The 72,089-nt window shown below is 38.3% G+C and overlaps 1 protein-coding gene across 1 annotated transcript; it reads right to left on the reverse strand.

Annotated features, from left to right (window-relative positions):
* Positions 1-29,694: 29,694 nt before the first annotated feature.
* CCDC71L (coiled-coil domain containing 71 like) lies at positions 29,695-36,374 on the reverse strand. Its single transcript, XM_053553715.1, has one exon. It carries the CDS (start codon positions 36,110-36,112, stop codon positions 35,387-35,389), a length of 726 nt encoding a protein of 241 aa, XP_053409690.1. The 5' UTR covers positions 36,113-36,374; the 3' UTR covers positions 29,695-35,386.
* Between the last annotated feature and the right edge of the window lie 35,715 nt (positions 36,375-72,089).

Genomic DNA, 72,089 nt, shown 5'->3' on the forward strand with positions numbered 1-72,089 from the left:
TTCCCCAAGCCTAATCATTTCTAACTTCTGATTTAAAATGAGAGATGTGTGACTGTTCCTCTCATTTGAAAACTTAAGAGGCCACCGTATGCTTATTAATTGACCTCATTTTAATATTGCTGTGCCTCAGAGAATAGGGAGGCTGGAGATGAGGGAGAGAGACAGAGACTAATCAGTGGTAGAGCAGTCAGAGTAGGCACAGCACTTGTCAGCTAACTTCTCTGTCTTATATGTGCACAGCTCATGGCACCTCAAAACAATTACAACAGTGCCATCAAAGAACACTGATAACAGGTCTCCATAACAGATGTGATGATAATGAAAACCTTTGAAACTTTGTGAGAATTCCCAAAATGTGACACAGTGAGCATATGCTGTTAGAAAAATGGTACTGATGGACTAAAGCAATGCAGGTTTTTTTATAAACCTTCAATTCGTAAAAAACACAAAATCTGTGAAGGGCAGTAAAGCAAAGTGCAATAAAATGAGATATGCCTGTTAAAACACTAACATGTAGTGTTAATTGAGTGTGATGTGCCAGGCTTTCTGCTATATCTTTTATGGGCATTAATCTGTGATCTTACAACTATGCTGAATGTAGGTATTATTGCCCCCATGTTACAAATGAGAAAAGTGAAGCTCTGAACGAGTGTTTGCATACTGTCACAAATCCAGAAAAAGGCACCAGTAGTCAGCAGGAAGGATTGGTGATGCAAATATTTAAAGAATGTACAATTTGCCCAATATTACCTCTGTAAAATTATCAACGCATCATGGAATTTCCACCTCTATTGATAGTTCCCATCTTTGTTGAAATTTACTGATGTTCTTATGTTTCATTAAGAACCATAAACGCATTTTTAGAAAGATTCTTCAGAATTAAATGTTTCTGATCTCAAAGTTTTGATTGGAGATATTTTAGGATTTAAAAAAAACACTAAAATTAAATTAAGTTTATAAATAGTATGTCTGATCCAAATAATAAATACCAACCTTTGATCCACATACTTTGGATATGCATATGGCTCCCTGGTATGTGTCACTGAGTCTGTAGGCTGGATGAGCAAATAGGTAAGTATGTGTAAGAGCAATGACAGCGCCTTTGGAATCCTAGCATGCACTAAAACCATAAATATTCAAAGAGATCTAGCACTGCTACAAAGAGAAATCCAAGTTGACCTGGCATGAATCAGGAGACAGCTTGAGAGCTTTGAAACCTCTTCAGACTTGGACATTTGAAGACTCCTGGAAGGGAGCTATTCTGGAAAAAACTAAGAGACCAGCCAAATAATCCTGACCTGGGGTATACAATCAAATTCCTTTCTTTATGAACCTTAAACTAAAGTTATAAACACCATAACCTGTGCTAGAGAGGAATGCCACATTCCCATTAGAGGGAAAGATCTTCCTACAAGAACCTAGAAAAAAAGAGAACACTGTATTCAGGAGTTTTATATATTTCATTTATTCCATAAAACTCCCTGAAGTTGGAATATTTCTCACTTGCACGAGAATGACCCAGAAAGTTTAACTAACTTAACCACAATTACATAACATACAATGGGACTGGCATTGCAACCTAAACTTTTTTATTTCAGACACCTTTTTCTTTGGTAGTCAATCATTTAGTATGGCTAAAGGAAGATTAGTAGATTTATCATCTAATGGGGAAAAGTACAGAATCACAGGGACCTTAGGTTGAAAGATGTGATTTCAGCACCGTGTCATACTCATCTTTGTATCCCCTACAGTGCATCATACTCAGTGTGTTGGTAGGATGATGGATGGACAGATGGGAAGACAAATGAATGAGTAGGTGGATGGATAAATTCCCTTATCTCTGTACTATTTAGCTTCACTGTCTTTTCCATATTAAGGGCCTATTTTCCAAAAAACATCAGACAGTAGATAATATTGTTATATTTTACAAACTTTAGGCACACTCAGGCAAGTAAAATGAAAAAAAGTTTTCTCTAACAATTTGTTACCAATTTTTTAAGCCACTTTTGTGGGAAGATAAATACATGTTTAGACAATTATAGCTGTTTCACTCTCATGAAGATAAGCAGTATTTCACCACCCTCATTTAAGGAGGGTGCAATGTGGTTCTTCGCAGTAGCAAAGAGAATGTAGAGACTACCACACTTCTTTATTTTAAATTGTTCCACCTCCTTTTCAAATCTCGATCCTTTCCACAAAGTCCTTCATTTTGCATTAGTGCAGGGAATTTAGTTCCATTTTCTCTTTAATGAGTTAATTCTTGCCAAAGCCAACCCCAAGCTGCCCAACCAATTGTGGAGATATCTAAAATGAACATCTTATAAGTATCACTATGAGGCCAAGTGATCCTTCAGTGGAATTTAGCTAGTATTTTTTCATGGTCATTGGCATTGCCTAACTCAGATCAACTAAAAGTGTTGGAGCAAAGGAACAGGAACTCAGGCTATCATCTTCACACTGGCTTCTGCTCCCTGTGATTAGCAAGACAGGCATTCTTGAGGACCCAACTGGCACTATTGCCAGCTCTCTCTCTAACTTCCACAACTTATTTTGTCACTTCTTTCCCTAGAAGACTTTGTTTCCTCATTGGGTATTTGGTTTTTTGTCTCTGTAGACTAGATTATTCTTACTTGGCCAAGGAGAGACATATTTCATGGTCTTTTCCAGGAGTGAGTATTCAGTTTAGGTTCTGGAAGTGCTTGAGAATGGTAATAAATCTCATCCCTAAGTCTTATTTTCTAAACAGGTTCCAAGTCGTCAGTCCAGGATGATGTGAGTAGTAATCCTTCTTAGACAGTAAATGTAAACTGATATTTGCAAGCAATGTTCTATGTTCATCAAATGGCAAAATCTGTTGGTCAAGTGACATGAGAACTCTCAATAACTTGAACATCCCAGCCAACATTCCTGGCTGGGCTCTGAGCTGGGGTAGCATATGGGCCTGGCCAGAAACTGAAAGAGGGTGGGAATAATCAGAAATCTTTCCAATGTCATTTCCTCGGGAAGGAACTTTCTGAGAAGTGGCATTTCCTATGCCAGAGATCCCTATGCCTTAAGGAATTCAGGTAGGAGACACTATTCAAAAAGGTTAAGTTGTCAAATTCTGGGAGAAGGTATGAAAAGAGAATGACTTGTGGAAAACTGAGAGGGTAATTAGCCTTACAACCTAGGAGATCTATTTAAAATAAAAACTTACAATTCTATTTTTTGGAGGGTGTGTTTGTGTTATGTGTGACTATGTACTCTTATTAATAACAAATACTCTTCAGAACACCAAATACAATCTTCCTAATCTTCCAGGAAGAAGGGAGCCATTGCCTGGGTTATTTCAAAGAGTGAATTGTCAGGTAAATCTGTTTTCTAGGTCACCATCTTGGGTGATAACCAATGCAGAGAGGATGTCAGGCCCTGTAGCAGGTAGAACAGTGGCTCTAAAAAGATAGATCAGGCTGGGCACGGTGGCTCACACCTGTAATCCTAGCACTCTGAGAAGCTGAGACTGGTGGACTGCCTGAACTCAGGAGTTGGAGACTAGCCTGAGCAAGAGTGAGACCCCGTCTCTACTAAAAATAGATAAACTAGCTGGATGTTGTGATAGGTGCCTAGAGTCCCAGCTACTTGGGAGGCTGAGGCAGGAGGACTGCTCAGGACCAAGAGTTTGAGGTTGCTGTGAGCTATGACATCATGGCACTCTATCCAGGGTGACAGAGTGAGATCCTATCTCCAAATAAAGAAATAAATAAATAAAAATTTAAAAGAAAAGGTAGATCAGAGTCATAATCTCTTGTATCTATGAATGTGACCTTATGTGGAAATGGGAACTTGCAGTAATTAAGTTAAGGATTTTAGGATGGGATCATCCTGAATTTAGAGTGGGCCTTAAAGCCAATGGCTATTGTGTTTCTAAGGGAGACTGACAAACACAGAGATGCACAGACACTGGATGAAGACCATGTGAAAGTGGAGGTAGACATTGGCATTATGCTGTCCTGAGCCAAGGAATGACAAGGATTATCCCAGCCTCCAGAACCTAGAAGAGAGACATGGGACAAACTGGTCCTCAGAGACTCCAGAAGGAACTAACCCTGCGACACCTTGATCTCAGACTCTTGGCCCCCAGAACTGGGAAAGAATAAATGTCTGTTGTTTTAAGCCACCCGGGTTACAGCAATTTGTTGCAAAAACAAAAATAAAACTCTCGGCAAACTAGGAGGAGAGGCCAACTTCCTCAACCTGATAAATACCATCTTCAAAACAAAACAAGACAAAGAAATAACCTACAACATCATATCTAATGGTGAAAAACTAACTTATTTCTGAAATCCTATTATAGCCTACTATGAAGAAGCCAGGTAGGTGGAACATCACCTTCCCTCTAAGTGCTTCATGGACTTACAAAATAAAACAAAAAAAAACCTATTGGTTCTCCCCATTTTTAGCATGGAATCATTAACCCCACAAATAAGTGAATCTTTCCTTCACCCCTCAAACCATTTCTTTGGGCCCTGTAAGCAGGGATCTGTCCTTGAACGATCTTTTTACCCACCTGTGATATTACACACCCACTCCTCCCATGCCTTCAGCTTTCAAAATCCACACTTTCCAAAATGCCCTTAACATCTTCCCTGTTTAAGTTATGCTCATTCCTGAGGTACAGATTCTTCCCTACATAAAAACATAATGAGGTTGATTTTGAATAAAAACAACTCACAAGTAGGATGCTTATGTTTTCTTCCCTGTCCCTGCCGCTTAACGCAGGTGTTTTAGAGCCTGTATTACTTGATAAAAATGACAACATGGCAGCACATTGAGAATGAGTCTGCTCTGTTGAGAGGCTTTCTGTTCCGCTCTGACACCAACTATGGCATTTCCATTTCTATATTCTGTTGATCTTTTGTTTCTACAGGGTAAAAATCCAAAGTTGCATAAATGATGGATGAAGACACAGAACGTTACTTTTTAGTCATTTGTTTAGATGTGAATTTCAAAACCATGGCTGTCTAGACAGCTAAAACTGGCTGATGGCAGGGAGTTTCCAATTTCCACAAATGTGAGTTGATGGAAAGGGTCAGCCAGGGAAACCAGCCTGAGAATATGATGACAGACCATTAGCCAGCTACAGAGTCTTTGGGGAATAGGTTAACTTTTTAATTTTTTTTTTGAAGTTAAAATATATATGTGTGTGCGTGTGTGTGTGTGTGTGTGTGTGTGTGTGTGTAATTTACCACCTTTACCATTTGTAAACATACAGATAGTGGTAATAAATAAACTTATATTCTTGTTATCCTCTTCCCCTCCCACACTTCTTACCATCCTCTAGTAGACAAAAATCTACTCTCTACTTTTGTGAGATCCACTTTTGTTTTAGCTCCTGCATATGAGAACATATGGTATTTATCTTTTTGTGCTTGGCTTATTTCACTTATTTCATTTCACTTGGCTTATTTCTTTCTTTCTTTCTTTTTTTTTTTTTGTAGAGACAGAGTCTCACTTTATGGCCCTCGGTAGAGTGCCGTGGCCTCACACAGCTCACAGCAACCTCCAACTCCTGGGCTTAGGCGATTCTCCTGCCTCAGCCTCCCAAGTAGCTGGGACTACAGGCGCCCACCATAATGCCCGGCTATTTTTTGTTGCAGTTTGGCCGGGGCTGGGCTTGAACCCACCACCCTCAGTATATGGGGCCGGCGCCCTACTCACTGAGCCACAGGTGCCGCCTCACTTGGCTTATTTCAACATAATGACCTCCAGTTCTATCTATGTTGCTGCAAATGACAGATATCACTCTTGTTTATAGCTGAATAATATGGAATAGGTTAGCTTTAAATATTCATCTATAGGAGCTTCCACCTAATAACAAACAGATGGCACAGAAGTGAAATAGAACCACAGCAATGACAGCAATCTTTTTGATAAAGAAGACACCAGAGAAATGATGTGTGCTGTGCAAGTTGTACCCTCAACAAACTCTAGAGGTTGTGATTCACATTGTATTCCACAGAAATCATGCCTTCTTGAGGTGTGCAGCACCTGACTAATGCAACTCTAAGCAGAAAACCCAGAGCCCACATTTCATGTGTGAAGCTATAAGCTTTATAAACTGGATGCATTTAAAAGAAAAAAGTGGATAAATTGGACTTTATCAAAATTAAAACTTTTGCTTAGTAAAAGATGCTGAGAACATATTTGCAAATCATCTATTCCCCCAGAAGTCTTGTATCCAGAATATCATATACAAAATTACATGAAAAGGTCAACATTGTTAGCATTTAGGGGAATGAGGTATCCCATACACTGAATAGATTGGCTAAAAAAAATTAAAAAAAAAAAGACACTGCCAGCTACTGGCAAGGATGTGGACCAACTGCAACTCCCACACATAGTTAGTGGGAATGCAAAATGGTATACCATCCTTGGAGAAGTTTTGAAATTTCTTATAAAGCTAAACACACTTATCACATGACCCATTAATCTCACTAAGGGCATTCACTCTAGAGAAGTGAAAACTTACGTTCATACAAACACCTGTATACAAGTGGTTATAGCAGCTCTATTTAAAATCAGCAAAAACTGGAAACAACACAACTGTCCTTTAACAGGTAAGTGGTTAAACAAACTTTGGTACATGCATACAGTGGAATACCACTCAGGGGGAAAAAGGAACAAACTATTGATAAATGAATGTCATGAGTGTATCTCAAAGGCATTATGGTGAATTAAAGAAACCATTCTCAAAAAGTTAAATATTTAATGCAATAAGGTTCTGTAGTTCCTTTGACCTGTTGTGGTATTGTGAAAAAGGCAAAACTATAGAGATGGAGATTAGTTGCTGTCAGGGCCAAGAGTGGAGGAGGGTTTGACCACAAAGGGGCATCCTGAGGGAATTTGGGGAAGAGATGGAACTGTCTTCTATGTGATTGAGATGGTGGTTACATGACTCTATACATGTGTTAAAACTTGTAGCACTAGCCACCAAAGACTTACCTTTACAGTTTATTAATTAAACAAGAAAGTTTTTTATTAGTATTATTTCAAATCTGTCCTCATCTCTCTACTATGCAAGCCCTGCCCCCACTCTCATCCCTGACATGTTCTCCTCTCCTGGACTGTTACAATTGACTCTCAACTACATTTCTCCCCAGCTTACAATCCTCAAATTTGTTTTTTAAATGAATTAATTATGAAATATTTCTACTGTACAAAATGTTATAAAGAAAAACAAAATGAGCTCTAATGAGATTAGCCACTCCCAATGGTATTGCCAGTGCTGAGACCCTATATGAAAATTAAAATAAGATTCCAAAAGAATATATATTTATCTGATGTTATATACTTAAACCAGTTTAACAAAAATAAGGAAAGCTTCATTATAGTGCTAGAAATAGCGTTTATTCTTATATTAATGCCTAACTCATTTTACATACTGCCCTGAACTGCCTGCCTCTGGGAGGTGCTAAGCTAATCCTAGCTGAATTGAATTGTTAGCTGTTTCAACTCAGTAGCCCCTTTGACTTGTTGCCTTTGTCATGTGGACCTGGAAAAAAAATCAGTCAGTGAAACAGTTAACATGCTAAACTTGGCATAGCAATACTGATGCCTGGAAAAGAGCAACAACATCCCAGAGATAGCATCTATTAAACAATTAATTGGCTCTTTAAGAAACATGAGCCAGAAAATGGGGGTGGGGGAGAATTTCCCAAAGGGATGCTAAAAAAAAAAAAATGCACTGGGGTTAAAAATTGAAAGAAAAATAAAACAAAGGAATTTTATCCCAATGTTATTGCAGGTGCTCCTGGATTGACTAGATGACTGTGAGGTGAGTTATTTAAAAAAAAAAAATATTGTAAAACATGTCCTGGTATACTTTAGCAGATAATCAGAGCTGTAGCACAAAACTAGCTTTATTTGGAAATAATTGCTATGCCCTAGCTACTCAGAGGAGCCATGCTTATTGCTAATAGCTTATGCTCAGGTGGTGCTGATCATTTTATCACCAAAACTAATTAAAGGTCTTAAAAAGGAGGAGGGAAACTATACAGGAAGACAGAGATGGTTGAACAGATGGGTTGACTCAGGGGCTCAGTGAAACAGGAAGCCTTTCTCACTGCAAAGTGAACAATTAGCCTGGAAATACAGGCACACATGCTGGGGAATATTAGGGAGCAACAAGAAGAGCTAACAGTGATTGAGCACTTTCTCTGCACCAGGCACATCCCCTGGCAGAAGCCTCACAGGGCGACCCAGCGTGCTGAAGGAGAATTGGAGTTTGAGGAGCAATGTAATCTGCCAAGGTCACACACAGCTCCTGAAGTCATAGAGATGAGCTCTGAATGTAAGCATTCTGACTCCTTGCCTGTGACCTTAACCATTATGTTAAGTTATGTCTCATGTATCAAAAATCAAGCTTCAGTGACAACTATGGTTTGAATGTTTGCTTCAAAGCTCATATTAAAATTTAATGGCCATCTTAATGGTATTAAGAGGTGGGACCTTTAAGAGTTGATTAGGTATGAGGGCTCTGTCATCATAAATGGATTAATGTCATTCTCTTGAGACAGGGTTAGTTATTTCAGAAGGGGGCTCCAGATAAAAGGATGACATTCACCCCTCCCCACTGCCTATCCATCATGTGTGCATATGTGCGTGCCCTCTCACCATGTGATGCCTTTCACATGTTGTGATATAGCAAGAAAACCCTCACCAGATGAGCCTTCTTGATCTTGGACTTCCCAGCCTCCAGAACTGTGAGTCAAATGAATTTTTCTTTATAAGTTACCAAGTCTGTGGTATTCTGTTACAGCAGCAGAAGACAGACTAAGACCTTTGCATATCTCTGATGGTTTTGTAGAAACTGTTCAGAAATTACTTACTTACAGGCCTCTCATCCCAATCCAGAATTTACTTATTTGTCAGAACTCTACTCTGAGCTGAAAAATACTGGGAAAAATTAATGTGAAAAATAAATAATTAGATTAATATTATATCTCAGTGTTATTCCCTGATCTTGGCAATTTATTTACAATAAATAATTTATAATTGAAAAAGTATAATATTATGACAGAAAGCCATATTTTATCTAACTTCACACATGGAGGCCAACCCTGAAAGAGAAACGTGGGGACCGGCACCTGTTCTTCATTCATCTTCACCACATGAAGAGCTGGCTGCTTTTTCTTTGTGTAGCTTTGCTGCTAAGTTTCCTTTATGTTGCAAGATACAGAGACTCGTTCAATCAATCTTAAATAATGAGGGTTTATTTTAAGGGTCGATGTAGAAAAATATAGGATTCACAGCTACTAGACCAGACTACATAGAAAATGAGGAACCACAAGAGCGCCAGGCCTCCCAGGCTCTGTGATTAGTTCAGAAATTAGCAAATGGGTGACTGAGCTATCCATCACCCTCTCAGCAACGTGACCTGCCAATTCCTCTTTCAGAAGCTTATCCCCACCTTTGCTGCTACTGCATTTGTTTTCACTGTCATTCTTCACCATGTTGTGTCTGCTTTTTCAAAAATTCTGTCAATCATGCTTGTTGTAGAGACATATGGAAAATATGGAAGGTTAAAAAGAAAAGTTATAACCACTGTTCATGATCTCTTTCCGTATTTTCTTCTATGTATATACATATATATATTTTTAAATGAAAAGATAAACTCAGCAAATGATGCCAGGACAGCTGATTATCCTCACAGAGAAACAAAAAAATAAATGAACTTCCACATTTCTACAGATCACACACAAAAATTAACTTAAAATGCATCATAAACCCAAACTTAAAAGAAAAACGTATAAAATTTCTATACAAAAACAAAGAAAATTATTGTGACTTTGGGGTAGGCAAAGATTTCTTAAATCCCAAAAAGCATAAGTCGTATTCGTTGATTGTAACAATATATATTACTGATGTTAATAATAGGGAAAGCTGGGTGTGAGATATAAGAGAACTCTCTGTACTATTTTTGCAAGTTTTCTATAATTCTAAAGCAATTTTAAACTAAAAAGTTTATATAAAAAGCATCAATAATTAAATTAAAAATGGATAAATCAACAACATAAACACTTTTGTTCCTTGAAAACACTATTACAAAAATGAAAAGACAAGTTACAACCTGGGGGATAAAATATGTACAGATCACATATTTCACAAAGGGATTGTATATAGCATATATAAAGAACTCTCAAAAATCAGTAATAAGAGGGCAGTGCCTGTGGCTCAAAGGAGTAGGGCACTAGCCCCATATACTAGAGGTGGTGGATTCAAACCCGGCCTCAGCCAAAAACTGCAAAAAAAATCAGTAATAAGATAACAAGCAAAATTGAAAAATACTTAAGTAGACATTTCACTAAAGAAAATGTGCTTGAGATTAGTCATTAGGGAAGTAAGATAGCACTACTCACCTGCTGGTGTGGCTAATTAAAAATAGACAATACCATGAACTGAGAGTATACAAAGTGACTGGACTCTGATATGTTACTTGTAGGAAAGCAAAACGGTGTAGAGCCTTTGACAAAGAGTTTGGCTGTTTCTTAAACATATACTTACCATGCAACCTAATAATTCCTCTCTTAAGGTGTTTAACCAAGAGAAATAAAACATTATGTCTTATACACAAATATTCATGATTATCAGAAATTAAAAACAACCCAAATGTCTATTGACTGATGAATTAACAGATTGTGATACATGTATACAATATAACCCTGTTCCGTAATAAAAAGAATGCGGTACTGATATATACAACATGAATGAGCCTCAAAGGTGAAAAAAGCTATGATTTCATTTATTTTACATTCTGCAAAATGCAAAACTACAGTTTGCCAGAGCTATGGTCTGAATGTTTGCAACTTCCCCAAATTCACATGTCGAAACCTAATCCCACATGAGATATTATTAGAAGGTGGGGCCTTTGGGAGGTAATTAGGAGATGAGACTCCATCTTCATTAATGGAATTTATTGCCTTATAAAAGAGACCCCAAAAAGCTAGCTAGTGCCTTTTATTATGGAGGACACAGAGAGAAGGCACTGAGGAACTGGGCCCTTCCCAGACACCAAATTTTCTAGCACTTTGATTTTGGATTTTCTAGTCTTCAGAACCATGAGTAATAAATTTCTGTTGTTTATAATTTACTCAGTCTAAAGCATTTTGTTATAGCAACCTAGATGGAGGAGGACAGCAAGGGGCATGATGAAACTTTCTAGGGCAGGGGTCCTCAAACTTTTTTAACAGGGGGCCAGTTCACTGTCCCTCAGACTGTTGGAGGGCCGGACTATAGTTTAAAAAAAAAAAAAAAAACTATGAACAAATTCCTATGCACACATCTTATTTTGAAGTAAAAAAACAAAATGGGAATAAATACAATATTAAAAATGAAGAACAAGTAAAGTTAAATCAACAAACTTACCAGTATTTCAATGAAAACTATGGGCCTGCTTTTGGCTAATGAGATGGTCAATGTTCAGTTCCATATTTGTCATTGCTAATCATAACAAGTAATGCAAGTGTGCATCAGTTAGTCTAGATCTGGTTGGAGATTTCAGATGTTTCATTCTGGAAAAAGTCTGTTCATAGACATAAGTTCTACCAAAGATGGTTGCCATTTTGAGTGCATGGTTCCTGAGATTAGAATATGTCTCAGAGGGGAGAGATGCATAGAAATTAAGAAGGCTACTTGACTTGAATGTATATTTTGGAGAGTCACAATTCTGCAATTCAGCCAGTTCCATTTGATAAATCGTATCCACATTTTCAATGTCAATAGAAAATGGGTTACAGAAAAGCTGTATGTCCTGTTCATGGAGACAAAGCTCTTTAAATCTAAATTGGAACTCCTTTTGCAACTTTTCCAGTGAATCTACACATGTTTTATTTGGGAATGCAACCAATGGATTTTCTGCTAACAGATTTTAAGTTGTGGGGAGATGGCAGAAATTTTCCTCTTTCACTTGTTTGATGAGGAGGCCTAATTTTACTTCAAATGCTTTCACATGTGATTGCATATCACAGATGAGCTTCCCCTTTCCTTGAAGTTGCACATTGATATTGTTGAGTAGGACTTCCTGCTCGGGCGTCCGGACGGCGAATGGGGTAGAAATGCGCAGTCCACAGGCATGAGAACTTAAAGAGCAAGAGGAAATGAAAGGAAAATTAGGGCAAGGAAACAGATAAAAGAAATCACCCATGAGGAAGAATCAGCAGAAAACTCCAGGCAACATGAAGAACCAGTCCAGAACAACCCCGCCAAGGGACCATGAGGTAGCTACTGCAGAGGATTCCACCTATACAGAACTGTTAGGAATGACAGAAAGGGAATTTAGAATACACATGTTGAAAACAATGAAAGAAATGATGGAAACAATGAAGGAAACTGCTAATAAAGTGGAAAATAACCAAAAGGAAATTCAAAAACAGAATCAAATCAGAGATGAACGATATGAAGAATATAAAAAGGATATAGCAGGAGCTGAAGGAAATGAAACAGTCAATCAGGGAACTTAAAGATGCAATGGAAAGTATCAGCAACAGGTTAGACCATGCAGAAGAAAGAATTTCAGAGGTAGAAGACAAAGTTCTTGAGATAACTCAGATAGTAAAAGAGGCAGAAAAGAAGAGAGAGAAAGCAGAACGTTCACTGTCAGAATTATGGGACTTTATGAAGCGTTCCAACATACGAGTTATAGGAATTCCAGAAGGGGAAGAAGAATGCCCCAGAGGAATGGAAGCCATACTAGAGAATATTATAAAAGAAAATTTCCCAAACATCACCAAAGATTCTGACACACTGCTTTCAGAGGGCTATCGGACCCCAGGTCGCCTCAACTCCAACCGAGCTTCTCCAAGACACATTGTGATGAACCTGTCCAAAGTCAAGACAAAAGAAAAGATTCTGCAAGCTGCCAGGAGTAAGCGACAGTTGACCTACACAGGCAAATCCATCAGAGTGACCGCAGACTTCTCTAATGAAACTTTCCAAGCAAGAAGACAATGGTCATCTACCTTTAATCTACTTAAACAGAACAATTTTCAGCCCAGAATTCTGTACCCTGCTAAGCTAAGCTTCAAAATTGACGGAGAAATCAAATCATTTACGGATATACAAACATTGAGGAAATTCGCCACAGCAAGACCAGCTCTACAGGAAATACTTCAACCTGTTCTGAACACTGACCACCACAATGGATCAGCAGCAAAGTAAGAACTCAGAAATCAAAGGACAGAATCTAACCTCCACACTGATGCAAAAGATAAAACTAAGCAATGGACTCTCACAAAATAAGACGAATAGAATACTACCACACTTATCAATTATCTCAATAAATGTTAATGGCTTGAATTCTCCACTGAAAAGACATAAATTGGTTGACTGGATTAAAAAACACAAGCCATCCATTTGCTGTCTGCAAGAAACACACCTGGCTTCAAAAGACAAATTAAAGCTCCAAGTCAAGGGTTGGAAAACAATTTTTGAGGCAAATGGAATTCAGAAGAAAAGAGGACTTGCAATCTTATTTTCAGATACATGTGGATTTAAAGCAACTAAAGTCAAAAAAGACAAAGATGGTCACTTTATATTGGTCAAGGGAAAACTACAACAAGAAGACATTTCAATTCTATATATCTATGCACCCAATTTAAATGCTCCCAGATTCTTGAAACAGACCTTACTCAGTCTGAGCAATATGATATCTGATAATACCATAATAACAGGGGACCTTAACACTCCTCTTACAGAGCTGGACAGATCCTCTAAACAGAAATTAAACAAGGATATAAGAGACTTAAATGAGACCTTAGAACAACTGTGCTTGATAGACGCATATAGAACACTCCATCCCAAAGATAAAGAATATACATTCTTCTCATCACCCCATGGAACATTCTCCAAAATTGATCATATCCTGGGACACAAAACAAATATCAACAGAATCAAAAGAATTGAAATTGTACCTTGTATCTTCTCAGACCATAAGGCACTAAAGGTGGAACTCAACTCAAACAAAAATGCTCGACCCCACCCAAAGCCATGGAAACTAAACAATCTTCTGTTGAATAACAGATGGGTGAAGGAAGAAATAAAACAGGAAACCATTAAATTCCTTGAGCATAACAACAATGAAGACACAAGCTACCAAAACCTGTGGGATACTGCAAAAGCAGTTTTGAGAGGAAAATTCATCACTTTAGATGCCTACATTCGAAAAACAGAAAGAGAGCACATCAACAATCTCACAAGAGATCTTATGGAATTGGAAAAAGAAGAAAAATCTAAGCCTAAACTCAGTAGAAGAAAAGAAATATCCAAAATCAAATCAGAGATCAATGAAATTGAAAACAAAAGAATCATTCAGAAAATTAATGAAACAAGGAGTTGGTTTTTTGAAAAAAATAAATAAAATAGATAAACCATTGGCCAGACTAACGAGGAATAGAAAAGTAAAATCTCTAGTAACCTCAATCAGAAATGATAAAGGGGAAATAACAACTGATCCCACAGAGATACAAGAGATCATCTCTGAATACTACCAGAAACTCTATGCCCAGAAATTGGACAATGTGAAAGAAATGGATCAATATTTGGAAGCACACCCTCTCCCTAGACTCAGCCAGGAAGAAATAGAGCTCCTAAACAGACCAATTTCAAGCACTGAGATCAAAGAAACAATAAAAAAGCTTCCAACCAAAAAATGCCCTGGCCCAGATGGCTTCACTCCAGAATTCTATCAAACCTTCAAGGAAGAGCTTATTCCTGTACTGCAGAAATTATTCCAAAAAATTGAGGAAGAAGGAATCTTCCCCAACACATTCTATGAAGCAAACATCACCCTGATACCAAAACCAGGAAAAGACGCAAACAAAAAGGAGAATTTCAGACCAATCTCACTCATGAACATAGACACAAAAATTCTCAACAAAATCCTAGCCAATAGATTAGTTTATCATCAAAAAAGTCATTCATCATGATCAAGTAGGCTTCATCCCAGGGATGCAAGGCTGGTTTAACATTCGCAAGTCCATAAACGTTATCCACCATATTAACAGAGGCAAAAATAAAGATCACATGATCCTCTCAATAGATGCAGAAAAAGCATTTGATAAAATCCAGCATCCTTTTCTAATTAGCACACTGAAGAGTATAGGCATAGGTGGCACATTTCTAAAACTGATTGAAGCTATCTATGACAAACCTACAGCCAATATTTTACTGAATGGAGTAAAACTGAAAGCTTTTCCTCTTAGAACTGGAACCAGACAAGGTTGTCCTCTGTCACCTTTACTATTCAACATAGTGCTGGAAGTTCTAGCCAATACAATTAGGCAAGACAAGGAAATCAAGGGAATCCAAATGGGAGCAGAGGAGGTCAAACTCTCCCTCCTTGCTGACGACATGATCTTATACTTAGAGAACCCCAAAGACTCAACCACAAGACTCCTAGAAGTCATCAAAAAATACAGTAATGTTTCAGGATATAAAATCAATGTCCACAAGTCAGTAGCCTTTGTGTACACCAATAACAGTCAAGATGAGAAGCCAATTAAGGACACAACTCCCTTGACCATAGTCTCAAAGAAAATGAAATACCTCGGAATATACCTAACGAATGAGGGGAAGGACCTCCAGAAAGAAAACTATGAAATCCTCAGAAAGGAAATAGCAGAGGATATTAACAAATGGAAGAACATACCATGCTCATGGATGGGAAGAATCAACATTGTTAAAATGTCTATACTTCCCAAAGCAATCTACCTATTCAATGCCATTCCTATCAAAATACCAACATCGTACTTTCAAGATTTGGAAAAAATGATTCTGCATTTTGTATGAAACCGGAAAAAACCCCGTATAGCTAAGGCAGTTCTCCGTAACAAAAATAAAGCTGGGACAACAGCATACCAGATTTTAGTCTGTACTACAAAGCCATAGTGCTCAAGACAGCATGGTACTGGCACAAAAACAGAGACATAGACATTTGGAATCGAATTGAAAACCAAGAAATGAAACTAACATTTTACAACCACCTAATCTTTGATAATCCAAACAAGAACATACCTTGGGGGAAAGACTCCCTATTCAATTAATGGTGTTGGGAGAACTGGATGTCTACATGTAAAAGACTGAAACTGGACCCACACCTTTCCCCACTCACAAAAATTGATTCAAGATGGATAAAGGACTTAAACTTAAGGCATTAAAACAATAAAAATCCTCCAAGAAAGCATAGGAAAAACACTGGAAGATATTGGCCTGGGGGAAGACTTCATGAAGAAGACTGCCATGGCAATTGTAACAACAACAAAAATAAACTAATGGGACTTCATTAAACTGAAAAGCTTCTGTACAGCTAAGGAGACAATAACCAAAGCAAAGAGACAACCTACACAATGGGAAAGGATATTTGCATATTTTCAATCAGACAAAAGCTTGATAACTAGGATCTATAGAGAACTCAAATTAATCCACATGAAAAAAGGCAACATTCCCTTATATCAATGGGCAAGAGACATGAATCGAACTTTCTCTAAAGACGACAGACGAATGGCTAACAAACACATGAAAAAATGTTCATCATCTCTATATATTAGAGAAATGCAAATCAAAACAACCCTGAGATATCATCTAACCCCAGTGAGAATGGCCCACATCACAAAATCTCAAAACTGCAGATGCTGGCGTGGATGTGGAGAGAAGGGAACACTTTTACAGTGCTGGTGGGACTGCAAACTAGTACAACCTTTCTGGAAGGAAGTATGGAGAAACCTCAAAGCACTCAAGCTAGACCTCCCATTTGATCCTGCAATCCCATTACTGGGCATCTACCCAGAAGGAAAGAAATCCTTTTATCATAAGGACACTTGTACTAGACTGTTTATTGCAGCTCAATTTACAATCGCCAAAATGTGGAAACAGCCTAAATGCCCACCAACCCAGGAATGGATTAACAAGCTGTGCTATATGTATACCATGGAATACTATTCAGCCATTAAAAAAATGGAGACTTTACATCCTTCGTATTAACCTGGATGGACGTGGAAGACATTATTCTTAGTAAAGCATCACAAGAATGGAGAAGCATGAATCCTATGTACTCAATTTTGATATGAGGACAATTAATGACAATTATGGTTATGGGGGGGGACAGAAAGAGGGAAGGAGGGAGGTGGGTGGGGCCGTGGTGTGTGTCACACTTTATGGGGGCAAGACATGATTGCAAGAGGGACTTTACCAGCAATTGCAATCAGTGTAACCTGGCTTATTGTACCCTCAATGAATCCCCAACAATAAAAAAAAAAAAAAGAAAAAAAAGAAATTGTTGAGTAGCTCTTTTACATCTATCAGAAAAGCAAGGTGCCATTTCCATTCTGCATCATTGAGCTCTGGTACTTGTTTTTTTGAAAGCAGAAAAGCTGTAATCTGTGGAAGTAGGTCATAGAAATGTTTCAAAATTCTCCCTCAACTCAGCCAATGGAATTCTGTGTGGTATGGAACATCTTCACAGGCAGCATTTAGCTCAGACAGAAATTCCTGAAATTGTCTGTGGTGTAGTGCATTACCTCTAATGAAGTTAACATAAGATACCACAGTTTTCATAACAGAGTCCCACTTCAGTGATTTACTACACAGCGTTTGTTGGTGGATGAGGCAGTGTATGGCTTTTGGATGAGAATGGTTATGTTTGTCCATCTCTTGGTTAATGCGACCAATTACTCATTTGTTAGACCCTACCATGCTAGGAGAACCATCAGTTGTCACACTGGCTAGTTTTGCCCAGTCCAGCTTCAAACTTTTCACAGTTTGGCAAACATTTTCATAAATATCCTCTCCTGTAGTTGTTCCTTTGATGCTTTGCACTGCAGCAAGCTCTTCTGTGATTTCAAAATAGTCATTCATACCAGGAATAAAAATTAGAAGTTGTGCAGAATCACGAATATCATTACTTTCGTCAAGTGCCAAGGAAAAATAGGAAAGGTTTTTTGTGGAGTTTTGCAAATGCTGATGCAAATTGTCTCCCATTTCTTCAATCCTTCATGTAATTGAGGGTCCTGAAAGACTCACTGTACTAAATAAATCAGCCTTCTCTGGACACATCTCTTTGGCAACAGAAAGAAGGCATACTTTTTTTTTTTTTTTTTCTTTTTATTGTTGGGGATTCATTGAGGGTACAATAAGCCAGTTACACTGATTGCAATTGTTAGGTAAAGTCCCTCTTGCAATCATGTCTTGCCCCAATAAAGTGTGATGCACACTAAGGCCCCACCCCCTCCCTCCATCCCTCTTTCTGCTTTCCCCCCCATAACCTTGATTGTCATTAATTGTCCTCATATCAAAATTGAGTACATAGAATTCATGCTTCTCCATTCTTGTGATGCTTTACTAAGAATAATGTCTTCCACGTCCATCCAGGTTAATACGAAGGATGTAAAGTCTCCATTTTTTTAATGGCTGAATAGTATTCCATGGTATACATATAGCACAGCTTGTTAATCCATTCCTGGGTTGGTGGGCATTTAGGCTGTTTCCACATTTTGGCGATTGTAAATTGAGCTGCAATAAACAGTCTAGTACAAGTGTCCTTATGATAAAAGGATTTCTTTCCTTCTGGGTAGATGCCCAGTAATGGGATTGCAGGATCAAATGGGAGGTCTAGCTTGAGTGCTTTGAGGTTTCTCCATACTTCCTTCCAGAAAGGTTGTACTAGTTTGCAGTCCCACCAGCACTGTAAAAGTGTTCCCTTCTCTCCACATCCACGCCAGCATCTGCAGTTTTGAGATTTTGTGATGTGGGCCATTCTCACTGGGGTTAGATGATATCTCAGGGTTGTTTTGATTTGCATTTCTCTAATATATAGAGATGATGAACATTTTTTCATGTGTTTGTTAGCCATTCGTCTGTCGTCTTTAGAGAAAGTTCGATTCATGTCTCTTGCCCATTGATATAAGGGAATGTTGCCTTTTTTCATGTGGATTAATTTGAGTTCTCTATAGATCCTAGTTATCAAGCTTTTGTCTGATTGAAAATATGCAAATATCCTTTCCCATTGTGTAGGTTGTCTCTTTGCTTTGGTTATTGTCTCCTTAGCTGTACAGAAGCTTTTCAGTTTAATGAAGTCCCATTTGTTTATTTTTGTTGTTGCAATTGCCATGGCAGTCTTCTTCATGAAGTCTTTCCCCAGGCCAATATCTTCCAGTGTTTTTCCTATGCTTTCTTGGAGGATTTTTATTGTTTCATGCCTTAAATTTAAGTCCTTTATCCATCTTGAATCAATTTTTGTGAGTGGGGAAAGGTGTGGGTCCAGTTTCAGTCTTTTACATGTAGACATCCAGTTCTCCCAACACCATTTATTGAATAGGGAGTCTTTCCCCCAAGGTAAGTTCTTGTTTGGTTTATCAAAGATTAGGTGGTTGTAAGATGTTAGTTTCATTTCTTGGTTTTCAATTCGATTCCAAATGTCTATGTCTCTGTTTTTGTGCCAGTACCATGCTGTTTTGACCACTATGGCTTTGTACTACAGACTAAAATCTGGTATGCTGATGTCCCCAGCTTTATTTTTATTACTAAGAACTGCCTTAGCTATACGGGTTTTTTTCCGGTTCCATACATAATGCAGAATCATTTTTTCCAAATCGTGAAAGTACGATGTAGGTACTTTGAAAGGAATGGCATTGAATACGTAGATTGCTTTCGGAAGTATAGACATTTTAACAATGTTGATTCTTCCCATCCATGAGCATGGTATGTTCTTCCATTTGTTAATATCCTCTGCTATTTCCTTTCTGAGGATTTCATAGTTTTCTTTATAGAGGTCCTTCCCCTCCTTTGTTAAGTATATTCCTAGGTATTTCATTTTCTTTGAGACTATGGTGAAGGGACTTGTGTCCTTAATTGGCTTCTCATCTTCACTGTTATTGGTGTACACAAAGGCTACTGACTTGTGGACATTGATTTTATATCCTGTAACATTACTGTATTTTTTGATGACTTCTAGGAGTCTTGTGGTTGAGTCTTTGGGGTTCTCTAAGTATAAGATCATGTCGTCAGCAAAGAGGGAGAGTTTGACCTCCTCTGCTCCCATTTGGATTCCCTTGATTTCCTTGTCTTGCCTAATTGTATTGGCTAGAACTTCCAGCACTATGTTGAATAGTAAAGGTGACAGAGGACAACCTTGTCTGGTTCCAATTCTAAGAGGAAAAGCTTTCAGTTTTACTCCATTCAGTAAAATATTGGCTGTAGGTTTGTCATAGATAGCTTCAATCAGTTTTAGAAATGTGCCACCTATGCCTATACTCTTCAGTGTGCTAATTAGAAAAGGATGCTGGATTTTATCAAATGCTTTTTCTGCATCTATTGAGAGGATCATGTGATCTTTATTTTTGCCTCTGTTAATATGATGGATAACGTTTATGGACTTGCGAATGTTAAACCAGCCTTGCATCCCTGGGATGAAGCCTACTTGATCATGATGAATGACTTTTTTGATGATAAGCTGTAATCTATTGGCTGGGATTTTTTTGAGAATTTTTGTGTCTATGTTCATGAGTGAGATTGGTCTGAAATTCTCCTTTTTGTTTGGGTCTTTTCCTGGTTTTGGTATCAGGGTGATGTTTGCTTCATAGAATGTGTTGCGGAAGATTCCTTCTTCCTCAATTTTTTGGAATAATTTCTGCAGTACAGGAATACGCTCTTCCTTGAAGGTTTGATAGAATTCTGGAGTGAAGCCATCTGGACCAGGGCATTTTTTGGTTGGAAGCTTTTTTATTGTTTCTTTGATCTCAATGCTTGAAATTGGTCTGTTCAGGAGGTCTGTTTCTTCCTGGCTGAGTCTAGAGAGAGCGTGTGATTCCAAATATTGATCCATTTCCTTCACATTGTCCAATTTCTCGGCATAGAGTTTCTGGTGGTATTCAGAGATGATCTCTTGTATCTCTGTGGGATCAGTTGTTATTTCCCCTTTATCATTTCTGATTCAGGTTACTAGAGATTTTACTTTTCTATTTCTAGTTAGTCTGACCAATAGTTTATCTATTTTATTTATTTTTTCAAAAAACCAACTCCTTGTTTCATTAATTTTCTGAATGATTCTTTTGTTTTCAATTTCATTGATCTCTGATTTGATTTTGGATATTTCTTTTCTTCTACTGAGTTTAGGCTTAGATTGTTCTTCTTTTTCCAATTCCATAAGATCTCTTGTGAGATTGTTGATGTGCTCTCTTTTTGTTTTTCGAATGTAGGCATCTAAAGCGATGAATTTTCCTCTCAAAACTGCTTTTGCAGTATCCCACAGGTTTTGGTAACTTGTATCTTCATTGTTGTTATGCTCAAGGAAGTTAATGATTTCCTGTTTTATTTCTTCCTTCACCCATCTGTTATTCAACAGAAGATTGTTTAGTTTCCATGCCTTTGGGTGGGGTTGAGCATTTTTGTTTGAGTTGAGTTCCACCTTTAGTGCCTTATGGTCTGAAAAGATACAAGGTAAAATTTCAATTCTTTTGATTCTGTTGATATTTGTTTTGTGTCCCAGGATATGATCAATTTTGGAGAATGTTCCATGGGGTGATGAGAAGAATGTATATTCTTTATCTTTGGGGTGGAGTGTTGTATATGTGTCTATCAAGCATATTTGTTCTAGGGTCTCATTTAAATCTCTTATATCTTTGTTTAATTTCTGTTTAGAGGATCTGTCCAGCTCTGTAAGACTAGTGTTAAAGTCCCCTGTTATGATGGTATTATCAGATATCATATTGCTCAGACTGAGTAAGGTCTGTTTCAAGAATCTGGGAGCATTTAATTTGGGTGCATAAATATTTAGAATTGAAATGTCTTCTTGTTGTAGTTTTCCCTTGACCAATAAAAAGTGACCATCTTTGTCTTTTTTGACTTTAGTTGCTTTAAATCCACATGTATCTGAAAATAAGATTGCAACTCCTCTTTTCTTCTGAATTCCATTTGCCTCAAAAATTGTTTTCCAACCCTTGACTTGGAGCTTTAATTTGTCTTTTGAAGCCAGGTGTGTTTCTTGCAGACAGCAAATGGATGGCTTGTGTTTTTTAATCCAGTCAACCAATCTATGTCTTTTCAGTGTGGAATTCAAGCCATTAACATTTATGGAGATAATTGATAAGTGTGGTAGTATTCTATTCGTCTTATTTGGTGAGAGTCCATTGCTTAGTTTTATCTTTTGCATCAGTGTGGAGGTTAGGTTCTGTCCTTTGATTTCTGAGTTCTTACTTTGCTGCTGATCCATTGTGGTGGTCAGTGTGCAGAACAGGTTGAAGTATTTCCTGTAGAGCTGGTCTTGTTGTGGCGAATTTCCTCAATGTTTGTATATCCGTAAATGATTTGATTTCTCCATCAATTTTGAAGCTTAGCTTAGCAGGGTACAGAATTCTGGGGTGGAAATTATTCTGTTTAAGTAGATTAAAGGTAGATGACTATTGTCTTCTTACTTGGAAAGTTTCATTAGAGAAGTCTGCGGTCACTCTGTTGGATTTGCCCGTGTAGGTCAACTGGCGCTTAGTCCTGGCAGCTTGCAGAATGTTTTCTTTTGTCTTGACTTTGGACAGGTTCATCACAATGTGTCTTGGAGAAGCTCAGTTAGAGTTGAGGCGACCTGGGGTCCGATAGCCCTCTGAAAGCAGTGTGTCAGAATCTTTGGTGATGTTTGGGAAATTTTCTTTTATAATATTCTCTAGTATGGCTTCCATTCCTCTGGGGCATTCTTCTTCCCCTTCTGGAATTCCTATAACTCGTATGTTGGAACGCTTCATAAAGTCTCGTAATTCTGACAGTGAACGTTCTGCTTTCTCTCTCTTCTTTTCTGCCTCTTTTACTGTCTGAATTATCTCCAGAACTTTGTCTTCTACCTCTGAGATTCTTTCTTCTGCATGGTCTAACCTGTTGCTGATACTTTCCATTGCATCTTTAAGTTCCCTAATTGACTGTTTCAGTTCCTTCAGGTCTGCTATATCCTTTTTATATTCTTCATATCATTCATCTCTTATTTGATTCTGTTTTTGGATTTCCTTTTGGTTATTTTCCACTTTATTAACAATTTCCTTCATTGTTTCCATCATTTCTTTCATTGTTTTCAACATGTGTATTCTAAATTCCCTTTCTGTCATTCCTAACATTTCTGTATAGGTGGAATCATCTGCAGTAGCTACCTCATGGTCCCTTTGTGCGGATGTTCTAGACTGGTTCTTCATGTTGCCTGAGTTTTCTGCTGATTCTTCCTCATGAGTGATTTCTTTTATCTGTTTCCTTGTCCTAATTTTCCTCACTTCCTCTTGCTCTTTATGTTCTTGTGCCTGTGGACTAACGGTTACAGGACCAGACGGGTGAGAAGGTTGAAGAGCAAAAAAGGGATGAAAGAAAGGAGGACTGAGTGATAAGAAAAAAAAGAAAGATAGAGAAAGGAGAGGGGGTGGGTATAAGGAATATTGACAAAAAGAAGAGAGGCCCAGAATGAGGGAGACAGGGCAATATAAGTGTACAGTAGGGTACTTTGACACAACCTTAAAAAAACCCCACCTTCCTGGGGTGCCCAGTTGGGTGGTTCCCTTGAGGTCAGCAGCTCGTTGCTAACCTGATCAGACACAGTACCCCACCTCCACCAAGTAGACAGGAAAGACAAAAATGCTATATATGAAACCAAAACAAGCAAACAGAAAACTTTACGGGGATAAAATTGGGTGAAAATACAAATGATAGCGGTAGAAACACTGGCAAAAATGAATTTCTAGTTATTAAAAAAGGCAGGAATGGGAAATTATAATTAAACTAGAAAAATTGAGAAAGAAAAAGGGATCTATATGGAAATGATTGAAATTAAATAGAAAAGAACATCAACAATGCCAAAATAAACAAAAAAAAAACAACCAGACAAAAAAAAAAAAAAGAAAAAAATACACAACCAAAAACAAAGCAGTTTGGGGTGGCGCCTGTGGCTCAGTCGGTAAGGCGCTGGCCCCATATGCCGAGGGTGGCAGGTTCAAGCCCTGCCCCTGCTGAATTGCAACCAAAAAAAAAATAGTTGGGCGTTGTGGCGGGCGCCTGTAGTCCCAGCTACTCGGGAGGCTGAGGCAAGAGAATCGCTTAAGCCCAGGAGTTGGAGTTTGCTGTGAGCTGTGTGATGCCACGGCACTCTACCGAGGGCCATAAAGTAAGACTCTGTCTCTACAAAAAAATAAAATAAAATAAAATAAAAATATTTTTTCTCTAGAAAAGAGATTAATGTTTCCATTTATAACGCATTGCTTTGCATGATGAAGAACAATTAGCAAAATACTCCATCAATATCCTATTTACACTTCTATTTTTTAAGAGCAATTATTTATTTCAACTATAATGTCTCCATGATGAGCAAGAGTGTTGAAATTTTCATAAGAATCTTTCAATGTTAAAAAAATCTATATTTTTCAATAGAATCTGAGGCTGGCAGTATTCTTTCACATGTTGCTACCCATATTAAAGGCATAGTTTATGCTAACAGATGATTCTTCCTCACAATAGAAATTGTTTAAAACCCTTAATCATTGATTTTCTAATAATGTCCCTAATCACACATTAGCTCTGCCATGACTAAGATAAACACATTGCTTAGCTAACATTTTAACTAAAAATTGACCAAAATAGAACAAGAACTGAATCCCAACAAAGTTACATTCATTTTCAAAATGTCCTCATGGTGAATGAATAAAACTTCTGAACCCAGGCTGTGTGATCCTAGAGTTATGATCATCATTTCCAGTACCTGACTTGAAAGATGAACCATGTCTGTCTAAATAGCTCCATCTGAAGCCCTCTTTTCTGAATTATTCGTACAGGCATAAATGTTCATCGTAGATTCATGTAGAACTTTAACCCACATCATGAAACATCAAAATAGAAGGAATATTGATTTGCCCAAACCCTCATAGCAGGTTGGCAGTTGTGCCTCCTGTGAACTCAGGTTCCAAGCCTTGGGCTTTCCAAGTGTGCCCCATTCTGCCCCACTCTCTGCCCTACCTTGGCTGGCGTAGCATCTTTGACTATACTTGTCAGGTGATTTCTCCCACCACAATACTCAGTCTGTGAAATGAAGTAGAATCACACCAATGAAAGTTCTATTCTAAACCATCCTTAATTTCCTTATGTCTTCCAGGATTCAAAGGAGACCAAAGCCAACTTCCAAAATCAAAGAAACATATTTAAGGTTTCTTAACAATGCATTCTTTCACATCAATTTCTATACCTAATTTAATTGTTATCTTTTATTTATAGGACTTATTTTCTTTTATGGAAAATGCCACATTTTGAATAGGCAATCAAAATAAATCTCAGCTCCTTCCACTGTGATCTTCCTTCTCTCTCTCTCTGTCTCTGTCTCTCTCACTCCCCACAACACACACACATATTTCCCACAGACTATTGCATACCATCAAGGAATCTACCCAAGGTGCCACCAAGCCCTTGTATCTCCCCTGACCAACTGTTGGGTTTTGGACAAAGCCAAGCCCTTCCTTCCAGGGCTGGAATGCTCTGCCATGCTCTCAGGCCCATGCTGCCCAGACATTCTGAAGAAGGTTAGCCCAAAGCAAAATTGAAAGAGGCAGAGTGTCCCTTGGCCCACTCTCCTCAACTAGCATTTCAGTGTCCTCTCTCCTTTCAGGTCTCCCTGCCTCTCATCCTACCTGTTGTTACCACCCCAGTTTCAGCTACATGAGAAACCTATCTCATGTCTGATTCTCACAACAAAACGGTCTAAACAATAAAAATCTAAGAAAGGCTAAGCCCTCCAAGAAGAACCACTGGACAGGGGTTCAGATGATGTGGATTCTCTTTCCAGCTACACCACTCCTTAGCTGAGTCACCCTGGACAATGCCCTTTGGCTCTCTGGGCCATAGCGTGAAAGAGGGGGCTGCTCTGGGTTGTTTCTGGAAGTTCTCTGAGCCACACCTTTCACTATCCAGGAAGACTACACTTAAATTGTCAAATGCTTGAGTAAAAAGTCACTGAATGTTTGTCAAACCTTTAGGACATAGACTTTTGATGAGCCCCTTCCAGTTTACTTTGCTTTGTTTTAAATATCCAGCTCAAGAGTAAACTACATTTTGAAAAAAAAATATGTATGCTTCACCAAGATAATAGACAATCACTACAACCATCAATATCCCCAGGCATCCGATTCAATCCTATCCTATACATAATTAGAGGAAGAAAAGCAAGTAGACACTGACCAGATGACAACAAAAAGCAACAGAAGGTCATAGTGTGACCTCAGTATAAAACATAAGAATCACCCATCAGCCTGAAAGTGCTGTGAGAGCAGAGGTTGTATCTTTGACTAGATCCTGCATACCCAGACTGCCTTAGTCTGTTTGGGCAGCTGTAACAAAATGCCACACACTGAGTGACTTAAACCGCAGACATTTATTTCTCACGGCTCTGGAGACTGGAAGCCTGAGGCTGGAGCACCGGCATGGTCAGGTCTGGGGAAGGCCCTCTTCCTGGCTTGCAGGTAGTTGCCTTCCCACTATGTCTTCACAGGCAGAGAACGAAAGAGCAAGCATGTTTTCTAGTATCTCTTTTTATAAGGGCACTTATCACAAAATAAAGGACCCACCCTCATGACCTCATCTAAACCTAATTACCTCCTAAAGACAAGACCCTGTCTCCAAACAACCATCATGCTGGTTAGGGCTCTAGCAGAGGCCCTGGAAAGAGTGTTGTTTAATTGTGAAATAAAGTCATAGGTGGAGAAATGAATTGAGAAGAGAGCAAGGAGCGAAAGTGTCACTGACGTACCTGTTCTATGAAATTACAAGAAAAATAGGTGCTTTCAGCAAAACCAGGTAAACATTATAGGGTGAGAGAAAGACTGAATTCTATTAGTGATTATTTTTTCTCATGGTTGCAAAGGGTAGCTGATCTATCCTACAGCTGTGCAGTGTATGTGCTAGGGACAAGAAGTTCTGGCACAACTGAACACAAGGGCCAACTCTACCTACCTCTGCTAGAATAGAAATTTGCACTGAAAGACTCCAGAAGTCCCCCCATCCCTGTCTCACCACCCCATTTACTCCCACATACCCTGTCCTTAATTTCAGTGTTTCTTTGGTCTTGTGAATATTATTCTGTTTTCTTGTTTGTATGTCAGCTCTGTAGTTTAAGTAAAACCTGGGAATTAAAACTTTACAAAGGTGTTTAGGAGGTTTAAAGGAATTGGTGTATAATCACCCCCTGTCTACCTTGTCTTTTCAATTTCCTTATAAATTGGAGGAGGTGTCTGCTATGGGGGCTGCAGAATTCCAGGGCAGAGAGGCTCCCAGACAGCAACTGGGGGTGTGAGGGCTTAAAACTGCCTATTACTCCCCATGTTCAGATTTGTGAAGTCTAATTTTTACTGGCTTACAAGTAATTTGAGACAAATGATATATTAAAAAACTTTCAAACCCAGTGACTGGTTGGACAATAAGCCAGGTTTCCCTGAGACCCTTCCCCAAACCAAATGACCTAATCACACAGGCAACAAAATTGGTGCTTTTGTTCATTCATTTATAGATTTATTCATTTCCCAAACATTGAATGAACACCTATGCTCCACATCATGAGAAATTGATCGTTTTCCCCCTTGGGATGTCATAGTCCTAGAGCAGATTCCTCCAGGGGGTGATCAATTTATTTCACTTCCTCTAAAAATGTTCATAAAGATTAGTAGAGGGATTGAAATAAGACAGATGTCATTTCAAATCCTAGCTCTGCCACCAAGATGTGTATTTGGCACGTTTCTTAACTTTTCTAAGCTTTAGTTTATTCATCTGTTAAATATGAATGATAATATCTACCTCATAGGATTGTTGATGTTTGCTTAAAAGAAAAACAATTATAAAGTGATTGGACTAATACCTGAGCACCTGATTTACACTACTAAATCAATGTTGATTTATTTCTTCTATTATTCTACATATTCCCTTTTACTTTGCTATTAGTCTGTACCGAGTCTTATGCATTTTTGTGCTCACAAATAGCTACAATATTCTTTTGCACGAACCACTTTCAGTGAACTTGACCTCAGTCTCCCACAAGTTTGACTCTCATTGACATTTGATGGACTGCAGATGTTGTTCTTTGCTTTCAACACATACCAATATAAAAATTTCAAGTAAGCAAGCTGAGACTTTATAACATTTTTTTTACCTTACTACTACTAAAAGCTAACATTTATTGACTTGAGGCTAACCACTTTCCAGGCACCATTCTAAGTGTTTTACATCTATTACCTCATTTGATTCTCATCAGAGCTCTGTGAGGTAGGTGCTATATTGTGCCTGTTTTTACAGCTGAGTAGACTGAGGAATGGCGACATTAAGTAGCTTGCCGAAAAGGTCTGCTGCTAGCAAGACCTTTTGAAGCCACTACACTACTTGCTGAGGGATTCTGAGCTAGTGATTATAAGTGGTATTGGATTGCAAGGCTGATCCTTAGAGACAGCTAAGTCCCCAGTCCATTCATTCGGTCACAAAATGCTAGGAATTCATCAAACATACATTTGATAAGTTTCTGTCACAAACCATAACTCCATTACAGATGGTTCCTGTTACACACAAAGCTGAATCAACACAGCTAGTTCTTCTTTAAGGTTTGAGAGCCAGTGTTCTAGGCTTATCTCAACTCCATAAACACAAATTATTCATTCACTATCTGTGAATGAGCACTGTGCCTATGGCCAGCAAGGTTGTAGTGATACAAATATTGAGAAAGATGAGTCCTGCCAAGGAAAAATCCACAATCCGGGAGGGAAGGAAGAGACGCATGAGGAGGTCATCACAACGTAACAGAGGCTCGTGTGGAGAAGTATTCTGGACGTGCCAGGGTGAAGTAAATATCTCCTAAGACCCTTTCCTTACTAAGAAACAGGAATTCCATTTTGGAGTTCTGAAGCCATCCTTGTAAGAACTGAAAGGGTTCTCATGAGTATGTTTTCCATTAATATCACAAGTGAGAACTGAGCCCTGGTGAGCTAACCCTTTCCAAAACAGAACTTTCCTCTTCTCAGCTTTAAGCAAACCTGGATATTTTATACTTCTTCAAAGCCCCTCTCTTCCTCCATCCAACCCTTAGTCCTTGTAATGTGTAGCTCTCTAGAATGATGAACATATAAGGTCAAATCAGACAGTTCCTTCCCACCCAGGGTCTCCTCTACTGTCATGGATTATTCCAGTGGAATCCTGCCCTAGGGCTAGAAATGCTATGAACTCAAAGTTTCCTCACATGCTTGGTTTTAAGGCAATTTAAGTTTGCTTGGCTTGGATTTACAATAGTCAACATTATCCTAATCTCAGAGCTGGTTCTGTACAAAGGAAAGGAGAGGAAAAGAACTAATATATAAAAGACTTTTTTTAAAAGCTCTGTTTTAAAATGCTAAGAAGAAAACAGAGGGAGAAAATGTCTTTTCATTTCAGGTTAAGAGCAGAAGGAACAAAACTTCTTTAGCTTTGAAGAAGAAAGGAACTTTTTAAAGACAAGTTTTATGATAGTCTATGTAAATTGATATAATCACTTTGGAAAACCATTTAGCAGCATCTACCAAAGCTGATAATTTTCTGTGACCCTGTGACCCAGCAAATTCACTCCTAGATAAATACTCCAAAAAAAAAAACACATGCACATGTTCACCAAAAGACATGTCCTTGATTGTTCAATGAAGCTTTATTCATAATTGTCCCAAACTGAAGTCTACCCAAACACCCATCAAGAGTTGAATAAATACTGAATAGCATAGAATATTCACACAATGGAACTCTATACATCAATGAGAATAAATGATCTTCAATTACAGTACATGCAATGATATGAATGAATCTCAAAAACATAATTTCAAGTGAAAGAAGCTAGGCACCTGACATGTAATTTCATTTATACAAAGTCCAAAAAATGGGCAAAAGTTATCTATGCTGTAAGAAGTCAGAATAATGGTTGGTTATCTTGAGGGGAGGGTGTGCAGGTAATGACTGACAGGGACATGGGGGGACTTGTGGGGTACTAACAAAGCTGAGTTTTCTAAAAATCAAATCCCAGCACTAGTTCCATGAGTGTATTAAATTTGTGGAAACTCATCAAACTGTACACATATGTATACTTTCTATACACATATTTTTGCTTTAATAATTCTTGTAATATGTGAGATTCAGAAGCCTAAGTCATACCCTGTTTTCTATGCTCTTTATAAACATTTAAAGTTAAAGAATATGTACTTGAAAAAAGTCTTAGAAGAGAGAAATACATTTCACAGTCAATTTACTACTTGGAAGAATCTCAGTTGAACTTTTCTATGCATGCATTCAGAAGCTAAGTAAAGTCCAGACTTGAGTCCAGGAGAAATTTGTTCACATTTGCTGACCTCAATTCATTTGATGTTATTATGATCATTACCTTCTAATTGGGCTTTGGATATGTTTATCAAGTTATAGATCATGGTTTAGAACAACATTTACCAAGACCAAAGAGAGCCCTGCCAGTGAGAAGGCGTTGCTTTGTGAAATCTGCCATCAGGCTCAATTTTGAGCTTCTCGCTTCTGCATGACTTCCAGCTAATGCTTTTCCAGGAAATTCTTTTGTGGCAACTTCAGACACTACAACGGTGGCTTGCTCACCAGCTTACAGTGTGTTCCGCTGGTCTTTGTGCTAAGAGGAATTAGAGTTAAATTATAGGCTGTATATCTGACATCTAAAAATGATTGTGTCAGTGCTTGAAATAGGAGAACATTTTTCCTTTTAGTAATAATTTTCTGCTCATTTTGTTTTCTTTAACCCTGGAAATACAGACTTCAATCAAACTAACTCCAGCTTGGTTCTGTGCATGTAAATGAAGATGGTTCTTACTCCAAGTGAAAATTTAGTGTAAAATTTTTGCTAGTTCTTGGATCAATAACCTTAATCTATTTATAGATTATATAAATCCTCAGATAGTTGAAAATACATAGCACATGTTAAATGCCTTTCAGAGATATAACAAAAAAAGGCCAAATTTTTTAAAAACCTCTAACAGTGAAAATGGCAATAAATCAACTTAATCCAACCTTCTGCTGTGTAGTCAGCAAGCTAAAAAAAGTATATCATTTATGTTATATTAAATTCTCAGTTAAATTCTCCCACAAATTACCTTCTTTTGTCTTATAGCTTTCCCAGTCTGCACACTATTCTAGGGATGCTGAGAAAGCTGGACAGCTAAACTCCCCACAGACCACTCTCAACATTTATCCTTATCCTCAGCACACACACCTCCAAGAGCATTTAGTAAGTAAGTACTTCTTATCTACCTAGGATGAATATCCCATTCAGTTCTTACAATAGCCCAATAATTTCTTTTACTAACCACAGGTGATAGTTGAGGAAACTAAAAGCACAAAGAGTTTAAGTAATTTACCTACAGTCCCCAGGCTTGCCAAGTCAGGAAGCCAGGCCTAATTCCATCCCAGCCACTTCAATTCCACGCTATGCGGTCCCCAACTACTAAGAGGAACTCAGGTACAAAGACAGTGCTACCCGGTACTATGAATCCCGTCCCTGCTGCAGAGTTTCCTTCACTTCTGCCTTGTGGACTACAATGAGAATTCTAGCCCTACTCTTATCCCATCCAGCAGCCTCTACTGCTGCTATTCTGACTTTCTCATTATATAAAAGAATGGTGGTGGTGGTGGGGGCTTCAGACCTTTTGTCATCACCACTAGTAAGGAGACTCGGGGTCAAGATCCAAAGCCCTGAGTTTTAACACATTTTTAATAGCTTCCATTGCTGGCAAATTGGGTAAAGCCTTAGGCTTGAAGCACTGTCCGAGATTCACTAGATAAAGAACCAATGGAACACAAAACACAAATCTTGAGATTTCCAAGAGTTTGAAGTTTACAAAACAGTCAAACTTTATCAAATTGCACATTGAGATGTCTTCTGATTCACATGCAAACATAAAATCCCATATCGAAAATTTTCAACATCATTAGAGAAATTAGACTTTGTGTATTCTCTAAAATTTATTTACAATTAATAAGTTAAAAAGCAAAGTACAACCAGATTATAAATCTTAATCATATGCACATCAAACTGTCCAGGAAACACTTCGGTTCCATTACAAACAATTGCTTTCTAATGCACTTAAGACAAAACAGTCTATCAAAAAATATTTTAAATGCACCAGTAAAGTAAATATAAAGCATGTGTCCATTAAAAACCACCAGTTGAAAGAGTGTTGTGGCAACCCTTAAAATAACAAATTTTGAGTTCAAAATTTGCTCGGATTTTCTGTATTCAAATATTTTTAAAGTTTTCTGAAAAATAGTACTATCATTTACACATAGCAAATTGTCAATCACCAGTTTAAGTTACACTTGTCCAATAGGGTACTCAAACTTGGACAAAATAAATACACACCACAACAGCGACACTTTGTACTATCAACAAGGAAGCTTGCCCTCAACGATCATGTCGTTACTGGTTATAGTAACGAAAAAATAAGTTGCTGGTTGATAGGAAGAAGGATAAAAATGACATCAGGAATCTCAAAAGGTTACTGAGGTGCCAGTCACCACATTTAGGCACTCAAGAGTTAAAAATTCAATAAAAGCATAGCAAGGTGATAGATTTCCTCCTAGCTTCCCCCTCTACTTGTGCCATATGAGATATGAAAGAAGGTTTAAGAGAATATGAATAAAGATTATGGAGTTATCTTAAAAACTATACACAAGCTAAGCTTCAGACTCCCATTAGAGGAAGGTAAATGGATGCCTCTCCATAAAGGCCACTGTGCCAAGTTTCTTTTCACATTCTGCCCCAAGGTACCTATAGAATACGTTCACTTTTCTATGACTAAACTAGTCAACTATATTAGATGTTTCTTCACATTTTAGAAGTTGTAACACAGGTTTGCAAAAGAACACTTGGCAAAAATATTTTTACATCTTATTTCACAAGAGAAATGGCATTCTTTTTTCAAAAATAAGCTCAGATGAATAACATATTGAATTTAGGATGGGCAATCAGATCCAAACTAAAATCAGACTGCCCAAATAATCCAAAGAAGTATTTATGTGAGTTCAAGTGCACTAAAGTAACAAGGCATAAGAGGAAAAAATGTCAAGAATCTCAGTAAAAATAAATGATTGGTGTCAATGGTTATGTTTCAGTTATGTGCTGAAAAGTTATCTTCCCAGCTAAGCCTAATTTCAAAATCCTCTGGGAAACTATCTGTGTAAGCTATAGGTTGAAATTACATTCTAATATGGCCATCGGATTTATTTTTTAATCATTATAAAACTATATACAATAGTGAAGTGGTATAAATATGGTTTTTTTCCAGCTGCTAGTTAGCTATAAAAGTTAATATATTTGGGGGAAGAAAACCCTATGTATCTGAAATAACACTGGCAATGGAAGGAAGGTAACAACCAAAAGATGATTTCTAAGCTTCCTATCACACATACATAATTTAACACTATCCATCTTCTAAGTAATTATTCACTTTTTATGACTCATTTGACAGTGTTTTAACAATGCATTATCATTGAGTAGTGAATAAAAGAATGAGCTTAGTAGGAAACTGGCATAAAGTCATATATATATTTATAAAACAAAAACACTGAAATTAAAGTCACAACACTGCTACTGTGGACTATTAAACTTGAAAAATTTATTTCAGAAAGCTATGCCATTTGAATTCTAGGAATAGGAAAGTCAAAATTGCAATTCTCATTATTCTCCTAAGAAGCTGCCAAGCAGAGATAAACCTTAGCATTGAGGATTACACACGTCAAGTTCCAGCCCAGTATGGATCGTTCCATGGCAGAATACTTAAACTTGAAATAACAGTGGTACAAAAACACTACTTGACTCTTTAGGTATTGCAATAAAAGCTGGCTGTGGCACCACTGGCTAAAAACTATCAAGTCTTGCTGCCATCAACGACCAAAGGCACTTGGTTAATCAAGAATTCCATACTGGGCCATATGGTATAAACACTATTATAAAAGAAGGTCAGTATTCTGTGTGGCTCGCCTGTTTGATTCCTGTGGTCTTCGGCTGTCAAACAAAGACCTAGAACTGCAAAACTTAAGTATGAATGGAAAGATTAAAAAGAAAAAAATCATGGTACAAAAAAAGTCAACTAATTGTCATGATGTTTATAAAAGTGATGAATATTAGTCCAGATATTTCTTGTTATCCAACAACAAAAACAAAGAAGGAAGTAAAGAGATCTATTTTGCCCAAAGTTACTTCAACCAGGTATTTGATACCAAGAAATGTCCCTCACCCCTCTAGATCATCAATAATTCTGAAAATTATAATGGGTATTCTGTTTGTCATTTTAATTAATCACAATGTTTACACACATGCATCTCTCCTATGCAACTCTCATCTTAAAATAACTATTCCTGGATATTATGTTAGACCATAGGGCCAAATCATCTGTAATAGGATTCCGGCCATTCCTATAACCAACACCAGTCTTCACAATTTATTTATTTATTTTTGTCTATCACATGCCATGTAGTTTCAATGCACTTTAATTTTTTTCAATTAAAAAGTTTAACAACTCTACTTTTCCCAAGCAAAACTTTACATGTGCATTATACCATTTTCTTTAGGAGCTCAGTAAATATAAACATTAAATTTCAATATAAAATTTTTAGAAACACCTTAAAAATGTTTAAACAGTTGTACTTTGCATCTCTTTGTTTCTAATCACTGAGCCCATGAAATTCAAAGCCATACAAATCCTTGGACTACTAACAATCACAAGCTTGAACCTTTTAAAAAATATTCTTGGTCAAAGCTTTGGAATCCAGTAAAAATTAGGTAACGGGTGGGATTCAGAATACCCTGAGCACAAACTAGTGCAACACCACAAAACATGTTCGATTTTCCGTCCAGAAAGAGGGGTGGCAGTCAAAAAGAAAAAGGTGGAGAGGGATAACGAGCAAGTATATTCTGGCTTTATTACACAAGCACAAAACCAAATTCCTTTGGAAAAATAACGACTTTTTCAGAGGACTTCCAGACCAATGAGGTAGAGTCCAAAAGGGAGAACACGGATCTGCCCCTATAGTACTGGAGACGTCTCAATCTGGGGGTAGGAACTGAAGGGAGCTTCCCCGCCGCGGGTCCAGCTGTCTCCTCCTTCCGCAGACCCGGTGCCGAAGCAGCAGAGGGCACGCATGCCGGGGAGTCCCAGACCGCGGCGCAGCGTCCCGCCGGCGAGGGGCAGGGAAAACCATCCGGCGACATCTTCGCGCGTAAAGTGCACTAGGGGACAGGGTCCTGGCCGGATCTGTAAACACTCGACTGACACTTGTTCATTGCTCCGGGCGGAAGCGCAGTCCCGGGGCCGGGGACCGGCAGGAGGCGCCCTCGAGGCCGCGCTCACGCCCGGGGCACCGGGAAGCGGCGAAGCCTCACCGTGGGTTCCAGGTTCACTCGCAGGACTTGGCGCGCTCTGCGCCGCGCCGCCGCCAGGCTGCGCTCGCCCCACACGTCGCTGCCGACGCGGATGGTGGGGAAGGTAGTCAGCGTCGGGGTGGCCGCCCTCCATATCTCCTCCAGGGTGCGGCCCCCGAAGCAGGGCCCGGGGGTCACAGGCTTGACCGGGCAGTTCTCCTCGGGGGCCGGGGGCGGCAGCGGCAGAGGCGGCGGCGGCGGCGGCGGCGGGGGCTTCCTTCTGCGGGCGGCCGTCGCCCGCGCTCCGCGGCGCCTCCTCCTGGCCGCAGAGCGCGAGCCGAGCCGGCGCGCCTGGCCGCGGGCGGCGGGGAGCGCCGGGGGGTCGGGCACCAGGGCCCGGCAGGAGGAGTAGCCGTAGACGTCCTTGCTGCGCAGGATGTGCGGGGAGAACTGGTGCTTGAGGCTGCAGAGGAAGCTCCAGAGCTCCGCGTCCGAGCTCATGAACTCGGTGCTGCAGGGCATAAACAGCTTGAAGGCGTCGCCCAGCGCCTTGGTGCTGTCGGCCAGCGACAGTTGCGAGCGCGAGTACACCACCTTCTCCTCCCGTGCCTCCAGCCCGGCCCCTCCTCCAGCCCTAAATCCGCCGCCCCGGGCGGCCGCAACCGGGGCGGCCGGGGGCCGGCGCCGCCGCCTCTTCACGCTGCGCCGCATCGAAGGCCGCTCGGGGCCGCCTGCGCTCTTCGGGTCCCTCCCCGCGTCCGGCTCCGCGGCGGCCGCCGCTGCTGGCGCCTTCTGCCCGGCGCGTCTCTCTACTTTTCTCGCCTCCGCCGCCGCCCCTCCCCCTCCGAGGGCGGAGGACTCGGGTGAATGTACTGCCGCCCGGTACAAGATGGCGGCCGGCGCCCACCCCTGGGCTTTGTCATTGGACGGCGCCTCGCCCCCCCTGGTTTCTCTTTCTTCTCCTCTCTTGCCTTCTTTCGACCGCTGCCTTTCTTTAAATGCGCCCGCCTCAGGCCCCTCCCACCGCAGTCCTGACTCCACCCATTGGGTGCTCTCACAAGAGGGGCGGAGACTAATGGGGGAGAGGCCAGTTCCTGGAAGATGGTACTGGGGTGGGTGATGGTGGCCTTTGAAAGCAAGTCAACTGTTGGGTGGGTCTATGAGCATTGGCCTGGCTAGAGTAAGAGGTGGATGGCAGAGTCACTCTCAGGGTGAGTGGGTGTGCGTTGTGGAATGAGCAGGGAGATCTACCAGTCTGGACAACGAAGGGAGATTTGCCCAAAGGATGTTGCTACTATCAGAGTTAGGGAATTTGGGTTTAAGTCTAGTGGGAATGGGCCTTTCACAATTTCCATCTAAATCTTTAAATGACTCTTCTGGTATCTTCATTCAAAACTCTTCCTCTCTTGATCCCAATCCATCTGAAGAAACCAGTAGGAAAGCGGAATCATTCAGCTAATATGGCTGGCACCTGGGAGATAGTCTACCTCTGGGCAGTGGAACCACTCCACTTATCGGGAAAGCAAAAGCCTTTCATATTCTATAAAATTAAATAACTCCTCGTTCAAGTTGATCAAAGGTCAACTGCAACAAAACATTCTGGATGCAGCGTCACAATCAATAAGGTTCTACTAAAAAGAACGTTGTTAAGAACACATTACCTTTTGTATTTGGGGGAAGAGTAGTGGACATTCTTTTATTTATCTTTTCTACCCTCCTTACCTAACTGTGCCTGTCAGGTAGTGGACACTCAATATTGTTTGCTGAACCAATCAATGAAATATTAATACCATTGATTATTCCAAATGGGGTAAAAAGGAAATAGTGAAATTGCTTAGGCTGGGGCAATTATTAATAGATACTTTAGATTTATATTGTAAATTTCACAGAACTCCTTTAATTTTTAACATTAAAAAAATACTGACACTTAGAACTTTGAGGTAGGCATAAACCCACAGAGGTTCATTAACACGGCTTGCTGATAGCAAGACTGGGAATTTAGGTCTTTTGATTCCTAATCTAGTGATCTTTATATTTCACTGATGGTTTTTCCAACTGTGCTGCCCAGGCACTAAGGGATTCCGTAGAACATGCTTTATGCATGAGTGGAATGAACAATAGACCTGTACCCTATTCCTACTTCCACTCCATCTAGAAGTGAGCAGTTTTATACGTCTTATATATCTTAAATTGGATTTATAGGTAATATTTTGTTTGAACCAGATTTTTTTTGTTTAGTTACAATAAAAACTAAAAAATAATTTGAAAGCTGCTTCTTTATACCAGTTTACCATCTCCACAAAATAAGCTTATGGCAAAACTTCTAGCCAGGAATCAGTTCTGTATTTACCAAAATCATGGTAACTTTCTGAAAGGAAAATGATTTTCTTAGAAAAGCCTACTCTGATTTTGGAACAAGATTACATAGACAATTACCAGCTTCCTAAATCCTAATAAAAGAATGAAATTGCAACAACTCTTTACTAGCGGTTCCATCAGTAATGCTGAGAACGTGTAGTAATGTGAAATTTGAATAACTTCCATTGGAATACCCCTGCAGATTAACGTAGAAAATCTCACAAAGTGAACCAGTGGAAAGTTACAGCGGGCTTCATGATGAAAGAAAAGGGTAAAATTAGGATTATGTGGTCCTGGCTTCTCACATTGTTATCCTTTCCCTTCCATGTTAATCATAGTATTATAAATTCTTCAGTGTTTTGCCTCATAAATATATGGTTATCTACACAAACTTATAGTATTGATTTCAATTATGAGGATCAATCTTTTTTAACACAACTTTGGTTCTAAGAAAATGTAATATCTCAGCTAACTGCAGATTATTCAAGGGTTCATTTTGTAATGTACGCTCCCTTAATTTACTTAAAACCAAACAATATTTTTAATGAAATATTTTTCGGAAGTAGTATCATGTAAAAGTGCTGATGTTATTATCCGTTAAATTTGGCATTGTTTTCTCTTTCTATTCTTATTTTTTATTTTATTTTTTTTTTTGTAGAGACAGAGTCTCACTGTACCGCCCTCAGGTAGAGTGCCATGACGTTACATGGCTCACAGTAACCTCTACTCTTGGGCTTACGCGATTCTCTTGCCTCAGCCTCCCAAGCAGCTGGGACTACAGGTGCCCCCAACAACGCCCGGCTATTTTGTTGTTGCGGTTTGGCGGGGGCTGGGTTTGAACCCGCCACCCTCAGCATTTGGGGCCAGAGCCCTACTCACTGAGCCACAGGCGCCGCCCGTCTCTCTAGTCTTCTGTTTCCTTTCTTTCTTATTTTTAATTTCTTCTTGACTTCCACCTTTTGATTAGCTCAAATGGTCTTTATTGATGGTTCCTTATCCATTTTCCATATATGAGTAAAATCTACACATAAAGACAACATTTTTTTCTAGTTCCTGAGACTCTCCTGAGATACTATAAAGTTTATCCAAACTTGCTAAATTTTTGTTTTTGAGAAATAATTGTTTATAATCCTAAGTTTATTCTCTTACCTCTCAAGTGTAATAATGATTTTTGTATTTGATAATAAGTGATGGATAATAAGAATAAACAGGAAAAAATAAGCTATATGCATCTATTTTCTGTATTTATAATTTGTGTAGCTAAAAAAATGAATCCAAGCAAAATAAAGTGACTGGAAAAGTTAAAATGTATCTCTTAGCTACCCAGAACCTTTGCTTTAGTATTTTATTTCTATAAAATAATTTGTTTCTTGAAAAATGGCCCAAAATTAAAAAAAAAATAAAAAGTGTATCTAGGGGCAGCGCCTGTGGCTCAAAAGGGTAGGGCGCTGGCCCCGTGTGCCAGAGGTGGCAGGTTCAAACCCAGCCCCGGCCAAAAGCTGCAAAAAAAAATAGTGTATCTAAATGGTTGTGAACATCAGCTCTGGAATCAAATAGACTTGGAGTCAAATACATATTTACAACAAAATATTCTTGGACACAGTTTTTGCCTTTCTGAGTTTTAGTTTTCTCATCTATTAAATGTTTGTAACCTCTACTCCAATATTTTCAGAATTGGATGACATGATATGTGTGAATTACTACCCATAGGGCCTGGAATACAATAAGCATTCAATAAATAATATCTATTCCTATTTGTCTTACATAATTTTGAGGATTTTACTTGGTTTAATCAACAAAATTTAAACCCTGTATTACAGAAAGTCTACATATTGTTTTAAAAGAATAGTTGAATATGGTGAGAGGAAAATAAAAATGTTGACACTAGAAGGAAACTTAAGAGATCATCTAGTGGGTCCAACACTCTTAATTCAGATGAGAATACTGAGATGCCAAGAGAGAGCTGCCCAAGGTCACAGAGCTGGGTAGTGGAAGACTGAACTAGAACCTGTATTTCTAACTGCTAGTTCATTCTAAATTTCATACTCAATTCAAGGATATACCATGAATTTTTACTTCAAATAATATTCTTTTTAAAAAATTCTCAGCTGCATACTTTCCCATAAACAAATAATACTAAATATAGCATGATTCATCCAGAAAAAATTTAGCCTTGTCATTAGACCTATTCTAAAGTAATGTTTAGACAAACTCTGATATGGTCTAAAACTACTTAATGTGGAATACATAAAGACCATATAAACTGAAAGAAGAGAACTTCTGCTTCCAGGAAGATGGAATAAATGTACTTTCCCTATCCTTCCTGCTAATTACAACTAAAAACGCTAGCATAATGTATAAAACAAAAATAAGAAGACTGAAAAATGGAGAGAAGGCGGCAGACAGGTTAGGGACCTCAGAATCCAAAGAAGGGCATGACAGTGAGTTCTCTGGCTTAGCTTTTTTTTCTTTTCCAAACACAGCTGAGACTGGGTGATGGGAAAGCCAGTAACTCAGAAATACCAACAGCTGAAAACATAAAAAGACCTTGAAAACGATGTTCTCTCTAGCCATAGGACAGGAAAGGATCAGCATAGCAAGACAGAAACCTTTTAAAAAGTAACTTCTAGGGGGCAGTGCCTATGGCTCAGTGAGTAGGGCACCAGCCCCATATACTGAGGGTGGGGGTTCAAACCCAGCCCCAGCCAAACTGCAAACAAAAAATAGACTGGTATTGTGGCAGGCACCTGTGGTCCCAGCTACTCAGGAGGCTGAGGCAAGAGAATCGCTTAAGCCCATGAGTTGAAGGTTGCTGTGAGCTGTGATGCCACCGGACTCTACTAAGGGTGACAAAGTGAGACTTGGTCTCTAAAAAAAAAAAAAAGTAATTTCTAAAAGGAAATTACAACACCAAAGGGGAAAGAAAAAACTTCTTCTCTTGCCAGTATATAAAAAGGCTCCCCAATACCTTTTCTGGGGTTGTATCAAAGGTTAGAAAAAGAATCAGGACCTTCATCCTTGATAGACAATAAAGGCAATTCCTACCCATAGTGTCAGTAGAGAACATGTGTGGAGTAATAATAAAACACTCCTACCCCTTCCTCTCCTGATAAGAATCCAGAATTCCCAACCTCGCCCAGAAGTAATGAGGAGCTCCTCTCCCCTACTTGGGTATCAATGGAAACAGAGTGAGAAATATGGCTCCTGCCTGACAGTACTAAGGCAGTTAGTAGCACCATATAACCCACCATCACCCCTATTAAAACAGTGTCAGAGAAAACAGCTAAAACAAATTTAAACAAGATCCAAAATCTTATAATGTAATGCTCTAAATGTCCAGGTTTTAATAAAAAATGAGTTACCAGAAAGCTTTCAAACTGAATAAGAAAATACAATCAATAGATGCCAACATTGAGATGAGAAAGATGTTAGGATTGCATGACAAATATTTTAAAGCAATCATCAAAAAATATTTGAACAAGCGATTGTGAACACTCTTAACAAAAAAACAAACAAACAAAACAAAACAAAAAAAACAGAAACCTGCAGCAAAGAAATAGAAAATCTCAGCAAAGAAACAAGAGACATGAAAAAGAACAAAATGAAAATTTTAGAAAATAACCAAACTAAAAAGCCCAGTGGATGGGCTCAACATTAGGATGGAAAAGATAGAGGAAAGAATTGGTGAAATTGAAGACAAAACAGTAGATATTATCCAATCTGAAAAGAGATTTTAAAAAGAAGAACAAGACCTAGGAACCCAAGGGACTCTACAATCAAATATTTATGTCAATAGAGATCTGGAAGAAAAGGAGAAGAGGGCTAAAAAAATTACTTGAATAATGGCTGAAAATGTTCCAAATTTGCAAAAGCCATAAACCTACAGATTTAAGAACAAACCCAAATTTCAACCCCGAATTCTTCCATCTGGTGAAAATATGCTTTAAGAATAAAAAGGAAGCCAGGAATGGTGGCTCATGCCTGTAACCTTAGCACTCTGGCAGGCTCAGGCAAATGGATTGTTGGAGTTCAGTAGTTTGAGACCAGCCCGGGCAAGAGTGAGACCCCTATCTCTACTAAAAGTATGAAAAATTCCAGGTACTAGGGAGGCTGAGGCAGAAGAATCACCTAAACCCAGGAGGTTGCTGTAAGCTATGACTCTATGCCACTCTAGCCTGGGCAATGGAGTAAGACTCTGCCTTAAAAAAAAAAAAAAAAAAGAAAGAAAGAAAGAAAAAAAAAAAGAAAAGTCTGTAATCTTAGCACTCTGGGAGGCTGAGGTGGGTGGCTTCCATGAGCTCAGGAGTTTGAGACCAGCCTAAGCAAAAGTGAGACCCCATCTCTACCAAAAATAGAAAAACCAGCCAGACATTGTGGCAGATGCCTGTAGTCCCAGCTACTTGGGAGGCTGAGGCAAGAGGATCACTTGAGCCCAAGAGCATTAGGTTGCTGTGAGCTATGATGCACAGGACTCTACCTAGGGTGACAGAGTAAGATTCTGTGTAAAATTTTAAAAAACGGGGGGATATGAAGACATTCTCACATGAAAGAAAAGAGGTAATTTGTTGCTAGTGGACCTACCCTAAAAAATTACTCAAGGAAGTTCTCTAAACAGAATAGGAACAATAAAAGAAGGATTCTTGAACATCAGAAAGGAAAAAAGAACACGGTAAGCAAAAACTTTAAATACACTAAACTCTCCTTCTCTTTTTGAGTTGTCTAAATGTTTGGTGGTTGTTATGGACTGAATGTTTGTGTCCCCCTAAAATTTCTTGAAACACCTCTGATTTAATCATTTAGAGATCAGGCCTGTGAAGAAGTAATAAAGGTTAAATAAAGTTCATAAGAGTGGGCACTAATCTGACAGTGCCAGTACCCTTGTAAGAAGAGGAAGAGATACCAGAGCTCTCTTTCCCCACCATGCAAGAATAGAACAAGAGGGGGCAGCGCCTGTGGCTCAAAGGAGTAGGGTGTGGGCCCCATATACTGGAGGTGGCGGGTTCAAACCCAGCCCTGGCCAAAAACTGCAAAAACTGCGGAAAAAAAAAAAAAAAGGAAGAAAGAATAGAGCAAGAGGGATCCCATTAGCAAGCTAAGATGAGAACCACATTGACTGGCATTTTGATCTTGGACTTCTCAGTCTCTGGAACTAAGAAAAAATAAATCTTTATTGTTTAAGCCACAGTCTCTGGTATTCGTTATGCCAGCCCAAGCAGACTAATTCAATGGCTGAAGTAAAAATTATAATGCTCTCCAATGTGGCATTAAATGTATATAAATCATTTAAACAAATACTTAGAAACAGGGAGGACAAAAGGACATAAAGGTACCAACTCCATGTGCAGTTGGAAATTCTGGTATAACTCTTAACTCCCCCCAAACTTAACTATTAACAGCCACCTATTAACCACAAACTTAAAAGACAATATAAACAGTAGATTAACACATATATTGTATGTTATGTATGTTATATACCATATTCTTACAAAAGAGTAAGGTAGAGAAAAGAAAATATTAAGAAAATCAGAAGAGAAAAATCTATTTACTATTCATTAAGTAGAAGTGGATAATCATAAAGAAAAGAGGAAAGGAAATCCTTGTTGTTTCACATTGAGTAGGTTGAAGAGGAGGAGGAGGCAGAGAAAGGGTTGGTCTTGCTGTCTCCAGGTGGCAGAAGCACGAGAAATGGAGAAGGTGGAAAGGGAGGCAGGCGTACTTGGTGTAACTTTTATTGGAAAAAGTCCATGTATCACTGGGTCCATGCTGTTCAAACTTGTGTTGTTCAAAGGTCATTGTAACACCTAGGTCAACCACTAAAAAGCTGAAAGAGATACACTCAAAAAATTATAGATAAATCAAAAGATAGTCTTAAAAAACATTGAAGTAGCCCACAGAAAGGAAAAGAACACAGAGAAATGAAAAACAGAGAATAAACAAAAAGCAAGATAAAGTAAAAGGATAAATCTATAACATAACATTGTGTACTATTTGTGTTTATTGATGAATAATTAATTAAAACAGAAATTGTCCAAATGGTAAATGGACCAAGAAATTGGCCAGATCTGAAATTAGCCAGGCCTGACCTGAAATTAACCAGATTTCTTTGTTCCTTAGGTCTAGTTAAAAGATTTTTCACAGGTTTAGTCAAAATCTGCTTCCATTTTCTTTTACTTATTGTCCTGTCTTTTAGAGCTTCATAAAACCAATCTCCAAGGCAAATTTCAGATTATGTCAAAACTTCAATGTAAGAAACCTCTTTTTTTTTTTTTTTGGTATATATTTTTTTTTTTTAATTGCTGGGGATTCATTGAGGGTACAATAAGCCAGGTTACACTGATTGCAATTGTTAGGTAAAGTCCCTCTTGCAATCATGTCTTGCCCCCATAAAGTGTGACACACACCAAGGCCCCACCCCCTCCCTCCGTCCCTCTTTCTGCTTTCCCCCCCATAACCTTAATTGTCATTAATTGTCCTCATATCAAAATTGAGTACATAGGATTCATGCTGTAAGAAACCTCTTTATATTGTTAACTCAAATTTAAAGTCAGCTAAAAACCATCTTTTTTATTCCCCACATGAACTATTGCAAAATTATGTGTGCCTTGGACTATGTTGTACTCGGAGGACATTGCATTTATTCCTGTTAAATTTCATTTTCTTAGTTTCAGTACCTGGTATGGTATTTTTGAATCTGAATTCTGTGACAAAATTTTCTTTCTTTTTTTTTTTTGGGGGGGGGCGGTTGGAATTCTTTCTTTTCTTTTGTTAAAAGGGGGAAAGGAAATGGAGATGGGTCCCCCAGGCTCTGGGGGAGACATGCAGGCACCCCCAGCAGACAGGTGCTAGGAGTGGGTTGGAAGGGTCCTGGAGTTTCCCATCGTACTTTTGTTGGTAGGGACAGCAACACTGGTTGCTGAAGGGGCAGGTTAGGCAGGGCCCTGGGAGTGGCAGTGGGTGAGGGGTGTGAGGCTCACTCTAACATGCAAAGTCCAGCTGCCCCATGTGCTAGGTTGCTTTTTGAAGAACAATGTACATATAAATACACAGACAAAGCTACACACACACATGCCGTAACAGCTGGTTTTGATTAATCCTTTTAGTAAACTAAACAAGTATTCGTCCACCTTAAACCAAGTCATCAATGGCACTACCAGGAACAGACTCCATGACAAAGGTTCTGGAGGTCTGAGCATGCTACTGCACGCAACATTTGTAAGCACTTTTTGGGGATGGTCAGTGTCAGGATTGCTTTATGTTATTATTGCCCAGCTCACAGTTTCTTATCCAGGTAGATTTTATAAGAGACATTATCACATTTTTGTTGAAACCAAAATATATTACTATTACATCTATAGCCCTTTCTCTAATCTACTAAATCTCATGTTTCTATTAAAAATGAAATGAAGTCACCACATTTTTTTATAAGCTCTCATACTGGTCCGTCCCAGTTGTAGCCCCCACTTGTGCTTTCTTTTTCTTAATAATGTACAAATAGTCAGTTTGAGGCTACCTATATTAGATTGGGAGAATATTAACATATTGAACCATAATCGGGGGGGCAGGTAGAAAGAGCTGAGTATTATAGTGAATGATTAAATGAGTAAGAGTCTACAACTCAGTACCATGATTTTGAAAACTATACGATCATTTTTTTTCTTTGAGACAGAGTCTCACTCCTTTGTGCCCTACCTAGAGTGTTATGGCATCATAGCTCACAGCAACCTCAAACTCTTAGGCTCAAGTGATCCTTTTGCCTCAGCCACCTGGGTAGTGGGACTATATAGGAGCCCATCACCACGCCTGGCTAATTTTTCTATTTTTATAGAGATGGAGTCTCACTCTTGTGTAGGCTGGTCTCAAACTCTTGAGCTCAAGCGATCCACCCTCCTCCGCCTCCCAGAGTGCTAGAATTACAGGCACGAGCACTTGGCCAGCATGCCCAGTCAATCATTTTTAAATACATAAGTAGCATACATACTACTTATGTATTTCTAAGTAGTAGAAATTTCTACTAAGAAATTTCTGAGGTAAATTTCTAAAATCATGAAGTAATTTTTTTTTTAATTTTACTTAATACTGCCCAGATTAACATACACCTCCAATCATGTCCCTTTAATGCTCAAAAATCTTCAGTGGATCTAGATTGCTTACCTAATTAAGAACAAACTCTATTTAAAAGCCTTCAAATTATGATGTAAATCAAGACTAGTTTATGTCCATACCACAGCAAAACTTCCTGTTAACCTTCACCACAATAGGTTCCTAGAATGCCTATTCATTCAATCTTCTAAATACTTCATTGAGAGTCCACTATAACAGGAATGCTGGAAACAAACAGTGATCAGATTGGATCAGGAACTTACCTCGTGATATTTATAGATTAGTATATTAGTTATCTATTGCTGATGTAGCAGAGTACCACAAGCTTGGTGGCTTAAAAATAATATAAATGTATTGTTTTACTGTTCTAGAGGTCAGAAGTTCAATATGGATCTCACCGAGCTATAATGAAGATGTCAACAGGGTTGCATTCTTCTCTGGAGGGCCCAGGGTGAATCTGTTTCTTTACCATGTCCACTACCTCTAGAGGCCACCCATATTCCTTGACTTGTAGCCCCCTTCCTCCATCTTGAAAGCCTTTGAGGTTAACCCTCTTCAACTGTTCTTGAGTAGTCATATCTCCCTCTGACTTACCACTTATGCTTCCTTCTTGCCCGTTTATAGTCTCTTTTGATGGCTGGGCCTAGTGGTTCATGTCTGTAGTCTTAGCACTCTGGGAGGCTGAGGCAAGAGAATTGCTTGAGCTCAGAAGTTTGAGACCAGCCTAAGCAAGCAAGGTCAGGAAGCTGAGGCAGGAAGATCACTTGAACCCAGGATTTTGGGGTTGCAGTGAGCTAAGATGACACCACTGCACTTTAGCCTGGATGACAGAGCAATACAGTCTCACAAAACATAAAATAAAATAAATTTTATAAAATAAAATAAAATAAAAATAAGACTCGTGACCAAATTAGGCCTATGTGGATAATATCCCTATTTTAAGGTCAACTGATTAGCAACTTTAATTCCATCTGCAACTGTAATTCCCCTTTTTTATGTCACTTAACATCTTTGCATGTTCCAGAGATTAAGACATGGACATCTTTGAGGGACCATTTTCTGCCTACAGAATTGCAGGTTTAGCCAATAATAATAAAAGTTTACCATATATGGAATGCTCATGTCCTATACTAGACACTGTGCTAAGCCCTTCACATGGATTACTTAATTTAATCTTCACAACAATCCCCTGCAGTAAGAACTATTCCAGATGCCTCCCTTCACAAATGAGCACACTGGCACTGTTCTTTCACTCCTATGCATATTTTCTCATTTCTCCCTTTTCCTCTTTTCAAATTTTAGGCCAATAGGTGCCTCACCAAAGCTGTCGGTCCCTGTGTGCTCTCTTCCTTCTATGTCGGTGGTAGCATTTTGCTTTCATCTTTCTTGTGGCACACTTCCCCACCCCAGCCATATTCCCATTTTACCCTCAACCCCGAAAGAACTACTGGTACTGAAGCAAACGTGTTGCATCTCTTACTCGTATTAGGACAGAATTAAAGTTGAAAGTCATCTAGTCACTCCTTCATAGTAACACTGTCTTACTCATCTTTTTATTTTTCATTGTATGTAGCAATGATATCTTAACATTTTGTCTGCATAGAGCACTTTACAGCTTAAAAAATACTTTAACTGATCAGATCCTCAAAAAGACAGGTGATGAAAACAAGAATAAAAATTATTCTCTTGTTATGGATGAGGGAAAGGAAGCTCAGAAGGTTAATTGATAAAGTTAAAGGTTAAAGTGATAAGCTGGATCCAGAACCAATGTTTTCTGATTCTAAGACCAGAAATCTTTTCAGTCCTCTTTTTCCTTTCTCCTAATAAAAGCACTCAACCATTATTTCAAAAAAATATTTTAATGTTGAAGATTATGAAATCTTCTTTGTCTGTCTTTAAAACTTTGCCTTTTCCATGTCTATCTTTTCAGAATTTTGAGCCCCAATTGACAGGAAAAAACTAGGCAATCTATTAAAATACTATAAGCTCTAAAATTCTTTGAACATGGGGGCGGCACCTGTGGCTCAAGGAGTAGGGCGCCAGCCCCACATACCGGAGGTGGTGGGTTCAAACCTGGCCCTGGCCAAAAACTGCAAAAATTCTTTGAACAAAGGGAGTAGGACGTAAACCAAGCCCATTCAGCTGATGCAGTGGCCCAGGTTCCATAACCTGGGGGGCCCTCACATCTGTGTCTAGTGTGGTGTGAGAGGTTCCAGCCCAGATGAACTCAGAACACCCTCCATCTGGAGCAAGGACTCCCAGAGCATTGGCCTCCTTCAGGCAGTGGCCACCACATCCTGGCCTGAAAACACAATCAGTGGAGATTCTCAGGGAATAAAATTTGGTATAATTAGGGAAAAAGAAAGAAAAGAAGTTAGCCTAGACCCTAGTTTGTGGTCTGTTAGTCAATGGTGAACTCCTTCTACCAAAATAGAAAAAGCACTTATTATGCTCTTAATGTCTTCTCTTTAGTCTAAAACCTACCCTATACAAGAACTTGTTCCTGTTTAGCCAAACCTACCTCATCTTCTGGGGCAAATTTGTATTGGTCAGACACAAGAAGGGAGGTCCTCTTAGACTTCACTAAGAGGCTTATCATTACTACCTCATTATAATCAACACTTTCTCTAATTCAACCCAGCATCCCTTGGACCTGACACACTACCTGTTCTTTCCTGCTCCATCCGAGAATGGGAGACCATGATGCTTGGCTCTTATGTAGCCCTCTTGCAACTGTGAGGCAAAATCCTGGGGTTGGAATCCAAGCTGGGGATGGTGGAGAGGATTAGAAAGAGCCCAGGTCCTCAGTAACATTTTTGCACCATAAAATCAACTCTGAAACTTTCCACCTCCAAACACCTGGTTAATGAAACAGTAAATGTCCTTTAATATGCTGATGTCAGCTGTTACTGGCAGCTGAACAAGCTCTGATACAGATCCCCAGGTGACTGTGGTAGGCACTTAGCCCTTCAAGGATGCCCTCCCATTTACTGCCAACCTTAAAGATTTTGCCAGAACTATATTAAATTTCAAAATATGTGGAAATTACTTTCTTGAGAAATTCTTTCACATTCAGGTAGAAATTCATAATAACTAGTCACTGTCTCAAGCAATAAATAAATGATTAATTCAGAAAATATGTTAGGGAAGAAAAATCCAAAGAGACCTCAAAGTTATGTCATTTATAAAATATTTCAACTTAAAGTATGTAACTCTCAAATCTTGAAGATTCATATCTAGATTTACTGGAAATTTTTTCTCCAAATTTTGGCCAGTAAGACATCTCTAGCATTTCATCAATCACCTACCACTCTTTGTTTAGTAACTAGACTGTAGCTCAGGGACTCTTTTCCTTTCTATGCAAATGAAAAGGATCAAAGATCATCTTCCAAATCATTTTCCTAGCTTTTTATGCATGTCCCCCAATAAAGACTTTTCAAAATAATCAGGTAGTACAATATATTTTATGTGGTACTAAGTTTTAATATGAAATACATTTGTTGTGAAGATATTACAGTGACATTGATACAAAATTTAAAATAAAAAGTCACAACACAGTATCCATATTCAAATAATCTATTTTCATATTTCATTAATTATTTCCTTGTTTTTGTCTAATTTTATGTTGTCATATAGTTTTTTGTACTTCTTATCTATTTATTATTTTTACACAGACTTAATGTTTTTAATTGCAGTTCTTATATCTTAACACAAGTATGATGTATTGGGATGCTCAAATACAATATTTGTAGGACAATCAGGATTAGGACATTGTTTCCAGCTTTTAAGCATTACAAATTATGTTCAAATGCACTTTTTGAACTTTAATTTGCCTTCTTTTTGTTACTTCCCTTGTATAAATTTCCTAGGTCAAGAAATAAGAAAAAACTGGAAACTTCTCAATACATATTACCATATTGAGTATGCCAAGTTATAATACTTCCAGAAGTATATGAGTGTATGTTTCACTCTAATCTTTCCAGTTCTAGGTGCTTTTTATATTTTAGGTGTTTTTGCCTATCATTATTTATTAATTATTAGTTTAGTCTGAATTTATTCTACTATTAATGAGATGGACCATTTTATTTTATATTCCTTGACATACTTACTGTTATTTGAGTTTTCCTTTCATGATCTCTCACCAGCATCTGGCTTTTTACCATTTTCAACATTTTTCTGTGATTCAGATAAGATGATAAGTGGCAGGCATATCAAATTTAGAATTCTTATGAAACAGCAAGAACTATCTCCCTCTGAATTACCTGAAACAATGAACCAATTCTAAAAAATGCAATTTCATAAGAACAAGTATAAAATCTAGACCAGGTGTCCAGAATCTCCATTGTAGAAATATCACATAAAAGAACTGTATCTCAGAAGCTAAGTGCAATGGCAAGCACATGTAGTCCCATCTACTCAGGAGGTTGAGGTGGAAGGATTGTTCAAGATCAGTCTGGGCAACATACTGAGAACCCACCTTAAAAAATAAAAGCCATTATCTTAGTAAATCAGATATTTAAAAGGACCAAGGGACTTCAGCTTGCAGCAAATTTAATATGAATATGAGTCCATGGAAGATATTTACTGCTCAAAAACCAATGGGATTCTATAGCTGCATTAACAATAATAATTCTGCGGTGCACCCCTTAGACCATTCCTGGAGTAGTGTGTGTAGTTCTGGAACATTGGCACACTGGTGGTTAACCCCAGGGGAATGACCAGGAAGATGAAGTGACTCAACGTTAGGTCATGGAAGGAATGGTTAGATGCCTGAGGATATTTTGTCTTTAAAAAGAAGTCTCATGGAGAATATTATTAATGATCTGTAAACAATTTAATCTTGATATGTTCTCTGAGGTTCTAAAGAGAACAACAATTAGCCCTGGAGCCATTGTAGGATTAAAGAAAGCATCCCCATTGGACAGACAAGTTAGAGAAAGGTTTCCCGCTTCTCCAAACAGGCATAGTGTCATTCTCTGGTTCAGAGAATGGCCAGTGGACTGCAGCTGCCTTTCAGCCCCACTCATCTCTTTGGTCGCTCACTTTTGTGCACAAATTGTTCAACTATATGCAGTGGCCCTAGCGGTAAAGCAGTTCAATAAAGTATCAATACATATTACCATACATATTGGTATAGATCAAATCTGCTCTACCATTTATTTTGTAAATAAAATTTTGTTAGCACATAGCCACACTCGTCTATCTTGTCTAGTCTGCTCTCCTGCTCCAGTAGCATAGCTAAGCAGTGGTGTGGAGGCTGTCTGGCCCACAAATAGTTACCATCTGGCCCCTTACAGGAAAAGTTTGCCAACCCCTGCTCAGTGATGATTTTAATAATCTTTTGGCAAATATCAGGATTTAGAGTGACATTTAAGATTTTAAAGGGTGATTATCCACTTCCAAGAAACAAATTTTAAAGAAAAGTTTTTGTAACTTCCCAATTATTACACAATTATTTGTGTGCCCTTTAAATCCTATGTCACTGTTAGAGTATGTATTTGAATGCTTCTGCTTGTGAACAACAGAAACTCATTTGGTTTGAATTAAGCAGGAAAAAGATATTGAAAGAAGAGCTGGGTATCTCTGAAAATCCAATGGAGAAGATAAAGTTGGGCCTCAGAAAAGAAGCCAAAACTAAGCACTATAAGCAACCTAGCCATCTGTGATTTCAGTTTCCTGTCTCTGGTTCTCTGTGTGCATACAATTACTTCCTTTCTTCCTCCCCTGCTTCCTTCCTTTTTTTTTTTTTTTTTTTTGGAGACAGTATTGCTGTCACCAAGGTGGCAGTGTAGTGGTGCCATCATAGTTCACTGCAACCTCAAATTCCTGGCTACACGCAGTCCTCCTGCTCCAATCTCCCAAATAGCTAGGACTATAGGCATATGTCACCACACCCAGCTAATTTTTATATTTTTCATAGAGATGGGGTCTCACTATGTTGCCCAGGCTGGTCTCCTGGCTTTAACCTATACTCCCACCTTGACCTTCCAAAGTGCTGGGATTACAGACAGGAGCCACTGGCCTGATTTATTTCATTTTTAATTAATTTTTAAATCAAAAGGTTATGCTTGGGAGGAGCAAGATGGTGGCCGAGTAACAGCTTCCTTGTAACTGGGCATGGTGAGACTGGAGAGAGACGACATCAGGCATCTCTGGCTGGTGGGATCTGCCCAGAAACATCCCTTTGGGGAGACAGGGAGTCAGCAAGAGACTTCTGGATCCCATTAGGAGGACAAAAGCAGTGCAGAACTGGCAAGTGGTCATGTGTGTTCTTTTGGTCTAATCCCGCCAGCAGCTGTTAAGTACAGCAGCAATGAGATTGCAAACTGGAAAGTCCTTACCTGTGAGCTGTTTTGTATTTTTTGGACTTGGCACTCAGTTGAACTACCTTGGGAGAACTTGAGTGAGAGTGCAGCGGACTTTAAGTGTTGTCCAGGGCCCTGGATTGAGCTGCTGAGCCAGATGGAGCTAATAGTGTTTGGCTGCAAGCTGTGTGAAGCCATTGTAGGAGAACTACCCCAGCAAGATCCACCCTCAGGGTTGCAGAGCAAGGATCAGGCAGGAGCGAGCAATCTTGTGACTGAGCATCCTAAAGGTGGGAACTGAGATGCCTCACAGCCTTGGCCCTTGGGGGCATAGAGTGAGACCAGTTTTGGCACACTGGGTAAGTGGAAAGCCACTTCAGGAGTAATCCCAGCAACAAGTGCTTTCCTGGGAAAGCTTTTGCTTAGCCAAGGTCAACAGTTTAAAGTGCCTTTTAAGTGGGCTAAGGAGAGATTTAGGTTCTCCGCCCTGTGGGGTTTGAGAAATCAGCAGAGGCCTCCAGTCTCCATCTCATATAGGTCTATCAGCATTGTGATTAATATCTCATACCCCAGAAGATCACCTGTTGCCCAGAAAATATTCAGCAAGATATACACACTGCTTTGTTTTTGTTTTTGGGGGTTTTTTGTTTGTTTTGCTTTGTGTTGTTTTTAATTTCAACATTTTCCCTCTAGATTTTTCTTTCTTTTTTATTTTCTTTCTTCATTTTCTAATTTATATATAAATTTCCATTGTTGCCTTCTTTAACAATTAGAACTTCATTTTTGCTAGTGTTTCTACCCCTATTATTTGGTTTCCCACCCAATTTTATCTAGTATTTTCTGTTTGCTTGTTTTGGTCTGATTTATAGCATTTTTGTCTTTTCTCTCTACTTGGTGGAGGCGGGGTACTGTGTCTGCACAGGCTGCCAAAGAACTGCTGACCTCAAGGGAATCACCCAACCCAGCACCCCCAGAGATTGGGGGTTTTTAAGGTTGGTTCAAAGTACCCTGCTATACACCTATATTGTTCCTGTCTCCCTCTTTCTGTGCCTCTCTTCTTTTTGTCAATATTCCCTTTTACTCACCCACTCTCCTTTCTCATTTTTCTTTTCTTTTCTTCTTTTTTTTTTTTTTTTAATTTTTTTCCCTTTCTTGCTCTTGAATCTTCTCATCCTTCTGGTCTCATACCAAAAGGATTCATCAAAACCCTAGGCCAGAAGCACAGTAACTTAAAGAGCAAGATGAAGTGAAAGGAAAATTAGGGCAAGGAAACAGATAAAAGAAATCACTCATGAGGAAGAATCAGCAGAAAAATCCTGGCAACATGAAAAACTAGTCCAAAGCAACCCCCCCCCAAGGGACCATGAGGTAGCTCCTGCAGAGGATTCTACCTATAATGAAATGTTAGAAATGACAGAAAGGGAATTTAGAACACAAGTGATGAAAATAATGAAGGAAATAATGGAAACAATGAAGGAAACTGCTGATAAAATGGAAAATACCCAAAGGAAATCCAAAAACAGAATCAAATAAGAGATAAACAATATGAAAAATATAGAAAGGATATAGAAGAGCTGAATGAATTGAAGCAGTCAATTAGGGAACTTAAGGATGCAATAGAAAGTATCAACAACAGATCAGAAGAAACCATGCAGAAGAAAGAATCTCCGAGGTAGAGGACAAAGCTCTTGAGATAACTCAGATAGTTAAAAAGGCAGAAAAAATGAGAGAGAAAGCAGAACGTTCACTGACAGAATTATGGGACTTTATGAAGCATTCAAACATACAAGTTATAGGTATCCCAGAAAGGGAAGAAGAATACCCCAGAGGAATGGAAGCCATACTAGAGAATATTATAAAAGAAAATATATCAATCTTTGGTGAAATATATATCACCAAAGATTCTGACACACTCCTTTCAGAGGGATATCGGACCCTAGGTCACTTCAATTCTAACAGAGCTTCTTCAAGACACATTGTGATGAACCTGTCCAAAGTCAAGACAAAAGAAAAGAGTCTTCAAGCTGCCAGGAGTAAACACCAGTTGACCTACAGGGGCAAATCCATCAGGGTGACTGCAGACTTCTCTAATGAAACCTTTCAAGCAAGAAGAAAATGGTCATCTAACTTTAATCTACTTAAACAGAAGAATTTCCAGCCCAGAATTCTATATCTTGCTAAGCTAAGCTTTAAAATTGACAGAGAAATCAAATCATTTACTGATATGAAAACACTGAGGAAATTCACCACCACAAGACCAGCTCTATAGGAAATACTTCGACTTGTTCTACACACTGACCATCACGATGGATCAGCAGCAAAGTAAGAACTCAGTAATTAAAGGACAGAACATAACTTCCGCACTGATGCAAGATAAAACTAAGCAATGGACTCTCACAAAATAAGATGAATAGAACACTACCATACTTATCAATTATCCCAATAAATGTTAATGGCTTGAATTCCCCACTGAATTGAAGTGACCTGGGGTCCAATATCCACTGAAGAAGCATAGATTGGCTGATTGGATTAAAAAACACAAGCCATCCATTTCCTGTCTGCAGGAAACACACCTAGCTTCAAAATACAAATTAAAACTCAGAGTTAAGGGTTGGAAGACAATTCTTCAGGCAAATGGAATTTGGAAGAAAAGAGGGGTTGTAATCTTATTTTCAGATACATGTGGATTTAAAGCAACCAAAGTCAAAAAAGACAAAGATGGTCACTTTATATTGGTCAAGGGAAGAATACAGCAAGAAGTTTCAATTCTAAATATTTATGCACCCAACTTAAATGCTCCAAGATTCTTGAAACAGACCTTACTCAGTCTGAGCAATACGGTATTCTATACCACCATAATAACAGGGGACTTTAACACTCCTTTTACAGAGCTGGACAGATCCTCTAACCAGAAATTAAACAAAGATATAAGAGATTAAATGAGACCCTAGAAGAAATGTGCTTGATAGGCACATAGAACACTCTATCCCAAAGATAAAGAATATGCATTCTTCTCATTGCCCCATGGAACATTTTCCAAAATCTATCGTATCCTAGGACACAAAGCAAACCTCAACAGAATCAAAAGAATTGACATTTTACCTTGTATCTGCTCAGATCACAAGGCACTAAAGGTGGAACTCAACTCCATTCAACCCCACACAAAGGCATGGAAATTAAACAGTCTTCTGTTGAATGACACTTGGGTGCAGGAAGAAATAAAAGAGGAAATCATTAACTTCTTTGAGCATAACAACACAAGCTATCAAAACCAGTGGGATACTGTACGAGCAGTTCTGAGAGGAAAATTTGCCATTTTAGATGCCTACATTTGAAAAACAGAAAGAGAGCGCATCAACAAACTCACAAACCACTTTATGGAATTGGAAAAAGAAGAACAATCTAAGCCAGCAGAAGAAACAATCTAAGCCAGCAGAAGAAACGAAATCTCCAAAATTAAATCAGAGATTAATGAAATTGAAAACAAAAGAATCATTCAGAAAATTAATGAAACAAGGAGTTGGTTTTTTGAAAAATTAAATAAAATAGATAAACCTTTGACCAAACTAACTAGACATAGAAAAGTAAAATCTCTAGTAACCTCAATCAAAAATGATAAAGGGGAAATAACAACTAATGCCACAGAGATACAAGAGATCATCTCTGAATACTCCAGAAACTCTATGCCCATAAATTTGACAATGTGAAGGAAATTGATCAGTATTTGGAATCACACTCTCTCCCTAGACTCAGCCAGGAAGAAATAGAGCTCTTGAACAGACCAATTTCAAGCACTGAGATCAAAGAAACGACACAAAATCTTCCAACAAAAAAATGCCCTGGTCCAGATGGCTTCACACCAGAATTCTATAAAACCTTCAAGGAAGAGCTTATTCCTGTACTGCAGAAATTATTCCAAAAAATTGAGGAAGAAGGAATCTTCCTCAACACATCCTACAAAGCCAACATCACCCTGATACCAAAACCAGGAAAAGACCCATCTGAAAAGGAGAATTTCAGACCAATTTCACCGATGAATATAGATGCAAAAATTCTCAACAAAATCCTAGCCAATAAATTTCAGCTTATCATCAAAAAATTCATACATCATGATCAAGTAGGTTTTATCCCAGGGATGCAAGGCTGGTTTAACATATGTAAGTCCATAAACATTATTTACCATGTCAACGGAAGCAAAAACAAAAACCATATGATCCTCTCAATAGATGCAGAAAAAGCATATGATAAAATCCAGCATCCTTTTCTAATTAGCACACTGAAGAGTATAGGCATAGGTGGCACATTTCCTAAACTGATCAAAGCTATCTGTGACAAATCCACAGCTAATATTTCACTGAATGGAGTAAAACTGAAAGCTTTTCCTCTTAGAACTGGAACCAGACAAGGTTGTCCTCTGTCACCTTTACTATTCAACATAGTGCTGGAAGTTCTAGCCAATACAATTAGGCAAGACAAGGAAATCAAGGGAATCCAAATGGGAGCAGAGGAGGTCAAACTCTCCCTCTTTGCTGACGACATGATCTTATACTTAGAGAACCCCAAAGACTCAACCACAAGACTCCTAGAAGTCATCAAAAAATACAGTCTTAGGATATAAAATTAATGTCCACAAGTCAGTAGCCTTTGTATACACCAATAACAGTCAAGATGAGAAGCTAATTAAGGACACAACTCCCTTCACCATAGTTTCAAAGAAAATGAAATACCTAGGAATATACCTAATGAAGGAGGTGAAGGACCTCTATAAAGAAAACTATGAAACCCTAAGAAAGGAAATAGCAGAGGATATTAAAAAATGGAAGAACACCATGCTCATGGCTGGGAAGAATCAACATTGTTAAAATGTCTGTACTTCCCAAAGAATCTACCGATTCAATGCCATCCCTATTAAAATACCAACATCATATTTTCAAGACTTGGAACAAAATGATTCTGTATTTTGTATGGAACCAGAAAAAAACCCATATAGCTAAGGCAGTTCTTAGTAATAAAAACAAAGCCAGGAGCATCAACATACCAGATTTTAGGCTGTATTACAAAGCCATAGTGGTCAAGACAGCAGGGTACTGGAACAAAAATAGAGACATAGACATTTGGAATCAAATAGAAAACCAGGAAATGAAATTTACAACTTACAACCACCTAATCTTCAATAAACCAAACAAGAACATACCTTGGGGGAAAGACTCCCTATTCAATAAATGGTGCTGGGAGAACTGGATATCCACATGTAAAAGACTGAAACTGGATCCACACCTTTCTCCACTCACAAAAATTGATTCCAGATGGATAAAGGACTTAAATTTAAGGCATGAAACAATAAAAATCCTTAAAGAAAGAATAGGAAAAACCCTGGAAGATATCGACTTGGGGAAAGACTTCATGAAGAAGACTGTTGTGGCAATAGCAACAACAACAAAAGTAAACAAATGGGACTTCATTAAACTGAAAAGTTTCTGTACAGCTAAGGAGACAACAACCAAAGCAAAGAGACAATCTACACAATGGGAAAGGATATTTGCATATTTTGAATCAGACAAAAGCTTGATAACTAGGATCTATAGAGAACTCAAATTAATCCACGTGAAAAAAGCCAACAATCCATATATTAATGGGCAAGAGACATGAATAGAACCTTCTCTAAAGAAGACAGATGAATAGCTAACAAACATATGAAAAAATGCTCATCGTCTCTAATTATTAGAGAAATGCAAATCAAAAACACCCTGAGATATCATCTAACCCCAGCGAGAATGGCCCATATCACAAAATCTCAAAACTACGGATGCTGGCATGGATGTGGAGAGAAGGGAACACTTTTACACTGCTGGTGGGACTGCAAACTAGTACAACCTTTCTGGAAGGAAGTATGGAGAAACCTCAAAGCAATCAAGCTAGACCTCCCATCTGATCCTATAATCCCATTACTGGGCATCTACCTAGAAGGAAAAAAATCCTTTTATCATAAGGGCACTTGCACTAGACTGTTTATTGCAGCTCAATTTACAATCGCCAAAAGGTGGCAACAACCTAAATGCCCACGAACCCAGGAAGGGATTAACAAGCTGTGGTATATGTATACCATGGAATACTATTCAGCCATTAAAAAAAATGGAGGCAAGACACAATTGTAAGAGGGACCTTACCTAACAAATGCAATCAGTGTAACCTGGTTTCTTGTACCCTCAATGAATCCCCAACAACAACAACAACAAAAAAAAAGGTTATGCTTATATAGCATTAAATTCATCAAGTTGTTTGTGTAAGACAAACAAAAAAATAGCAGTCCCTGTCCACTGCATCTCATTCCCCAATTTTCATTTCCCAGAAGCAACCACTTGTAACTGTTCTAGCATTTCTTCTATTCATGTTTCTAAATAACATGCTTATACTGCTATTTCTTGATTCTTCAGTTTTAAACATTATTTATTTATTAATATGAAAGGTGAGGATTTTTCTTTGCTTTACTTTCTCAAATATTTATATCACACATTTTTGCTAAACCTATATTTGACATTTATATCACTATGATCATAGATAAAGCAAACTTTCCAACAGTTAAAGTCTTCCAAAAATGGAAAAATGTCTTATAAGATTAGGGAGTTTCTGAAAACTGTAAATATCTGGAGATGGATTTTTTTTTTTATCTTTGTTAACAACAGTACCTTCTACAATGCTTTCATACGTGAGATAATTTTTAAATGCTTATTGAATGAAAGTCACCGAAAGTATTCAAAAAGATGTTCATTACCACTTTTTTTTTTTTTTTGACCTTCATTTTGCCATCTCAACTTTGTTACTACTTACAAGAGTCTGCCATAGAGGACTTTTACATTGAGTGAAACCATGTATTAAATACATTAAAAATTTGTGTAGTTCTATGATCTACCCAAACCCACAGCTTCAGCTATCTCTTAAATTCTGGCGTGTCTGCAAAAGGATTGTGTCATATTTAGCTTTGTGTCCCTAAAACAAAATACAGTGCCTGGTAAAGAGGAGACATCCAATAATTCATTTAAAAATGGACTAATGAAGGAATAAATCACTGTCTCTCCTATGTTCCTATTCATTTCCCTATAGACACCTTGGTGCCACTTAACTTTCTTGATCTATATTTAAATTGCTCTTATATTTCCTTTTCATTTGTCTAAATCCTCTCCAAGAAGTGATCACTCTCATCTCTAAATTAATGTCAGTATTTACTAACTGTACCAATCATTTGGCAGTTACTTGTATGGCTTTGTATTGGTAGAGGTATGTGTGAACACATATTCCCTTGAAAGGTTGTCTCGTCTACTTTGAATTCTTTGATTTTCATTACAGCATCATTCCATGTCTACATCCATCCACTAACTGATTCTTCCAATCTCAAAATAAAGTGTAGGTGAGATCCTCTTTGAGAACACGTGGTGTGTTAAAATTTGAACTTTAAAAAGTAAAAATTGGGAAATACCATATGGTACAATTATTTTCGATGAAAGAACTCACCTTGATGATATAGTATTCTGCATAATGTATAGTTCACTTCAATCACAATGTTTAGGGACACATGTTGTACGAAGTGAGGCATATCCAGAACAACAGGTGGACTGAGCACCTGCTTATGGAAATGCAGAACAGGAACATGATAATGGGAATGAGTATTGTGGAAGAATGTAGCATTTAACATTTCCCCCAAAAGCATCAAAGTAATCATCAAGGGGGAAAAACATAATTGTTAGATTTTCTTACACATATTTAGCAATTTAGCATTATTGTTATTTTAGATTATACAAAGTATCAAGTAGCAGGAAAAACACCAAGTTTCCAAAGCCCATTCTGAGGGCCTGAATGTGTGGATTTTGCACACACATTTCACATTGTAAGCATATAGCAGTTCACTCCTTTCCAAGATGACAAAGATTGAGATAAGGTCTAATTTAGATTCAGGATTTCTTTCTCTCCCTCCCTCCCTCCCTCCCTTCCTTCCTTTCTTTCCAGTCTCACTCTTGTCTATTGAGATACCCTGGGTAACTACAGAGACAAATAATTTTTTGTTACAGTTTGTTACTTGATGTTCAGGCAGAACTTGAAGCAGAGAAGGAAAAGCATTCTTTGTTGAACCAGATAAAATGGTAACCAAGAGGTACGCCAGAGTCAAGCCAGTGTTTGTATTTAAACTCTCAAAACCAAAGAGCATTATCATCTTTGTGACAATTATTTGTACTGGGATTTTCTATCATAATTATTATTTCATTTTATTTTATATATAGTGATGAATCCTTCATTCACTTGATGCTACATTAATGCAGTCTCTCAATTTCTCTCCTAGTATAATATAGACGGGTAAAGAGAGCTCTGTCTTATTGAGCACAGAGCCAGCTTCTAAGTAGGATGTTTTACCATATTAATTAAAGTAATATATCATGAAAACCATGGAAAAAAACAATCCTAAGACTATGTTGAGTTTGAGCTGTAGGATTGGTCTTTAGTGAAAAGATGTGGAATCAGGTTTTCCCTAAGAGGAATTCCTGCTTTGATACAGGATCATAGCCTTGGTCAAGGGGCACAAATGCATAGACATGCTTTGTTTAAACTTGCACAAAATTTTAATAATCATGAAAGTTTACAAGAAACTATACATCTCTGGCTGTTCTTAAAAGTTGTTACCTCTATCATCACTAGGTCCTCTTTCCAGCATGTTCACAAGAGCCATAGCTGAGCAGTTGTGTGTAACCCTGTGTGTCCAAACTGATACATTTGGATTTGCAATCCTTAAAATTTGTGAAATTTCAAGGTTATCACATCAAAGCTGATAGCCCTAATACTGATAGTACTATTGGTCCTCCCACCCCCTTCACTATTTACCTGGTTTGGGGAAGCTTTGGAGAATTTAAGCTACATTTTGGTTTTTTGAAGTATAAATTATATATTCAGAAATAATACAAAATAGAGGATACTTTTACACTCCTCCATGGAGATAACTTTTTTGTTATCTATTCACATTTTCTAACTCTATCATCTTGAAGCTGGTCTTCCGTTTCTGTTTGTAAAAAATTTTGGATAATATTTATGAGGCAAAAGTCCCTACAGGCCATCCATTCCTTTAAGAAGGTAGGACAGACTCAATGGAGAAAATATTCCTTTGATAGGATACCAACAAGGAATATAATAAGTAATTAGTGTTAGAAAAAGTGTAACTACAAGACAGGATTAAAACTATAGGATGTCTCTTCCCTGATTCCCTGAGGACCTTTATAAATCACTAAAAGACACTCAGGCCTCACCCTGAAAACCAGTAACCCCTGTGTATTCTGATGCCTCTCATCCAAACTTGAAGTCAGAATGTCTTGACTTCAGAATGAATAATCAGAAGACTAATGGGTACATGTTGTTCTTTAATACATTTTAATTGCTAAAGAGAAAATTAAGCTTTACCACCTATCTGAAGTAGGTAGAATTATAGTAAACAAGGAACTCTCATCATGTTGAGACTCAAAGTCATGAAACAAGTCCAATTTCTTTTGAGTCCCCTGATTTTAACAGAGTACATAGTATTTAGGTATTTAGCAAATAAATGTTTATGGAATGAATAGATCAATTCACTAATTATACAACAGGCAACCTTTGGGGTAATCACTATTACTAGTTGAATGTCCAAATTTTAAAAACTTGAATCTTAAAACAATCTAAATGATGGGTTGCTTCCTTAGATTCAAATTTGTGTGTGTGGGTGTGTGTGTGTACCCTACCATGTTGTGAGAATAAATAAAGGTCTTTATATAGCAAAAAAAAAAAAGGCTGAAATCAATCCCAGGAAAGACTAGGACTTAGATCTGGGCAAAAATGCCCTTCTGGTCCATGAAGGTAACAAAAATTGTATTTTACTGCAAGAATCATGAAAGGAAGATTCCTAGCTAAGAACATCATGGTTTTAGTGCAGCTTCTTGTGACTTACAGTGAGAAACTTCGGGTCATGGCAATAACAATCTGCCTGTTCCAGGTGAGATCCTACCAGGTACAGGCAATAGTGAGACCCAACCCAGCCTCTTACACCCTCCAACCACGTCACTCTGAAACTCCAGTATATTTACCTTAAATGGTTTGGGAAAACAAAGAGCTTCTTTTCACAAGCCAGCTCACCTGGGTCTTGCATTTAAGTGGCTGACACTATTTTCACTAATGCCACCAAGGCCTTCCTGCTACTTTGTTTACCTATTATGTAATAGTGACTAGGTGTGAAATCATGACAGGTGAATTTGTAACAGTGACCAGTGTGTGGACATGCACCTTCAGTTTTCTGCAAGCCTGGGGAGAGTCTGAACATGGGTAGCATGTCGAGGGCCTACTTCCATAGCAAGGTGGAGAAATGTATTCACTGGAATTCCAGTGAATTGTATTCATAGCAAGGTGGAGAAATGTATTCAATGAATTCCAGAAGATTGCTGTTCTGGAGAAAAGCAGTCAACATGGGGGAAGAATTATGCTTCTCATGGTTTTCACACTTTTAAAGATTTCTGCAAAGTTTTAGTTGAGCCTGCCAAAAGCTCAGAACCATGAGTTTGCAAGTTTGAGATTATATCTTCTTTTCCAGTCCCAAAGTTTGAGATGGCTAGAGGGAAACTTTGTAAGGATAAAGACCACACCTCTATTTTACGAGCCATGTGTGCTGGTATACATTAGCTGAACTTCTTATCATTTCACAGTGAGTTGAGTGTTAAGCATTGCTTCTAGAACTTGAGAGTGTAAACAAATCACCTGGAGATATTTTTAGAACACAGGATTGGATTAAGTAGGTCTGAGGGAGTGGTGCTCACAATTCTGCATTCCTAATGATGTCCCCAATGATGACAAGTCAGCCAGTCTTCAAACCACACCATGAGTCACAGAGTGGAGCATTTGGGGTGAGATTTTGCTCCAAAATCACTAGTTCCACACTTTTAGGGTAAAATGTCATTTCTGCAATACCAGTAGACTTGGGTAGTTCACAATCTGCAAAGAATTTGATCTGTTCTCCTTTCTGATATATCACCTCATCTTTTGATGTTATATAGCCCTTATATTATATATAGTGGATTAATATAATTTTTAAAAAGAATTGCACTTCGCAGAGTCTTTCTTATTCATAATATGAAAAAATCATGTTCAGGAATATGGACTGTGAATGGTCCTGTGAGTATGTGATACATAGGATGAATCAGTGTACAAGTGAGAGCTGTCAATAAGAAAAAGCAGGAGAGTGGCTTTTAGAGAATTCCAGGATTCCTGGAAGGGTTTCAGACATGCTGTGTAAATTTCCTAGGCAAACCTCTTCATAGCAGAAAGCCTAGAGCAATGATCACTCTTTTTTTTTTTTTAAGGTTTCTGGAGTGACACCAAAATATTTATTACTGTTACATTTATAAATAGTGACCAGATTTGTTCTCTCTCTCTCTCTCTCCTACCCCCACCAAAACTTTCCTTCTGACCTTCTTCATACTGCCCCTTACAACCAGGCAGAAAACTCTATAGCAGTAGTTCTCAACCTGTGGGTCACCACTCACAGGAACTGTATTAAAGGGCCACAGCATTAGGAAGGTCGAGAACCACTGCTCTCTACTCAGGACACTGGTTCTTTCCTTTAGTGTTCTTTGGAATCACCTGGGAAACCTATGCACCAAACCTTTCTACTCCCACATGTTCTGATCCAGTAAATCTGGGATTGGGCCAGCTAACCTCAGATGTTAACAAGCAGCTTCAGTGATTCTGGTGAAAATGGCTCACAGATAAAACTTTGAGAAACACTTCATCAGAGACTAAATTATTCCTTATTATGTACTTTCTTGAGAGCAGCAATCCACTGATGATCTTTCTTACTCACATCTCAGATCTTCATATATTCTTAGGGATCTTTCTTTGGTTGTAACTCAGTTTTCTATATAAAATACTAACAAAGGTCTAGTTATTACACTTCTGTTTTTAAATAGTTTTTCCATGTGCTTTCCTCTTAACCATCAGTTTTGGAGATATGTTCCAATGGAAATTTAGGATAGTACAAAGCTTTTCAAAGAGATTTTAAGTTGTTCATAAGAAAGGAATTTTTTTCCTTTGATGTGCATTTTATTTGAAAGCATTAAAAATATGTACAACTTCCTCAACCTTGTAAGAAAAACAGAAAACTGCTGGAGTGAATGACAACTTTGAAATTCATGTTTAGGAATGTCTGCTTGGTTTAAAAATGAAATAAGCAAAAACCAAAACAAAACTTAAAACTTATGGTTGGTATTTCCCTTTAGAAAACATTCAAGAAAGTTGACAGGGGACAAAACAGTAAGTGAGCTAAGATTATATCCTAGGTTTTCCACACACTGGACAGGCTTCAGTAAATCTTTGGTGGCTTTGTAGCTATACCTACTCCCCAGACATGGACAGGGTATAATCTTTATAACATTAGGGGTTCAGCCTTCATGGTTTACATTTGAAGTATGAAAATTAAAGAAATTAAAAGAAATGGATCAGAATTTCTAGAAGCCTATACTTTCATTAAATCAAACTTTTCCAGGCTTCTGTTTCCTGTTTTCTAATGCTTTTTATTATTTTGTGAGGATCTGTAGCTCAATTTACAATCGCCAAAATGTGGAAACAGCCTAAATGCCCACCAACCCAGGAATGGATTAACAAGCTGTGCTATATGTATACCATGGAATACTATTCAGCCATTAAAAAAAATGGAGACTTTACATCCTTCGTATTAACCTGGATGGAAGTGGAAGACATTATTCTTAGTAAAGCATCACAAGAATGGAGAAGCATGAATCCTATGTACTCAATTTTGATATGAGGACAATTAATGACAATTAAGTTTATAGGGGGGAAGCAGAAAGAGGGATGGAGGGAGGGGTGTGTGTCACACTTTATGGGGGCAAGACATGATTGCAAGAGGGACTTTACCTAAGAATTGCAATCAGTGTAACCTGGCTTATTGTACCCTCAATGAATCCCAACAATAAAAAAAAAAAAAGATGTCTGAAATGGACATCTTCTGGGTGTGCTTAACTAAAAGTCCTGCATGGCTGGTCTGCCATTGTCCATCCTCTGTGAGTGACATTGAATGCACTTGAATGAGTAATGATGTATGAATACACTTAAAAAGAACAGCACCAGTGATGGAGCTTTAGCACCATTCTGAGCATTGAACTCCTCAAGATGCAATGGAACAATCTTTCCCAAGCCATTCAGCTGTATTTAAACAGATGGATAAGCAAGGAGGAGAATAAATATATGCTTATGATGAGGTTTCAGTGGGCTTTTAGGAACAAGTCAAACCAAATCAGCAAGCATTTATCGACTATTCTATATGTGTAAGAGGGTTGCTAAAAATATTCATGTCACTGTATGACCCAGATAGCTATTCCATTCATTGAGACATAGTGCAGCCTCCAGGCTCCATCTCAGAGGAGTTGAAGGAAATTGTCCAGTCCAATGTGAGACCATCCCATTGGACCTTTTCCATCCCCCAAATATCTTGGGAGTCCTATTGGAGCACTTGGCCAAAGATCACTGCTGAGTGGCAAGTTGTCTGTGAGGATTAGATCCAAAACATCAAATGGTTTGGATCTAACATCAATGGACTAGATTGGTGTTTCTCAAATTGCAGTTCACTAAATCAATTAGTAAGTTACAATCCGATACATTTTCTTAAAAGTGTTAATAAAAATCAGCACATTACAAATAGCAATTGCAACAACGACAAAAATAAACAAATGGGAATTAATTAAACTGAAAAGCTTCTCTACAGCTAAGGAGACAATAACCAGAGCAAATAGACAACCGACACAATGGGAAAGGATATTTGCATATTTTGAATCAGACAAAAGCTTGATAACTAGGATCTACAGAGAACTCAAATTAATGAACATAAAAAGAGCCAACAATCCCATAGATCATTGGGCAAGAGAGATGAATAGAACCTTCTCTAAAAAAGACAGATGAATGGCTAATAAATACATGAAAAAATGCTCATCATCACTAATTATTAGAGAAATGAAAATCAAAACCACCCTGAGAGATCATCTAATCCCAGTGAGAATGTCCCACATCACAAAATCTCAAAACTGCAGATGCTGGCGTGGATGTGGAGAGAAAGGAACACTTTTACACTGCTGGTGGGACTGCAAACTAATACAACCTTTTTGGAAGGAAGTATGGATAATCCTCAAAGAACTCAAACTAGACTCTTATTTGATCCTACAATCCCATTACTAGGCATCTAACCAGAAGAAAAAAATATTTTTACCATATGGACCCTTGCACTAGACTGTTTATTGCAGCTCAATTTATAATCGCCCAAATGTGGCAACAGCCTAAAATGCCCACCAACCCAGGAATGGATTAATAAGCTGTGGTATATGTACACCATAGAATACTATTCAGCCATTTAAAAAGATAGAGACTTGTCAGAGAGACCAAACTAAGATGGCAGCCAAGTAGCAGCTTCTATGCAGCTGGGCACAGTGAGAGTGGAGAGAGAAGACTCCAGGCATCTCTGGCTGGTGGGTTTTGCCCAGAGGCTTCCCTTTGGTGACACAAGAAGTCAGTGAGAGACTTCTGGACCCCACAGGAGGACAGAAGCAGTGGAAAACTGGCAAGTGGTGGGTGCGTTTGTTCGGTTGGAGGTTGCCTGCAGCTGTAACCATAGCAACAGCAAGACTGTAAGCAGGAAAATCTTTACCTGTGGGATGTTTTGGTTTTTTGGACTTGGGCACTCAATTGAACTGCCTTGGGAGATCTTGGGCGGGTGTGCGGATAACTTTGGGTGTTGTCTGGGGCCCTGGACTGAGCTGCTGAGCTGGAGGGGAGCTAACATCATTTAGCTGTGGGCTGCCTGCACAACTACTGTTGGGGAGCTGCCCCTGTGTGTTGCAGCGCAGAAATCGGCTAAGAGACCTTGGCTGAGTAATTTAGTGACTGAGCTGCTCAAAGGCGGGGACTGAGATGCTGGGGAAGTGCAGAGATCCAAGTGTTTGGCAGATTAACAGCCTTGGCCCTCAGGGGCATAGAGGGAGTCTGGATTTGGCACACTGGATAAGCTGGCAGCCATGCCAGGAGAGATTCCAGGGATAAATGCTCTCCTTGGAAAGCTTCTCCTTGGGCAAGGTTTATAATTTGGAGTGTCTTTTAAGTGGGCTGAGGAAACATTTGGGCTCCCAAGCCTGCAGGGTCTGAGAGACCAGCAGAGGTCTCCAGGCTCCATCTGGAACAGCTGTATTAATATTGCAATCAACATCTCATACCTCAGAAGATCACCTGTTGCCCAGAAAATATTCAGCAGGATATATATACTGTTTGTTTGGTTTGGTTTTTTTTTTTTTTCCTCTCATCTTCTTAATTTCAACATTTTTCTTTGACATTTTTAATTTTTTTTTCCTTTTTGCTCTTTTTTCTCTTTTTTTTCACTATTCTAGTTTAAATACAATCTTCCATTTTTGCCTTCTTTAACAATTAGAATTTCACTTTTGCCAGTGCTTCTGCTCCTATTATTTGGGGGTTTTCCCCCCAATTTTATCCCATAGGGGTTTCTGCTTATTTGTTTTGGTTTGATTTATAGTATTTTTGTCTTTCCTCTATACCTGGTGGAGGTGGGGTACTGTGTCTAATCCAGCTGGCAAAAAGCTGTTGACCTTGAGGGAACCACCTATCCCAGCACCCCCAGAGGTTGGGGTTTTTTTAAGGTTGAGTCATAGTACCCTACTATACACCTATATTACTCCCATTTCCTTCTTTTTGCGTCTTTCTTCTTCTTGTCAATATTTCCTTTTATTCGCCCCCTCTTCTTTCTCTTTTTTCTTTCTGTTTAAAATCTTTTTTCCCTCTTGCTCTTCAATCTTCTCATCCTTCTGGTCTTATACCAAAAGGACTCATTAAAACTTTAGCCCAGAGGCATAGTAACTTAAAGAGCAAGAAGAAGTGAAAGGAAAATTAGGCTAAGGAAACAGATACAAGAAAGCCCCCATGAAGAAGAATCAGCAGAAAAATCCTTGCAACATCAAATACCAGTCCAGAGTAACACCTTCTAGGGATCATGAGGTAGCTGCAGCAAAGGATTCCTCCTATAAAGAAATGTTAGAAATGACAGAAGAGGAATTTAAAATACAGATGATGAAAACAATGAAGGAAATTGTTGAGAAAGTGACAAATAACCAAAAGAAAATCCAAAAACAGAATCAAATAAGAGATGAACAATATGAAGAATATAGAAAGGATATAGAAGAGCTGAAGGAACTGAAGCAGTCAATTAGGGAACTTAAGGATGCAAAAGAAAGTATCAACAACAGATTAGATCATGCAGAAGAAAGAATCTCAGAGGTAGAGGATAAAACTCTTGAGATTACTCAGATAGTTGAAGAGAGAGAAAGCAGAATGTTCACTGACAGAATTATGGAACTCTATGAAGCATTCAAATATATGAGTTATAGGTATCCCTGAGGAGGAAGAAGAATGCCCCCAGAGGAATGAAGCCATTCTAGAGAATATTATAAATGAAAACTTCCCAAATATCACCAAAGATTTTGACATACTCCTTTCAGAGAGATATCGATCCCCTGGTTGCCTCAACTCAAATAGGGCTTCTCCAAGACACATTGTGATGAAACTATCTAAAGTCAGGACAAAAGAAAAGATTTTGCAAGCTGCCAGGAGTAAGCACCAACTGACCTACAGGGGCAAATCTATCAGGGTGACCGCGGACTTCTTTAATGAAACTTTTAAAGCCAGATGACAATGGTCATCTATCTTTAGTTTTCTTAAACAGAACAATTTCCAGCCCAGAATTCTATATCCGGCTAAGTTAAACTTTAAAATTGATGGAGAAATCAAAATTTTTATTGATATGCAAACATTGAGGAAATTTGCCACAACAAGACTAGCTTTACAGGAAATACTTCAACCTGTTCTACACATTGACCATCACAATGGACCTTCAGCAAAGTAAACATCCAGAAATTAAAGGACAGAACCTACTTTCCACAATGATGCAAAAGACAAAACTAAGCAATGAACTTTCACAAAATAAGCTGAATAGAAACCCTACCACACTTATCAATTATCTCAATAAATGTAAATGGCTTGAATTCCCCACTGATGAGGCATAGATTGGCTGATTGGATTAAAAAACACAAGCCATCTATTTGCTGTCTGCAGTAAACACACCTCACATCAAAAGACAAACTAAAACTCAGAGTTAAGGGTTGACACTCAATTTTTCAGGCAAACAGAATTCAGAAGACAAGAGGGGTTGCAACCTTGTTTTCAGATACATGTGGATTTAAAGCAACCAAAGTCAAAAAAGACAATGATGGTCACTTCATATTGGTCAAGAGAAAATTACAACAGGAAGACATTTCAATTTTAAATATTTATGCACCCAATTTAAATGCTCCCAGATTCTTGTTAGTCTGAGCAATATGATATCCTATAACACCATAATAACAGGGAACTTTAACACCCCTCTCTCAGAGCCGGACAGATCCTCTAAACAGAAATTAGACAAAGATATTATAGATTTAAATGAGACCCTAGAACAACTGTGCTTGATAGATGTATATAGAACACTCCATCCCAAAGATAAAGAATATACATTCTTCTCATCGTCCCATGGAACATTCTCTAAAATTGATCATGTCCTAGGACACAAAACAAACCTCAACAGAATCAATAGAATTGAAATTCTACCTTGCATCTTCTCAGATCACAAGGCACTAAAAGTGGAACTCAGCTCCAACAAAAACGTTCAACCTCACACAAAGGCATGGAAGTTAAACAATCTTATGCTGAATGACAGTTGGGTGCAGGAAGAAATAAAAAATGAAATCATTAACTTCCTTAAGCATAACAACAATGAAGACACAAGCTACCGAAACCTATGAGATACAGCAAAAGCAGTCCTGAGAGGAAAACTTACCGCTGTAGAAGCTTACATTAAAAAAATAGAAAGAGAGCATATCAACAAACTTACAAACCATCTGATGGAACTGGAAAAAGAAGAACAATCTAAGCCTAAATCCAGCAGAAGAAAAGAAATATCCCAAATTAAATCACAGATTAATGAAATTGAAAACAAAAGAATCATTCAGAAAATTAATAAAACAAGGAGTTGATTTTTTGAAAAAATAAATAAAGTAGATAAAACTTTGGCCAGACTAACTAGAAATAAAAAAGTAAAATCTCTAGTAACCTCAATCAGAAATGATAAAGGGGAAATAGCAATGGATGCCCCAGAGATACAAGAGATTATCTCTGAATACTACCAGAAACTTTATGCCCAGAAATTTGACAATGTAAAGGAAATGGATCAATATTTGGAATCACGCCCTCTCCCTAGACTTAGCACAGATGAACCTAGATCTCCTGAACAGACCAATTTTAAGCACTGAGATCAAAGAAACAATAAAAATCTCCTAACAAAATTGCCCTGCTCCAGATGGCTTCACACCAGAATTTTATCAAACCTTCAAAGATGAGCTTATTCCTTTACTGCAGAAATTATTCCAAAAGATTGAGGAGGAAGGAACCTTCCTCAACACACTCTACAAAGCAAATATCACCCTGATACCAGGAAAAGACCCAACTAAAAAGGAGAATTTCAGACCAATTTCACTAATGAATATAGATGCAAAAATTCTCAACAAAATCTTAGCCAATAGATTACAGCTTATCATCAGAAAAGTCATACATCATGATCAAGTAGGTTTCATCCCGGGATGCAAGGCTGGTTTAATATACGCAAGTCTATAAATGTTATTCGACATGTCAACAGAAATAAAACCAAAGACTATATGATCCTCTGAATAGATGCATAAAAAGCATTTAATAAAATCCAGCATCCTTTTCTAATTAGAACACTGAGGAGTATAGGCATAGGTGGCACATTTTTGAAAATGATTGAAGCTATCTATGACAAACCCACAGCTAATATTTTACTGTATGGAATAAAAATGAAAGCTTTTCCTCTTAGAACTGGAACCAGACAAGGTTGTCCTCTGCCACCATTACTATACAACATATTGCTAAGAGTTCTAGCCAATACAATTAGACAAGACAAGAAAATAAAGGACATTCAAATCAGAGCAGAAGAGGTCAAACTCTCCCTCTTTGCTGATGATATGATCTTATACTTAGAGAACCCTAAAGACTCAACCACAAGACTCTTGGAAGTCATTAAAAAATACAGTAATGTTTCAGGATATAAAATCAATGTCCACAAGTCAGTTGTTTTTGTATATGCCAACAACAGCCAAGATGAGAGGTTAATTAAAGACACAACTCCCTTCACCATAGCCCCAAAGAAAATGAAATACTTCGGAATATACCTAACAAAAGAGGTGAAGAAAATTATGAAACCTTAAGAAAGGAAATAGCAGAGGACTTTAACAAATGGAAGAACATACCATGCTCATGGCTGGGAAGAATCAACATTGTTAAAATGTCTATACTTCCCAGAGCAATTTACCAATTCAACACCATCCCAATTAAAATACCAACATCCTATTTTCAAGACTTGGAAAAAATTATTCTGCATTTTGTATGGAACCAGAAAAAACCCTGTATAGCTAAGGCAGTTCTTAGTATAAAAACAAAGCCAGGGGTATCACCATACCAGATTTTAGGCTGTACTACAAGGCCATAGTGGTCAAGACAGCATGATACTGGCATAAAAATAGAGACATAGACATTTGGAATCAAACAGAAACCCAGGAAATGAAACCAGCAACTTACAGCCATCTAATCTTCAATAAACTTAACAAGAATGTCCACTGGGGGAAAGACTCCCTATTCAATAAATGGTGCTGTGAGAATTGGATATCCACATGTAAAAGACTGAAACTGGACCCACACCTTTCTCCACTCACTAAAATTGATTCAAGATGGATAAAGAACTTAAATTTAAG

The sequence above is a fragment of the Nycticebus coucang genome, chromosome 11, assembly GCF_027406575.1.
Source record: "Nycticebus coucang isolate mNycCou1 chromosome 11, mNycCou1.pri, whole genome shotgun sequence".
Classification (NCBI taxonomy): domain Eukaryota; kingdom Metazoa; phylum Chordata; class Mammalia; order Primates; family Lorisidae; genus Nycticebus; species Nycticebus coucang.

Bases quoted from the DNA above. Each gene is read 5' to 3' on its own strand.
- CCDC71L (XM_053553715.1), bottom strand. From the start codon at position 36,112: ATGCGGCGCAGCGTGAAGAGGCGGCGGCGCCGGCCCCCGGCCGCCCCG.